This window comes from Equus przewalskii, chromosome 10, assembly GCF_037783145.1.
Source record: "Equus przewalskii isolate Varuska chromosome 10, EquPr2, whole genome shotgun sequence".
In the NCBI taxonomy this organism is placed as follows: domain Eukaryota; kingdom Metazoa; phylum Chordata; class Mammalia; order Perissodactyla; family Equidae; genus Equus; species Equus przewalskii.
The window spans coordinates 60728951-60799734 of NC_091840.1; the positions used below are offsets into that span (position 1 = coordinate 60728951).

General features: G+C 49.3%; 2 protein-coding genes across 2 annotated transcripts in view; one reads left to right on the top strand and one right to left on the bottom strand.

Moving 5' to 3' along the window:
- The first annotated feature begins 640 nt into the window (after positions 1-640).
- Positions 641-40715, top strand: TNFRSF13B (TNF receptor superfamily member 13B). The gene is made up of 5 exons (XM_070561211.1): positions 641-762; positions 25940-26077; positions 28550-28795; positions 39393-39578; positions 40129-40715. Exons 1-5 carry the CDS (start codon positions 702-704, stop codon positions 40377-40379), a joined length of 882 nt encoding a protein of 293 aa, XP_070417312.1. The 5' UTR covers positions 641-701; the 3' UTR covers positions 40380-40715.
- An 8223-nt stretch (positions 40716-48938) lies between these two features.
- The window catches only part of USP22 (ubiquitin specific peptidase 22), a 38485-nt gene continuing 16639 nt past the window's right edge, over positions 48939-70784 (bottom strand). The window contains exons 3-13 of the mRNA XM_070561210.1: positions 67706-67819; positions 65948-66049; positions 64589-64758; positions 63040-63187; positions 60248-60353; positions 58493-58651; positions 56096-56222; positions 55166-55257; positions 54232-54294; positions 52889-53038; positions 48939-52042 (exon numbers count right to left, since the gene is read on the bottom strand). Of these exons, the coding sequence (XP_070417311.1) occupies positions 52000-52042; positions 52889-53038; positions 54232-54294; positions 55166-55257; positions 56096-56222; positions 58493-58651; positions 60248-60353; positions 63040-63187; positions 64589-64758; positions 65948-66049; positions 67706-67819 (1274 nt within the window). The 3' untranslated portion in view covers positions 48939-51999. The remainder of the gene's footprint in view (positions 52043-52888; positions 53039-54231; positions 54295-55165; positions 55258-56095; positions 56223-58492; positions 58652-60247; positions 60354-63039; positions 63188-64588; positions 64759-65947; positions 66050-67705; positions 67820-70784) is intronic.

The window sequence follows — 70784 nt, forward strand, 5'->3', positions numbered from 1 at the left end:
ATAACGACCCATAAGACAGTTACTGTTATCACGCCAGTTTTACAGAAGAGAAAATGGAGGCCCAGAGACGTTAAGTAAACTGCCACCAAGGCTTCCTGCTGGTCAGTGGCCGAGCCCAGATTCGAACCCACGCTCTAGCAGCAGCATCTGTGGTGCTTTGATAGGGTAAGGACAGGGCTTAGGAAGCACAGAGAACGGCCACCTAACCTGGCCTGGGGCAATCAGAGATGGCCTCCAAGAGGAGGTGACGCCTCAGCTGAGCCCGAAGAAGGAACAAGAGGCGATGACGGGGCAATGAGATAGGAAACGGTTGTCCAGGACGAGAGAAGGACCTGGGCAGTGCTTGAAGGCTGGAGAGCTGGTTCACTCCGGCTGAGCCTGGGGCAGGAGACCAGGTCCAGGTGGGAGCTCAGGGCCAGATCTGGGCAGTACCACAGTTTACACCTCATCCCAAGGCAGGGCCAGGCCTTCCCTGCTTTGTGCCCCGGGAGCAGCATGCCTGGGGGCTCAGCGGGCAGCGCCACACAGGACTCCTGGAGCATCAGGCCAAGTCCACCCACCTCAGCACCTGAGACAGAACGCGCAGGCGCGGGGCGGGGATGGGGTGCCGCTGATTTACATCCTACAGGTTGCGGGGAAAACCCAGGAAGTGCAGCCCAGGCACTAATCAAATGCAAGGCTAATAATAAACGTCCTGAGTAATGAGTGGCCTGGGCCGCAGCAGGCGAGGTGGCCGGAGCCGGGCGGACCGGGAGGAGCGGTGTGAGTAGCTGGGGAGGTGGGTGGGTGGGAGCGAGAAGGGCTTGGTGGGGGGCACGCCGCATGGGCTCCGTGGGGTTCAGTGGGCATGACACCTGCAGCAGATGGGCAAGCTCGGGCAGCCCAGGGCCGCCCACAGGCCCCCGCACGTGGAGAGCCCCGAGTCTGGGGGCTTTGGGGTCTGTGCCTTGTGTTCCAGGAGAGGAGCTGGGGCCGGAGGGTCAGCCACAGGGCAGCAATCCCCTCTGAGACTCCCTGCCCCAAGCTGGCCGAGGACCCAGAGCCAGGCTGGCCAGGACATTTTAAAAAATACTTTATTTTGAAGCCGACACAGGCAGAAGTAAGGAGGAGAGTTTAATGCACCCTCCTGCATGTGTCACCCAGCTTCACGTCTATCGATATGTGACCAACCTCCCGTCACCTGCGCCCCCGGCTTCCCCTTCCAGCCCCACCGGGTCATTTTAAAGCTGATCCCAAATATCGTATTGTCTGATTTGTAGATACTCAGGATTTATCTCCTAAAAACAAAACCAAAAAAACTAACCATCATGCCATAACCGTCCCTCCGTCTCTCAAGCAGCCGGCGGGGGTTCAGACACTCCACATTGTCTCCTCCGTGTCTTTTCCGGTGGATTTGCTCACATCAGGGTCAAACAGAGCCCACAGTGTACCTTTGGTGACAGGTTTTACTCTTACACAGTTCCCATTTTTTTTCCTTGCTGCTTATTTGTTGAAGAAGTGGGATCATCTATCAGGACAGGTTTGCTCGAAAGCAAAAACCTGGAAGCATAGGTCACTAAGCAGATGGAAGGATCCAAGTGGTCCCTGTGCAGACGGGGCCTGAGGCTGGGTCTGAGGGGGTGTGGGGTGACGGGTGCACAGTCTGCTCTGTCCCCCACACAGCGTGTAGGGAGCGTGTCTCTTCTCTGATTCCTCAGACGTATCCTCAGCTCAGGGCTCAAATGTAGAAAATCTCGGAGAGAGTTGACCGGGGCAGGGAGCAGAGGTTGTTTCGACACGGGCTGAAAGGCCCTGGGCCCCGGACACGGATTGGGAACCAGTCAGAACTGTGACCTGGCGCTGATGGGAGTTGCCTCATGCAGCAGACTCAGCCCTGGCTGGGGGTCGGGAGTTCTAGCTTCTGCTTCTCACGGACTCGCTATGTGACCTTGGATGAGCCCCTCCGCCTCTCTGGGCTCCCTTCAGCTGTAAAATGAAGAAGAGCCTCTGTTCCACCAGATGTCCCTCAAAAACGCAGAAGCACGTTGAAGCTGCCAGAGCCCTTCTTGAAGAGTCACGAGCAAGCCTCTGAGAAGGGCTCCAGGCAAAAAAACACGCTTTGACTTTCTTGAACCCAGCATTTTCCACACTGATTTGACCACAGAGGTCTTTCTTGGTGCAGCGCCTATTAACAAGCCGCACGCGTGAGGAGGCACAGGCAGGCCTCTGAGAACTGTCCCTTCCGGCCGCTCTCTGGGCTACGGGCACCAGGGAGCCGGGCCGCACACCGCACGCAGGCTGCCCTTGTCTGATCTAACCCACTGTCCGCCCAACCATCACTCCCCAGTGGGTTGGGGTGGGTAGCAGTCTCTCCCTCTTTTAGCCCCAAATGAGGGAACAGTCAAGGGTCTCTTTTGAATTTTGTTTGATCCATTTGTTTTTTTAAATTTGCTTTTTGAATGTATAGTACAGTCACGTGGTTGGAAGCTCAGAAAGTACAAAAAGGTGTGTAATAGAAAGCTTTCCTTGCCTGCTTCTCCTCCGCCTGCTCAGTTCTCGCCTCCCCCACAACAAACGGCTTTTTTAAGATGTAATTTATGTGCTGTAAAGTTACCCATTTAAAGTGTACAATTCAGTGTTTTTTAGTATATTTACAGAGTTGTGCAACCATTACTATAATCTAATTTCAGAACATTTTCATACCCAGAAAGAAACCTTGTCGCTCCTCACTTCTCCCCACCTCAGCCCTGGGCTCCCACTAATCTACTTTCTGTCTCTATAGATTTGCCTGCTTTTCACATTGGTTTTTTTTTTTAAAGATTGGCACCTGATCTAACATCTGTTGCCTATCTTTTTTTTTTTCTCCTCCCCAAAGCTCTCTGGTACATAGTTGCACATTCTAGCTGTGGGTCCTTCTAGTTGTGGCATGTGGGACGCCACCTCAGCATGGCCTGATGCGCAGTGCCATGTCCGTGCCCAGGATCCGAGCTGGTGAAACCCTGGGCCGCTGAAGCAGAGAGTGTGAACTTAACCATTCCGCCACAGGGCCCAGCCCCTCGTTCCTTTTTATCACCAAATAATATTCCATTTTCTAGGTATTCCACATTTTATTTATCCAATCATCAGTTGATGGATATTTGATTGTTTCTACTGTTTGGCTGTGAACATTTGTGTGCAAGTATCGGTGGACATGTCTTCATTTCTCTTGGGAGTGGAATTGCTGTGTTGTGTGGTAGTTCTGTGTTTGACATTTTGAGGAACCACCAAAGTGTTTTCCCAGGTGGCTGCATAGTTTTATAATCCCGCGTAATGGGGGCCGGTCCGGTGGCCAAGTCGTTCAGTTCCCACGCTCCGCTTCAGCAGCCCAGGGTTTTGCCGGTTTGGATCCTGGGTGCGGACATGGCACCACTTGTCAGGATGCTGTGGCGGCGTCCCATATAGCACAACCAGAGGCACTCACAACTAGAATGTACAGCTGTGTACTGGAGGGCTTTGGGGAGAATTAAAAAAAAAATCCCAGGGCCAGCCCTGTGGCCGAGTGGTTGAGTTTGCACGCTCCGCTACAGTGGCCCAGGGTTTCACCAGTTCGGATCCTGGGCACGGACATGGCACCACTCATCAAGCCATGCTGAGGTGGCATCCCACATGCCACAACTAGAAGGACCCACAACTAAAAATACACAACTGTGTACTGGGGGGCTTTGGGAAGAAAAAGGAAAAGTAAAATCTTTAAAAAAAAAAAAGTCCCGCATAATACCTGAGGGTTCCAGTCTCTCCAGACCCTTGCCAACACTTGTCACCGCCTGCATTTGTCATTATACCCTTCTCAGTAGGTACTCTGTGTGGTTTTGATTTGCATTTTTCTAATGAAAAATGATGTTGAGCATCTTTTTATGTGCTTATTAGCATATATCTTCTTTGGAAAAATGTCTATTTAACTCCTTAATCCATTTTTAAATTGGGCTGTCTTTTTGTTATTCAGTTATAAGAGTTCTTTGCATATTCTGGATACAAATCCATTTTCAGATATATGATTTGCAAATATTTCCTCCATGTCTGTGAACTGTCTTTTTATTTTCTTGATGGTGTTCTGTGAAACACATAAGTTTTTAATTTTGATGAAGACCAATTTCTCAATCTTCTCTTTAATCATTTGTGTATTTAGTTGTCATTGTCTAACCCCAATTCATGAAGATATACTCCTGTTTTCTTCTAAAAGTGTAGTTTTAGCTCTTACATTTAGGTCTAAGATCCACAGTGAGTTAATTTTTGTGTATGGTGTGAGGTAGGGATTCAAATTCATTCTTTTATTCGTGGCTATTCAGTTGTCTCAGCAGTATTTCTTGAAGACTATCCTTTCTCCCATTGAATTGTCTTGGTACCTTTGCTGAAAATCAATTGACCATAAATGTTAGGCTTTATTTATGGACTCTCAGTTCTAGTCTATTGATCTACGTCTATCTTCATGCCAGCATCACACTGTCTTATTCACTATTGCTTTGTAGTAAGTTTTGAAATTGAGGAGTGTCAGTCCTCTTGCTTCTTCTTTTTCAAGATCACTTTGCCTCTTCTGGGTCTCTTGCATTTCCGTATGATTTTGGGGTCAGCTTGGCAAATTCTTCAGAAATCCAGCTTGGCGTTTGATTGATTGCACTGAATCTGTATAACAGTTTGGGGAGTGTTGCATCTTAATGATATCGAGTCTTTCAATCCATGAACATGGGATGTCCCTCCATCTATTTAGGTCTTCTTTAATGTCTTTCAACAGTGTTTTGTAGTTTCCAATGTACAAGTTTTGCACTTCTTTTGTTAAATTTATTCCTAAGTATTTTATTTAAAACACTGTCTTTGGTTTCTTATGTTTCCTTACAGTGTTTCTTTATGTATATGCCAACACTTATAAGTATAGATTAGGACTTTCCCCCTTTTTGCAAAAAAAAAGAAAGAAAGAAAGAAAGAAAAAGAAAAGGAGCTTATGAGTCATGCTGTTAGGTACTTTGTTTTATTTTTATTTTTGTTTTTCCACTTAATATATCTTGGAGTTCTTTCCATGCAATATATAAAGAGCTTCCTCATTCCTCTTTTACTAGCTGCATAACAGTCCGGGGTATAAATGTACTATAGTTTACTCAGTCGGTCCTCTTTTGATTGACGCCTGGGTTATTTCCAGTTGTCTGCTGTTACGAAGATCGCTGCAGTGGATTTATCATTAAGGCTCTGGGGCACATCCTGGCTCCAACCACTGTGTGCAGGGTGAACACATCAGCGTTTTGACCAATGTTGCCCGATTGCCCTCCCTCAGGGCTGTTCCTGTTTCCTCTCCCTCTCTCAATGAGAGTGCACTTCCTCATGACCTTGCCAACAGAAGGTGTTGTGAAGCCTCCGGAGTTTTCACAGTCTCCTGGGGGAGGATCGCGTCAGGGCGGTCTGAATCTGCCCGTCCCTTTGGACCGAGACCAGCATCTCTGTGCTGTTTGTCCCTGTCTGTGAACTGTCTCTTCGTCTTTGCCCCGTTGTCTGCTGGCTGGCTGGTCTTTTTCTTTCTGTTGACTCTGTAGACCTGAGTTGTAAATGTTTTGTTCCTATTTCTCGTTTGTCTTTGGACTTCCCTTGAGTGTCGTCTGCCATGCAGAAGTCTTTTGTTTGGTTGTATCCTTGTTTTGTGTCATCTATTTTATCAATCTTTCTTTATAGATTTCGGATTTGGGGTCATTGTTAAGAAGGCCTTTTATACCCCAAGGTTATAAAGAGATTATCAGATGATTTCTTCTTTAGAATTTTTAATAATTTTCTTCTTTTTCACATTTAAATCTTTGACTGGGCTGTTTTTTTAATCTAGGGGAAATTATTTTCTGTGCTGGTTTTCTGGCTCAGTCAATTCGTGCCAAGAATTCTCTCACCTAAGTTTTGAAAGCGACAGCTAGGATTTCCGCTACCCCGCCCTCCCCCAGGACACCTTCGCCCTGAGTCCTGCTTGAGTGCAGGAAATGCAGACAGGGGAGGAGGGCAGAATAAAACTAAAATATTACCCTAGCCTGTAACACAGGACAAGAAAATGCATTGCTGTTCATTCCACAAGTCTTTGCTGAGGACAATTAGGTATAAGGTTTTGGGTCATTTATGAGCATTTACCAAGCACCTACTATGTGCCTGTATTGTGGAAGGCACTGGATTCAGAGATGAATGAGACAGTGTAAGGAGGCAGAATGGCAACTCCCCCAAATGGCAAATTACAAAAGAAGAAGCATCTGCAGGGAAAGGGTGCTCAGGCCACACAATCGTCCAGCAAGGCCCAGGTGAGACGGCGTGGAGGAGAAGCACGGTGATGAGGCGGCAATGGGGACAAGTGTTTGGAAAGCTGTGATGCTTGATCCATGAGTTGAGGTTCTGGGAACAGTTCCCAGGCCTGGAGTGCTCGTGTGATATTACCACTGCTATTAATATTGTAATCATTTTGTATTACTATAAAATGGTTATAAGTAACCCATTATATTTTATACCACTTATATCGAAATAATAACTACCACTTGGCAACCATATCTTGGGCCAGTTACACGCATATCATGTGCATGTCCTTGGGAAATCTTCCTCTGCAAGGGAAAGGCTGAGATTCCCATTGTACAGAGAAAGAACACCAAGTTTTGTGCTGCCCAGGTCCTCTCCCCAGCTGACCCGGCGGTGACTCAGAGCTGTGCTTTCCCCGCCACGGGCCCCTTTGCTCTCACACACATTCTGTCACTGAACTGAGGCAAATCACTTTTCAAAATGAGCTAACAGGAGGCAAAAATCACAATGGGTAGAAATAGGCCGCTATTTCATAAACAGAAACTAAGCAAGTGACTTGACTAGTCCCCCAGGCCATAATGTAGTTCTGACTTTAGATCCAGCGTGGAATGGAGTCCCTGAAAGTTGGCTTGGGGTGGGGCTGGGGCTGGCAGGGGTAGGGCTCAGAGCTATTTTCAATATTTCAAAAAAGCCTGTGAGAAATTATGCACCGCTAACTGAAACGAAAAGCCACCTTTTTCTCTTCCTTCTTTTCCCCTCCCCCTCTCCCACCTCTTCCTCCTCCTCCTTCATGATTAAAAACGGCCATTGTCAGTTCTCCAGCGTGTCACCCAGGTGTCAGGCTATGGCCTCCTCAGGGCGCACACCCATCTCTTCACTCTGGAATCTTCTCCTTCCCCCATCCCACCCATGACAGCCTGGCTTGTAGCCCTCAGCTCACGTTGTGTTTGCTCAAAGACGGAATGAGAAATTTCTCCTGTCTTGAAGCTTTTAATGTCCTTTCTTTTCAAGTCACATCTTGTAAAGAGGAAGAATGAGGAGCCAACACTTCCGTCTTCCTGCTCCTTTCTCATGGGGCTGAGAGCCCTCTGCCCACCACAGAGAGAGAGAGGGAAGTGGCTTAGCCCCTTGTGGCAGGCATTGGCCCTCGTCTTTTTGCCTTCCCCAGGTCCAGGCCTTGGCCAGGGCAGTACTCTGGGGGGTGGAGAGCGGCCATATTAACATGGGCAGCGGCTCAAGGAGGGGGAGGCCTCTACTAATGTGCTCAGCAGCATGCTCAGCACAGCCCTCGCCATGCAGATATCACTCACCATGGCCCCGTGAAGCGAGCCATAGACCCCATTTGACAGGGAGGTAAACCTGGGTCTCAAAGAGTGCAGTGCCACCCAAGGTCACACAGCTGGAGGTGCTGGACCCGGGCCTCATAGTCCAGCGGTTCCCGACCATTGCTGCCTGCTGCTTCACCAGCTTGTCCTCAGAGAGCCTCAGAAGATAATATGCTCACACTGCTGGTGCTTAACTTTGCCATTTTAGACATTCTGTATTATTTCCTGCTTTCTAAGATGAGAACTTAACTCTTACATCACCTTACATCTGCGTACACACAGTGTCGCCTCCACCCAGCCTCCCATAGAGCGGTGTTTAGTTAGATCCGTGTAGGCTAGGGGCAGTTCTGACGCAAGGAAGGGGCTGTCCCCATGGTGGACATAGTGACCCCAGGTGGATGTGGGAGGACCAGCAGACGTTACACCCAGACAGCCTGGCACCTTTGCCCACACTCGTGCCCTCAGGGGTTTCCAGAAAATCCATGAGCAACTGAAGTTGTCTTGGATCCCCCTAGCCAACACAGGTGCTCAAGGAGAGACGGTCCTCTTTCCTGCCAGCTAATCGGTTTGCCCTGAAATGTAAAACCCTCTGCGTTTTTTCTCTGTCCCGTCTCCTTCCTCTCTCTTCCTGTCATTGCCTTTGTTCATTGACGATGGTCTAATGACTGTCTCCCCGCACGCAAGTGACACAAGCCAAGGCCTCTGAGTCAGTCATTGGTAGCTGTTGACGTATTTATGACAATGTAAACTTTGTTCACAGCTGAGCCATCCGTGCACTGTGATTTTCCTGGAGCTGGCAACTCCTCAGTTTTCTCTGCATGCATCAATAAGTTAGCCCCAGCTCTGGGACAGGTCCAGCCTGGCAAGTGGTCGAACATCCTCTCTTATCTATTGTTTGCACGTGTTCGTTGGAGACACTCCTTCCTCTTTTCTCCTGATTCGTCTGGGATGGGTTTCCCCCGACGCCCACGGGCAGCTGTCCCTGGGGAGACCTCCTTCACCCTCCTTCCGAGAAATCCTGCCTTCGCCTCTTGGCTGAGATGGACCCTGCTTTCCTCCCCTCCTCGCTTTTGTGTTCACTCTCCAGCACGCGGAGGGAACGCGGGCGTGCTCTAAGGCAACGGAGCACGTCCCCCGGGAGCTGCCTGGGAACGGTGCGGGGAGGGAGGAGAAAATGTTTGAGATCTTGTGTGTGTCATTATATTTTTATTCGTGCCCATACTTGCTTGATAACATGTAATGTTCTAGATTGAAAATAATTTTCTATCATAAATTTGAAGCATTGTTTTACTTTCTTCTTCTTCTTCTTTTGTTTTTTTTGTGGTAAAATATATATAATGAAATTTACCATTTTAGTCATTTTAAGTGTGCACTTCAGTGGCATTAAGTACATGCATAGCGTTTTGCGACCATCACCATTATCTATACCCAAAGCTTTTTCATCACCCCAAACAGAAATTCTGTCCCCATTGAATAATAATTCCCAATTCCCCTCTCCCCCAGCTCCTAGTAACCTCTAACCTACTTTCTAACTCTACCGATTTGCCTACTTTAGTTACCTCGTATGAGTGGAATCACATATATTTGTCCCTTTGTAACTGGCCTGTTCCACTCAGCACAGTGTCCTCAAGGCTCATCCGTGTTGAATATCAGTACTTCGTTCACTTTAATAACTGAACAATATTCAAGTGTACGTGTATACATAGCACAATTTATTTATCCTCCCATCTGTTCATCAACAGTTTGGTTTTCCACCTTTTGGCAACCGTGAACAATACCGCTATGAATATTGTCTCTGTTTGAATCACTGCTTTCAGTTCTTTTGGTATCTGACTAGGAGTGAAACTCCTGGATCATATGGTAGCTCTATGTTTAATTTTTTGAGGAACTGCCAAACTGTTTTCTACAGTGACCGCACCATGTTATGTTCCCATGACCAATATGAGGTTTCCAATTTCTGCATATCCTCACCAACACTTGTTATTTTTCCCATTTTTGGTAATAGCCATCCTAATGGGTGCGCAGTGGTGTTTCACTGTGGTTTTGATTTGCATTTCCCTGATGGCTAATGACGCTGAGCATCTTTTCATGTGCTTGTTGGCCATTTGTATATCTTCTTTGGAGAAATGTCTATTCAAGTCCTTTGCCCATTTTTAAACTGGGTTGTTTGTCTTTCTGTTATTGAGTTGGAGAAGTTCTTTATGTATTCTGGATATTAATCCCTAATCAGATATATGATTTGCAAATATTTGCTCCCACTCTGTGAGTTGTCTTTTCACCCTCTTGATAGTGTCTTTAAAAAAATTTTTTTGTTTTTTGAGGAAGATTAGCCCTGAGCTAACTACTGCCAATTCTCTTTTTGCTGAGGAAGACTGGCCCTGAGCTAACATCCATTCCCATCTTCCTCTACTTTATATGTGGGACGCCTACCACAGCATGGCTTTTGCTAAGCGGTGCCATGTCCGCACCCAGAATCCAAACTGGCGAACCCCAGGCCGTGGAGAAGCGGAACGTGCAAACCTAACCGCTGTGCCACCGGGCCAACCCCTAAAATTTTTTTTTATTGAATTCATAATAGTTTACATCATTGTAAAATTTCAATTCCACGTTATTTTTTGTCTGTCACCGCATAAGTGCTCCCCTTCATTCCCTGTGCTCACCCTCCACCCCCTTTCCCCTGGTAACCACTGAACTGTTTTCTTTGTCCATGTGTTTGTTCATATTCCACATAGGAGTGAAATCATCTGGTGTTTGTCTTTCTCGGTCTGGCTTCTGTCACTTAGCATAATTCCCTCCAGGTCCATCCATGTTGTTGCAAATGGGATGATTTTATCTTTTTTATGGCTGAGTAGTATTCCATTGTATATATATATATATATATATACCACATCTTCTTTATCTGCTGCCGAGACCAGCTAGGCAGCGAGCCGAAGGAGCAGACAGAATTAATAAACAGAACACAATCTATATATTCAATGGGCCAGGGGACCATCAGTCTCAAGGACTGAGGTGAGGTCCCTCGGATCACCACATATTTATTTGCGGGTAAAGAATCACAGGCATGTACAATAGCAGAAACTCATGCCTGCAGGGATACTCAAGCCAAAGCCCAAAGGTTCTATCCTTCATCCCTCTGAAGCACACCAGCCCATCCCAGGTCATTCCCTTGGGGAGTATCTTAAGAACAATCAGCAAGGTATGCAGACAGTGTTCTGTTCCTGCAAGGGCCCCGCATTCCTAAGCCCCTTGCCTCCATGCTCGATAACATACTCCCCTCTGGCCTGAGATTCCAAAGCACAAGCAATCTGGTATAATAATTATGATAGTCAGCAGATCATATACCTCCCAGCCATGCGTTTGGAATTTATTTTGAGTAGGCTTAAAGCCTAGCAAGAATGCTGCTATGATCTCCTGCAGCATTTATCCGATCATCGGTCAATGGGCACTTGGATTGTTCCCATGTCTTGGCTATTGTGAAAAGTGCTGTGATGAACATGGGGGTACATATGTTACTTTGGATTGTTGATTTCAGATTGTTTGGGTAGATACCCAGTAGTGGGATGGCTGGGTCATATGGTAGTTCTATTTTTAGTTTTTTGAGGAATCTCCGTACTGTTTTCCATAGTGGCTGCACCAGTTTGCATTCTCACCAGCAGTGTGTGAGGGTTCCCTTCTCTCCACACCCTCTCCAACATTTGTTATTTTTACTCTTAGTGATTATAGCCATTTGAACAGGCATAAGGTGGTATCCTACTGTAGTTTTGATTTGCATTTCCCTGATGATTAGTGATGTTGAACATCTCTTCATGTGTTTCTTGGCCGTCTGTCTATCTTCTTTGGAAAATGTCTCTTCATATCCTCTGCCCATTTTTTGATCATGCTGTTTGTTTTTATGTGGTTCACTTGTGTGAGTTCCTTATATATTATGGAGATTAACCCCTTGTCAGATATATGATTTGCAAATATTTTCTCCCAATAGTGGTTTGTCTCTTTGTTTTGATCCTAGTTTCTTTTGCCTTGCAGAAGCTCTTTAGTCTGATGAAGTCCCACTTGTTTATTTTTTCTTTTGTTTCCCTTGTCTGAGAAGACATGATATTCAAAAAGATCCTTTTAAGTTCGATGTCAAAGAGTGTACTATCTGTATTATCTGCCAGGAGTTTTATGGTTTCAGGTCTTACCTTCAAGTCTTTGATCCATTTTGAGTTTATTTTTATGTACAGCATGAGAGAGTGGTCTTTCATTCTTTCGCATGTAGCTGTCCAGTTTTCCCAACATCATTTATTGAAGAGACTATCTTTTCCCCATTCCTGTTCTCAGCTCCTTTGTCGAAGATCAGCTGTCCATAGATGTGCAGTTTTATTTCTGGGCTTTCAATTCTGTTTCATTGATCTGTGTGCCTGTTTTTGTACCACTACCATGCCGTTTTGATAACTGTGGCTTGTAGTACATTTTGAAGTCAGGGATTGTGATTCCTCCAGCTTTGTTCTCTTTTCTCAGGATTGCTTTAGCAATTTGGGTCTTTGATTGCCCCATATGAATTTTAGGATTCTTTGTTCTATTTCCTCGAAGAATGTCATTGGGATTCTGATTGGGATTGCATTGAATCTGTAGATTGCTTTGGGTAGTATGGACATTTTAACTATGTTTATTCTTCCAATCCATGCGCATGGAATGTCTTTCCATCTCTTTATGTCATCATCTATTTCTTTCAATAACGTCTTATGGTTTCATTGTATAAGTCCTTCTCCTCCTTGGTTAGATTGATTCCTAGATACTTTATTCTTTTAGTTGCGATTGTAAATGGAATTGTATTCTTGAGTTCTCTTTCTGTAAGTTCGTTATTAGAGTATAGAAAAGCAACTGATTTTTGTAAGTTGATTTTGTACCCTGCAACTTTACTGTAGTTGTTAATTATTTCTAATAGTTTTCCAATGGATTCTTTAGGGTTTTCTATATAAAAGATCATGTTGTCGGTAAACAGTGAGAGTTTCACTTCTTCCCTCCCTATTTGGATTCCTTTTATTCCTTCCTCTTGCCTAATTGCTCTGGACAAAACCTCCAGTACCGTGTTGAATAAGAGTGGTGATAGTGGGCATCCTTGTCTTGTTCCTGTTCTCAGAGGGATGGCATTCAGTTTTTGCCCATTGAGTATGAGTGTTGGCTGTGGGTTTGTCATATATGGCCATTACTATGTTGAGGTAATTTCCGTCTATCCTCATTTTGTTAAGAGTTTTTATCATAAATGACTGTTGGATCCTATCAAATGCTTTCTCTACATCTATTGAGATGATCATGTGGTTTTTATTCCAAAATTTGTTGATGTGGTGTATCACATTGATTTGTGGATGTTGAACCATCCCTGTGTCCCTGGTGTAAATCCCACTTGATCATGGTGTATGATCTTTTTGATGTATTGCTGTATTCAAGTTGCTAATATTTTCTTGAGGGTTTTTGCATCTATGTTCATCAGCAATGTTGGTCTGTAGTTTTCCTTTTTTGTGTTGTCCTTGTCAGGCTTTGGTATCAGAGTGATGTTGTCCTCATAGAATGTGTTAGGAAGTGTTCCATCTTCCTTAATTTTTTGGAATAGCTTGGGAAGGATAGGTATTAAATCCTCTCTGAAAGTTTGATAGAACTCCCCAGGGGAGCTGTCTGGTCCTGGGCTTTTATTTTTGGGAATGCTTTTGATTACTGTATCAATCTCTTTCCTTGTGATTGGTCTATTCAAATTACCTATTTCTTCTTGATTCAGCTTTGGGAGGTTGTAAGAATCCAAGAATTTATCCATTTCCTCTAGATTGCCCATTTTTGTTGGCATATAGCTTTTCGTGGTATTCTCTTATAATCTGTTGTATTTCTGTGGTATCCATTATTATTTCTCTTCTTTCCTTTCTAATTTTATTTATCTGAGCTTTCTCTCTCTCTTTCTTTGTAAGTCTGGCCAGGGGTTTGTCAATTTTATTTCTCTTCTCAAAGAACCAGCTCTTTGTTTCATTGATCCTTTCTACTGCCTTTTTTGTTTCAATAGCATTTATTTCTGCTCTGATTTTTATTATTTCCCTCCTTCTGCTGACTTTGGGCTTTGTTTGTTCTTCCTTTTCTAATTCAGTTAGGTGTAGTTTGAGATTGCTTATTTGGGATTTTTCTTGTTTGTTAAGGTATGCCTGTATTGCAATGAATTTCCTTTTTAGTACAGCTTTTGCTGCATCCCATGTGAGTTGGTATGGGATGTTTTCATTTTCATTTGTCTCCAGATATTTTTTGATTCCTCCTTTAATTTCTTCAATGATCCATTGCTTGTTCAATAGCCTGTTGTTTAGTCTCCACATCTTTGTCTCTGTCTCAGCTTTTTTCTTCTAATTAATTTCCAGCTTCATAGCATTGTGATCGGAAAAGATGTTTGTTATTATTTCAATTTTCTTAAATTTATTGAGGCTTGCCTTGTTTCCCAACATATGGTCTATCCTTGAGAATGTTCTATGTGCACTTGAGAAGAATGTGTATTCTGCTGTTTTTGGGTGGAGTGTTCTGTATATATCTATTAAGTCCACTTGGTTTAGCTTTTCATTTAATTCCACTGTTTCCTTGTTGATTTTCTGTCTGGATGATCTGTCCATTGATGTGAATGGAATGTTGAGGTCCCCTACAATTACTGTGTTATTATTAATATCTTTTAGGTTTGTTAATAGGTGCTTTATGAACTTTGATGCTCCTGTGTTGGGTGCATAGATATTTATAAGTGTTATGTCTTCTTGGTGGACTGTCCCTTTTATCATTAAATACTGCCCCTCTTTGTCTCTCTTTCCCTGTCTTATCTTGAAGTGTGCTTTGTCTGATATAAGTATTGTGATGCCTGCTTTCTTTTGTTTGTCATTAGCTTGGAGTATCGTCTTCCATCCCTTCACTCTGAGACTGTGTTTGTCATTGGAGCTGAGATGTGTTTCCTGGAGGCAGCATATTGTTGGGTCTTGTTCTTTAATCCATCTCGCCACTCTGTGTCTTTTTATTGGAGAGTTCAATCCATTTACATTTAGGGTGGTTATTGAGATATAAGGGCTTAATGCTGCCATTTTATGACTCGTTTTCCAGTTCTCCTGCATTTCCTTTGTTTCTCATCCTGTGTGTTTTGGTCTACCAATTGAGTTATGTAGTTATTAATGTTGTGTTTCTTTGCTTTATCCTTACTTATTATTTGTGTCTCTGTTCTGCTTTTTTGTTTAGTTGTTAACATGAGGTTTGTATTCAAAGTCTCATAGATAAGATAGTCCATTTTCTTTTTTTTTTTTAAGATTTTATTTTTTTTTCTCCCCAAAGCCCCCCAGTACACAGTAGTGTATTTTTAGTTGTGGGTCCTTCTAATTGTGGCATGTGGGATGCTGCCTCAGCATGGCTTGATGAGTGGTGCCATGCCTGCACCCAGGATTCGAACCAATGAAACCCTGGGCCACCAAAGTGGATCGCATGAACTTAACCACTCAGCCATGGGGCTGGCCCCCGATAGTCCATTTTCTGATGGCCTCTTATTTCCTTGGGTTCAGTCCCTTTCGTCCCCACGTCCTAAGTTGCTTTTCTCACATCTTATTCCATCTTGTGTTGTCAGATTGTGGTTAAAATGACAAGATTATCTTTGTTTTTGGTGTTTTCCTTCCCTTTATCTTTAATGCTATACTTAAGTATTTGCTAACCTGTTCTGAAGTATAGCTACAATTTTCTGATTTTGTATACCTATTTATCTCCTTACTTTGTGATTTCTAACCCTTTTCTCCTTTTTTTTTTCCCCCAGGTATGAGGGCCTTATTGAGGATTTCTTGTAAGGTGTTCTTGTGTCTACGAACTCCCTTATCTTTTGTTTATCTGGGAAAGTTTTTATTTCTCCATCATGTCTGAAGGATATTGTCACTGGATAGAGTATTCTTAGCTGGAAGTTTTTGTCCTTCAAAGATTTGAATATGTCATTCCACTCTCTTCTAGCCTGTAAAGTTTCTGCAGAGAAATCTGCTGAAAGCCTGATAGGGGTTCCTTTGTAGGTTATTTTCTTCTGCCTTGCTGCCTTGATATTTTTTCTTTGTCATTGACTTTTGTCAGTTTCACTACTATATGTCTTGCAGTAGGTCTTTTTACAGTGACATATTTAGGAGATCTAATAGCCTCTTCCACATGGATTTCCATCTCCCCTGGGTTTGGGAAGTTCTCTGCTATTATTTCTTTGGACACACTTTCTGCTCCGTTCTCCTCTTTTCCCTCTGGAATACCTATAATTCCTATGTTGCATTTTCTAATTGAGTTGGATATTTCTCGGAGAATTTCTTCGTTTCTTTTTAGTCTTATTTCTCTCTCCTCCTCTGCCTGGAGCATTTCAACGTGTCTATCCTCAATTATGCTGATTCACTCCTCTATGGTGTCTGCTCAAGTGGGACACGCATATTTTGTTTTATCTCTTGCATTGTGTCTTTCATCTCCAATATTTCTGATTGATTCTTCTTTATAGTTTCAATCTCTTTTGTGAAGTAGCTCCTGAACTCGTTGAATTGTTTCTCTATATTCTCTCTTGAGTTTTTTGATGATAGCTATTTTGAATTCTCTGTCATTTAGATTACATATTTCTGTGTCCTCAGGACTGATTTCTGGGTACTTGTCGTTTTCTCTCTGGTCTGGAGATTTGATATAATTTTTGATACCGCTAGAGGGAGTGGCTCTGTTTCCTTACATCTTGGTGTTATTTGGTCACAGTGACCACCTATCGCCACTGGGTGGGGGTCAAGAGTCATGTATTCTTAGCCCTCTGTGTTCTGCCAAGATCCCAGGGGCTGAAGCTGGCCCTGGGCAGGTGCAGGGAGGGGCACTTTCTCCTGGGTGTTCTTGGGGTTTTCTTGTTCTGCCCTCACTATCTGCTCTCCTGGGGTGTTGGCCTGATGAGGTCACCCCCATGTTAGCTTTCACCTCCATAGCTTTCACATCCTAGGCTGTGAGGAGCCTCAAGGATCTTTGAAGTTCCCGTGAATGAGCGTCCCCACCCCCATTCCTTCCCTCTCTGAGGTTGCCTGTGGTCCCGGATCCCAGTCTTTTGGGGAAGGAGCAAAGTTTTCTCTTACCCTGTTCCACCTCCTTTAAGGGGGGCTCCAGCCTCTCTGCCTTCTGTCATATGGCTGCGTGGGTCTCTCAGACATCTTTTGTGTTGTGTTTGGATGTCCTCTGTTGGAGTATGAATGTCTTTTTCGTTGTATGGTGGAGGGGAGAGATTACTAGGAAAGCTCACTCTGCCATGATGCTGACATCACTCTCCTATAACTGGAAGTTTTGATAGTGTCTTTTGATGCACAAAACCTTTAATTTTGGTGAGCTCCAATTTATCTATATGTCATATGCAAAGCGTCATTGTCAAATTCAATGCATGTATGTTTTCTTTTAAAAATTTTATGGTTTTTTGGGGCCAGCCTGGTGGCATAGTGTTTAAGTTCGTGTGCTCCACTTTGGTGGTCCAGGGTTCACCAGTTCAGATCCTGGGCGTGGACCTGTGCACCACTTATCAAGCCTGCTGTGGCAGGTATCCCACATATAAAGTAGAGGAAGATGGGCATGGATGTTAGCTTGGGCCAGTCTTCCTCAGCAAAAAGAGGAGGGTTGGTGGTGGATATTAGCTCAGGGCTAATCTTCCTCACAAAAAGAATTTTAAAATTTTATGGTTTTAGCCCCTAATTTTAGGTCTTTGATGCATTTTAATTTAATTTTTATATATGTTGTAAGGTAAGTGTCCAATCTCATTCTTTTCCATGTGGATATCCAGTTTTCTCAACATCATGTATTGAAAAGAATGTTCTTTCCCCATTGAAATGTTTTTGCACCCCTATTGAAAATCAATTGACCACATATAAGAGTTTCTTTCTGGGTTCTATTCTATTTCACTGTTCTGTGTGCCCGTCTTTATTCCAGCATCACACTGTTTACTTTAGCTTTGTAGTAAGTTTCAAAATCAGGAAGTGTGAGTTTTCAAGATTGTCTAGACTTGTTTGGTGCCCCTTGCAATTCCGTATGAATTTTTAGGATGAGATCTTTTATTTGTGAAAAATGTCATTGGGATTTTGTTAGGGATTGTATTGAATCTGTACATCACTTTGGATAGCACTGATGTCTTAACAATATTGAGTCTTCCAATCCATGAACATGGAGTGTCTTTTATTTAGATCTTTAATTTCAGCAATGTTTTGTAGTTTTCAGGATGTACTTCTTTCCTCACGTGGTTAAACTTATTCCTAAGTATTTTATTTTTTTATGCCTTTATAAATGGAATTGTTTTCTTAATTTCCTTTTAGGATTGTTCATTGCAAGTATATATCAATGCAACTGATTTTGAATCCTGCAACTCTGCTAAATTCTTTTATTAGCTCTAACAGTTTTGTGTGTGTGTGGAATTTTTAGGGATTTTACATCTAAGGTCATGTCATCTGTGAACAGAGATAATTTCACTTTCTCCTTTCCAATTTGGATACTTTTATTTCTTTTTCTTGCCTAATTCCTCTGGCTAGAACTTCCAGTACTATGCTGAATCGAAGTAGTGAAAGGGGGCCTTCTTGTCTTGTTGCTAATCTTTGAGGAGAAGCTTTCAGCCTTTCACCATTGAGGGTGGTGTCAACTGTGGAATTCTCATATACGGCTTTTATCATATTGAGGAAGTCTCTTCTATCCCTACTTTACTGAGTGTTTTTATCATGAAAAGTGTTGAATTTTGTCGAATGCTTTTCTGCATCAACTGAGATGATCATGTAGTTTTTTTCTTCATTCTGTTAAGATGGTGTATTACACTGATTGATTTTCATATGTTGAACCATTATTGCATTCCAGTAGTAAATCCCACTTGGTTATGGTGTATAATCCTTTTAATATGTTGTTAGATTTGGTTTGCTAATATTTTGTTGAGGATTTTTTTGTCTATATTCATAAGGCATATTGGTCTGTAATTTTCTTTTCTCATAATGTGTTTATTAAGATTTGGTATCTGCATAACGCTGACCTCATAGAATGAGTTAGGAAGTGTTCCCTCCTTTTCAAGTTTTTGGAAGAGTCTTAGAAGAATTAGCGTTAATTCTTCTTTAAATGTTTGATAGAATTCACCATTGAAGCCATCTGGTCCTAAGCTTTTCATTGAGAAGTTTCTGATTACTGATTCAGTCTCTTTACTTGTTATAGGTCTATTCAGATTTTCTTTCTTCGTGTGTCCATTTTGGTAGATTGTATATTTCTAGGAATTTGTCCATTTATCTAGATTGTCCAATTTGTTGGTGTCCAATTATTCATAGTACTCCCTTATAATCCTTCTTATTTCTGTAAAATTTATAGTAATGTCTCCACTTTCATTTCTGATTTTACTAATTTGAACCTCCTCTCTTTTTCTTAGTCAATCTAGCTAAAGGTTTGTCAATTTTGATAATCTACTCAAAGAACCAACTTTTAGTTTTATTGATTTTCTCTGTTACAGTTTTTCTATTCTCTGTTCTATTATCTCTGCTCTGGTCTTTATTACTCTCTCCTTCAGCTAGCTTTGGGTTTAGTTTGCTCTCCTTTTTGTAGTTCCTCATGGTGTCCAGTTAGGTTATGATTTGAGAATTTCTTCTTTTTTAGTCTATACACTTGCAGCTGTAAATTTCCCTCTTAGCATTACTTTCACTGTATCCCATAACTTTTGGGTTGTTGTGTTTTCATTTTAATTTATCTCAAGATATTTTATAATTTTCTTTGTGACTTCTTTTTTGACCCATTGGGTCTTTAAGAGTGAGTTGTTTGATTTCCACGTATTTGTGAATTTTCCAGTTTTTCTTCTGTTATTGATTTTTCATTTCATTCTATTTTGATCAGAAAAGATAATTTGAATGATTTCAATCTTTTCAAACTTATTAAGACTTGTCTCGTGATCCAATATATGGTCTATCTTTGAGGATGTTCCATGTACAATTGAGAGGAATGTGTATTCTGCGTTGTTGAGTGTAATGTTCAATACATGTCTGTTGTATGCAATTGGTGTATAGTGTTGTTCAAGTCCTATAATTCCTTATTGACCTTTTTTCTGGTTCTTCTATCCATTAGCGAAAGTGGAGTATTGAAACACCCAAAATATTATTGTAGAACTACTGATTTCTCCCTTCAGTCCTGTCAATGTTTGTTTCATGTATTTTTTGGGCTCTGTTGTTAGGTGCATATATGTTTATAATTGTTATATCTCTGTCAGTATCAAACTTTTTGTTAATATATGTTGTCTTTCTTTTTCTCTTGTAACCTCTTTTGATTTAAACTCTGTTTTGTCTGACAATTTATAGCCACCTCAGCTCTCTTTTGGGAGAGATAATAATAATTGCATGGAATATATTTGCCCATTGTTTTACTTTCAATCTCTTTATGTCCTTTTATCTAAAGTGAGTCTTCTGTACACAGCATATAGATGGATCTTATTTTCTTTTAATCCACTCTGCCAATCTCTGCCTTTTAGTAGGGGAGTTTAGTCCATTTACATTAATGTGATTACTGATGAAGGATTTTCTTCTGTCATTTATCTATTTGTTTTCTATATGTCTTACACGGTTTTTTCCCCTCAATTCCTCCTTACTGACTATTTTGTCTAGTAGATTGCTTAAAATGTATCATTTTGATTCCTTTTTCTTTCCTTTTCTGTATTTTTAAAGTTATTTTCTTAGTGGCTACCTTGGGAATTAGTTAAAATCTTAAACATAACAACTTAGTTTGAATAATATCAGCTTAGTTTCAATAGTATACAATCACTCTGTTCCTATATCTCTGACCCTTTATATTTATATTGTTATTATTATGATAACAATAACAAGAGTCAAGATTAACTCTTTATACATTTTATACCCATTAACATAGGTTTATAATCATTGTTTTATGCATTGGCCCATGACATCATATATGAAAAAAGAGGAGTTGCAAACCACACAAGAAGTATAATAATACTGGCTTTTATATTTACCTATGTAGTTATCTTTACCAGTGTTCCTTATTTTTTCTTATGGCCTCAAGTTACTGTCTAGTGTATCTTCATTTCAGCATGAAGGTCTCCCTTTAACATTTCTTGTAGGGCAGGTCCACTGGTAATGAATTCCTCCAGCTTTTGTTTATCTGGAAATGTCATAATTTCTCCTTCATTCTTGAAAGATGGTTTTGCTGGATATACAATTCTCCATTGACAGTTTTTTCCTTTCAGAAATAGCTATATCAACCTACTGCCTTCTGGCCTCCATGGTTTCTGAGAAGAAATCACCTGTTAATTTCACTGAGAATCCCCCGTATGTGACAAGTGCTTCTCTCTTGCTGCTGTCACAATTCTGTTTTTGTCTTTGGGTTTTGAAGATTTTACTATAATGTGTCTTGGTGTGGGTCTCTTTGAGTTTATTCTGCTTGGAGTTCATTGAGCTTCTTGAACATGTATGTTCGTATCGTTCTTAAGATTTAGGAACATTTTGGCCATTATTTCTTCAAATATTTTTTTATGTCCCATTCTCTCTTTCTCTTTGCTTTCTGGAACTCCTATAAGCATGTGGTGGCACATTGATGGGGTCCCACAAGTCCTTCATGTTCTGTTCATTTTTCCTCAGTCTTTTTTTTTCTGGGAAAGATTTGGCCTAAGCTCACATCTGTTGCCAATTTCCTCTTTTTTTCCCCTCCCCAAGCCCCAGTTGTATATTCTAGTTGTAGGTCCTTCTAGTTCTCCTATGTGAGCCACCACCATAGCATGGCAACTGATGGGTTGGTAGTGTGGTTCCACACCTGGGAACTGAACCTGGGCCACTGAAGTGGAGCATGCTAAATTTCCACCACTAGGCCATCAAGGCTGGCTCTCCTCCTTTTTTTTTTTTTTATTTCTTCATCTCAGACTAAATAATTTCAATTGTCTTATCTTCTGGTTCACTGATCCTTTGTTCTGCCTACTCAAATCTGATGTTGAACCTTCCTAGTGAGGGGTTTTTTTTCACTTCAGTTATTGGACTTTTGAATTCCAGAATTTCTGTGTGATTCCATTTTTTGATGACTATTTTTTAGAGCAGTTTTGGATTCACAGCAAAATTGAGTGGAAAGAACAGAAATTCCCCGTAGACCCCCTCCCACCACACTTGCACAGCCTCCCTCACTTTCCACATCCTGCACTAAGGTGGGACATTCGTTACAATCAATGAACATGCATTAATACATCATTATCACTCAAAGTCCACAGTTTTCATTAGGATTCACTCTTGGTGGTGTACATTCTATGGGATTTGACAAATGTGTAATGACAGGTATGCACCATGATAATATCACCCAGAATAGTCTCACTGCCCTATAAAATCCTCCATGCTCTTCCTTTCTCTCTCCTTCCCCAACCGCTGACAACGACTGATCTTTCTACTGTTTCCATAGTTTGCTTTCAGGATGTCACACAGTTGAGATCATACAGTAGCCTTTTCAGCTGGGCTTCTTTCAGTCAGCAATATGCATTTAAGTGTCCTCCATGTCTTTTCATGCCTTGATAGCTCATTTATTTTTGGTGCTGAATAATATGCCATTGTGTGGATGTACCACAGTTTATTTATCTATTCACCTACTGAAGGAAACTTTGGCTGCTTCCAGGTTTCTCTCACTCTCTCTTTTTTTTTCAGGAGGATTGGCCCTGAGCTAACATCTGCTGCCAATCCCCCTCTTTTTTGCTGAGGAAGACTGGCCCTGAGCTAACATCTATGCCCATCTTCCTCTACTTTATATGTGGGATGCTTGCCACAGCCTGGCTTGACAAGAAGTGCCATGTCCGCACCTGGGATCCGAACCAGCAAACCCTGGGCCACCAAAATGGAACGTGTGAAATTAACCACTGTGCCATCGGGCCGGCCCCAGGTTGCTTCCAGGTTTTGATTCCTTTTTGACAACTTCTATCTCTTTATTCATATTCTCCTTTTGCTCATACATAATTTTACTGCTTTCCTTTAGTTCTTTGTCCATGGTTTTCTTTAGCTCATTGGACATATTTTAAACAGTTGATTTAACATCTTTGACCAATATTTCCAATGTCTGGGCTTCCTCAGGGATGGTTTCTATCAAATTATTTTTTTCTGGGAATGTGCCATATTTTCCTGTTTCTCTGTACGTTTCATAAATTTTTTGAGAACTGGATATTTTGAGTATTACTTTGTGGTAACTCTGGGAACCTGATTCTCCCCCCTCAGAGATTGCTGGGTCTTGCCTGTTGAGGGCTGGAGTCTGTTTGTGACTTTCCCAAATTGTTTTTGCAAAGTATGTATTCCTCTTGTGTGGTCACTGAAGTTTCTGTTCCTTTATCTCTGCAGCCAGCCAGTGACCTGACGAAGATTTCCTTAAATGTCTGTCTCTCAAAAGTGGGGGGAAGTAGTGTCTGTCTCTTTAAATCCCTGGAACCCACATCAGCCCTTGGAGGTTGAAACAATGGCCACCAGCCTCTGGTCTGGTCTGTTCTCTCAGTGATCAAAAGCAGCAATAAGAGGGGCCGCCCCATGGTGCAGCAGTTAAGTGCGTACGTTCCGCTTGGGCAGCCCGGGGTTCGCCAGTTCAGACCCTGGGTGCAGACATGGCACTGCTTGGCAACCATGCTGTGGTAGGCGTCCCACATATAAAGTAGAGGAAGATGGGCATGGATGTTAGCTCAGGGCCAGTCTTCCTCAGCAAAAAGAGGGGGATTGGTGGCAGATGTTAGCTCAGGGCTAATCTTCCTCAAAAAAAAAAAAAGAAAGAAAGAAAAAGTAGGAATAAGCAATCAGAATTCACAATCCCATTATTTGGAGTTTGAGTGCCTTATTGCCCATCCAGGCTCCAACAAGTTACATGAGGAATGTGGGCGTTTGTCTCCAGTGCTGCCTACGTGCAGCTGGGGGCTGGAGAGTGGTATCCGCCATGATGGGATAGGCTGAAAATGCACTGAAATTCCTGAACATTACCAGCTCTCCATCCAGCTCTCCTCCGGACAACTCCAGAGTTCCAAAATAGTGACTGCAGACAGTGGCTGCCGGCCGGTGCTGTTGAGCGGGAGGGCAGACTCCTGGCGCTTCCTGCTCTGTCTTCCCTGACATCGCTCTCCTCACATCCCAGCTTTGCTTTGAGATGCTCACGGACTTCCTGACTGGCAACGCTCTGTGGTAACCTGCTTGTTCTCAAGAAGGTTTGAGAATCTGCTCTTCGTCCCCGGTGCTGCTCAGTTTCGTGACGATGGGTCTTGGTTTGTTAGAATTTATTGTGCCAGACGCCTGATGGGCTCTTTGAATCTGGAAGCTAATGTCCGTCAAATCTGTTTTTTCTGGAACTCCCATGAGTTAATCTTTGGACTTCCTGAAATGATACAATAATTTTCATATCTTTTCTCTCCCTATTTTCTGGGAAATGTCTTCAATTACAACTTACAACCCTTCTACTGATGTTTTATTCTGGCTATCATATTTCTAATTTCTAGTAATTCTCACTTGTCTTTGCGGCTCGCACGAGGCTTCTCGGCCCGCCTCCTTTGAGCTGTCTGTCATCCGGAGGCGGGGCTCCTGCCTGGGGCGCTCTCGGCTGTGGTTCCCCCGCTCAGAGTGACGCACTACCAGCCGATTGGCAGTTCTGGGTAAACGGACAGCGTTGTTAAAGTAGAAGCTTTGCCCTGTGGTCAGGCAGCGCCTTCTCATTTTCTTGAGAGAATCTCGCAGTCTGTGCCTCCAGGTCTCTTCCTCTGAGTTGGGCTTCCCGGAGCAGAGGCTGATGATTTCCTGCCAGTTGCAGGAGGAGGAAGGAGACATTGTTAAACGCGGAGCCACAGCACTCAGCTGTGCCCGAGGAGACCCCAAGTCTTCTGCTTGGATGGGCGAGGGGCCGTCACCTGCCTGGGCATGGCGATCTGGCTGGGCTCAAGCCCTCTTTCTATAAATTTCCAGCTACCGTTGCTTTGCCCTCCCTTCCCCCACTGTCGGAGACACTGGTGCCCCCAATTCCAGAATCTTCCTGGGGGGCTGTGGCTCAGATCAGCTTCCTTCCCCGATGGGCATCAGAGATCTTAAACTGAGGTCAGTCACCCCAGTGTGTCCACCAAACATCTTCCAAAATGTTGCTGACGTCTGTCCCCTGCTGGGGTAACTTATTCCATTCTCTTTATCTTTGAGGATAAACTTCCTTTTCTGTCCTTTTAGTAGGATTTCAAGGGGGAAGGAACATAAGCTCGTGTGTTTAAGCCGCTGTGTTAAACCAGGAGCCACTGGCCTCTTCTCAGGCAGTTTCATTCAAGAATAAACAAATGCCGTGCAGAATGTTTACAAGAAGTCGTTGGGGGAGCAACGGTGCTGAAATCAGACAGAACATCCTAGAAGAGGTGATGCATTCACACGAGAGGCTCAGCAGCACAAAGGAGCCTCCTCAGGGGCTCAGGGGTCTTGTGGAGCCAGTGACACCAGACACCAAAGTCCAGGAAGGGGCAACGTGAGCAACCGACGGTGTAAAAGTCACAACGAAAGTTAGCTCTGGGAGTGGACGTCAGATGGGAGGGGACCCCAGAGCGTCTTCCGGGGGCCGGAAATCTATACCTTGGTGTGGGTGGGGGCAACAGGTGTAGACGTACAGAAAAACTCAACAAGCGCACACTTAGGATTTGTGTCCCTACATTGGGGGTGTCTCATCCCTCGGTGAAAAGGAAAAGGGAAGGAAGTTGACATGTATTGAGTGCTTGCAGTATGCTGGGCACGGGCTCCATCTGCTTTTCTCTTTGTTCACTCATTTCATGAGCACCTGCTGTGTCCTGGGCACGATCCGGGCTCTCGGGGCCCAGCAGCAAACAAACATTCAAGTCTCTGCCTGCACAGTGCTCGTGGTGGGGGCGCTGGCACCAGCGCTCACAGAGAGGCGGAATGACAAGGAACGGGCGCATCAGTGTGCAGAGCAGGGCAGTGTCCTGTCTTGGGGAGAGTCAGAAAGTCTCCCTGAGGGAACGAAGCTGAATCAGAGGTCCAAAGGATGAGGAGGAAGTAACCAACTGAGGACAGGGAAGAAGATCATTTTATGCAAAGGGAACAGCATGTGCCAAGATCCTGTGGTGGGAAGAGGTGTGGCCCATTAAAGAAGGCTGAGAACAGGGCCACGGGGGCACTGACACGAGGGAGGGGCCTCAGAATGGCCGTTTCACAGATGGGGAAACTGAAGCTCAGGGAGGTGACGTGGCTGCCCCAAGTCACCCAGCAAGTGCAGCCGGGATTGGAAGCCAGCTTTGTGTGGTTCCCCCTCTGCTTGCTGAGACAGAGAGTGGGAAGGTGAGCAGGAGAGGCCACCCGGGTTCCAGCCTCCAGTGGGTGCCAGCTGCCCTCATGCTCCTTGCCTCTCAGCTCCACAGGGCCTGCGGCTGGGGGCGGCCATGCCATCCTGCCCCGAAGAGCAGTACTGGGACCCCCTGCTGAACGCCTGCCTCTCCTGCAGACCCATCTGCAGCCATCAGACTCCGCGCGCCTGTGCAGCCTTCTGCAGTGAGTTCCGGGCCCGGGCCGGGGGACGGCCGGCTCAGCCCCTGCTTTCCCCTACAGTGGTCCTTCTGGCCCACTGCGCCTGGGGCCTGAGGATGGCGTGATGGGAGGAGATGTACCACGTGGCACCCTTTACCCCTTGATCTTTCTGCTCTGGCCACACGGGCCTCCTTGCAGTTTCTTGAACATGCTGTATTCTTTCGTGCCTCAGGGCCTTTGCCAGGTTGAACCCTCTGCTCCCTGCTACCTAACCTTCGGGACTCAGCCCGAGTGTCAGAGGTCTTCTCTGACTGGCCAACAGAAGTTCGGCCCAGCTTTGTCATCCTCTGTTCTTACTTTCTTTTTGAACTTTTTCTTATAGAAATTATCAAGCATGGAGAGGACAGCATAACAGACCCCTGACTCCCCATCGTCAGCTTTAAAACTTCCGCCTTGCTATTCCCCAACCAAATTTTTTGCTTGTTTAAAGCAAATCCAAGAACTCATATATTTCACCTGTAAAAACTAGATCATGAATCCCGAACACACAAGGGCCTCTGAAATCGAACCTCGACATCTTAGCACCTCAGGCAGCAATTCCTCAACATCGTCTGGATTCAGGACAAATCTAATTTTCTCTGATTATCTTGAAAAATATCTTTTGCTTGCTGCTCTTTCTCATATTCGTTCTTTTCCTTGATGGAACATATGACAGTTTGTGTTGTGTTCTTTCATGTGTGTCTGTTTCATGTCTGTCTCTGTGAGCTCCTCAGGCCCAGCACAGTGCCTGACACATAGGAAGTGCTTCGCAAATACTGTTTGTGGCGAGTGGAGCTCAGAGAGGCTGAGTGACCTGCCCAAGATCGCACAGCATAATAGAGGGAAAGTTAGGATTTGAGCCAGGACTCCAAAACATGATTCTCCAAAACACCATTATCCATTAATGAAGTAGAACATTGATTGTGTCATTGCACAAATGTTCATGGAACCTTCCATCCCCTTGAAAATGACCCTTCAAAGAGGCTTTCATTTAATGGGAGAAATGACTACATTTTGAGGTAGAAAGTACAGTACATAAAACGCCACACAGCTGGGTGAGACTGCCTCCAGCTGATGGGCTGGAGAGCAGAGATGTCTTCCTGGAGGAAGCAGCCCCTGAGATGGGTCGTGAAGAGTGCGTAGGTGTGGCAGCCCGATGACGGAAAGAGGGACTAGTGTGGGCAAAGGCCTGGAGGTGGGGAAACACTCAGGAATGTCAAGGCCCACAGGGGAGGTCGTGCAGCCAGACAGTGAGGGAGCTCAGGCACCACCTGCAACAGCCACACTAGGGTCCCTGAGGAGGGGCGGAGCTCACAGGGAACCCAGGAATACCATCGCCAGCAGGCTCATGACGTCTCATGTGGCTCAGTGGAACCCGGGGCCAGGCGGCGCCACGGCAACGGAGGCGATGGGGCCATCTGAGTCTGCCCTGAGGTCCCAATTCCACCATCTTTCTGGTCTTTTCCTTTCCTCTGTCAGGCACGTCAGTGTTGGTGTGTTTGCCTTGCAAAGAGGCTAAAATGAGTATTCTCAAACCTTCGCTTAACGGAGCATTTTTTATGATGTGTCAGGCCCTGTGCTGGGGACTTCAAATCCTCACGACCTTAAGAAGTCACTATTACTGTTATTTCTTTCTTGGGCATGAGGAAACTGAAGCACCGACAGGTGTAGCCCTCACAACCTGCAGGTGGTGCAGCAAGGAAGGCCCCCTGGGCTGTGGGGCCTTGCAGTCTGTGCCCTTAACCTCTGCCTCGCGCCGCCTCTGCAATGCGCCCCTCACACCTGCTGCATGCGTCACAGGTGCATGTAGAGAAAGTCTGATTGTAAAGACGAGTGACGAGGAGCCATGCCCGCAGAGCGCAGACCCCGCCTGCATCCCAGGAGCTCTGCCGAGGCCAGCGGGCCGGGTGGGCTTCGGCTCGCGGGCCTGCTGCTCCTTGGCGCGGACACCTGGTTAAGCTCCCACAATTCTCCTTCATTAAGACATAAGAAACACTTCATTCGAGCTTTCCGACCTTCCTGCCCCTCTGACCCTTACGTCACATGAAATGCGCTTCTCCTTTTTGAAGTTTGAAAACTGCAAGAACTTATTTGATGATGTGCTAACCTAATTTAAAAGATAAAGAGACAATCCTTATATGTTTAGAAACTAAGAAATGCACTTTTAAATAAGCTATAGGTCTAGGAAGAAATAATGATGAAAAGTAAAAACACTTTAAACTAGATATAGGAAAAAATACTACATATCAAAATGTGTGTAATGCAGCTAACAACCAGCACTTAGGGGACACAGCACAGCCTTACATTTGCGAATTGGAAAAGGACCTGGATTATCTGGGAATTGCTCTTGGGGAACCGGATTGTGATTTTTTTTTTCACTTTGATGCCCTTTGAGGCCAGACCCGCAGCTCCCGCGGTCTCGGTCACCCAGTGCCATCACTTGTTTCTGTTTCCTAGAGTCACTGAGTTGCCTCAAGGAGCAAGGCAGGTACTACGACCAGCTGTTGAGGGACTGTGTCAGCTGCGCCTCCATCTGCGGACGCCACCCCAAGCAGTGCACGTTCTTCTGTGAGAACAAGCTCAAGAGCCTCATGCACCCGCCCCCGGAGCTCAGGAGGCAGCGGCCGGGCCAGCTTGAAACCAGGTCAGACGGCTTGGGAAGGTACCAGGGACCAGAGCACAGAGGCTCGGAGGCAGGTCCAGGTAAGTCACCTGCGGCTGGCTTGCACAGTGTCTGAGGGTCAGACTGCGGGGAAAGCCAGACACCGGGCCTAAATAACAAGGGTCTGCAAAGCGGGAAGTCCAGAGTCCAGGCAGATGGCCAGAAGCCAGCAGGGTCATCACGGAAGAGAAAAAAATTTAGACAAATTATCCAGAAGTCTGTGGGCAGGAAGGAAGCAGGAGGAGGAAAGACCTGAGGTTGGGAGCCTTATCATGGAGGCTGAATGAGTTCTTAAGACACAGGGCAGCGAGTAACCGGCAGGACTGGCCTTGTGAGCAAGACCTCTTATTCCATTCAGAGGCAAAGGAGACTTCCTAAGGATGAGAAGGAAGAAGTATTACACAAAAGCTGATGGGGGCCGGCCCCGTGGCCGAGTGGTTAAGTTCGCTCACCGTCCAGGGTTTCGCCGGTTCAGATCCTGGGCGCAGACATGGCACCACTCATCAGGCCATGCTGAGGTGGCATCTCACATGCCACAACTGGAAGGACACACAACTAGAATATACAACTATGTACTGGGGGCTTTAGGGAGAAGAAGAAGGAAAAGAAAAAAAAGAAGATCGGCCACAGTTGTTAGTTCAGGTGCCAATCTTTAAAAAAAAAAAAGCTGATGGTGGGGATTGGCTGCGTTGGATACGGTGGGAAAGGTTCCTTGAACTGGGCATCTGCTAAAGCGCCAAGCACTGAACATGATCTAATTATCCTCCCAGAAGACACTTCTTGGCTGACCTGCTCTGTGTTGTCAGGAAGGTCGGGAGGGGCTGCCATGTGGATCCGTAAACACTTGAGATGTTATGACGCTGCCCTTGGCCTGTCAGTGGAGAGACAAGAGGCTGAAGCTCCCAGCATGCGGATTGATCTCTTCCCTTTGCCGTGACTGCCTCATGATAGCATCCTTTCCAGGTGGCCGGGCCCTAGTGCCAAGATGCCCAAGGGCGAGCCTCGTGTGCCCTGATGAGGGAGGTTGCCCATCCCCAAATTCTGCTTGGTTGGACTGTTGTCTCTCACTCTCGTCTGCTGTCTTGTCTGTGAGCTGCTGCTGCTTCACAAACAGCCTCCAGATTCGGCGGCTTATTCCTCGGGAGCCTGGGGTTTGGCTGGGGCCAGCTGTCTTCGGCTAGCTCAGCCAGAGATGGCTCCGCTCCATGTGTCTCTCAGCCTCCTCCCGGGTCCAGCGGGCTGGGAAGGCATGTCCTTCTTGTGACGACGGCAGGAGTGTAAGAGGTAGAAATACACAAGGCCTCGGGATGCAGGGGCTGGGAGCTTGCATTACACCATCGCTGCTGCCTTCTATTACTCAAATTGCAAAGCCAGCCAGGTTCAAGGAGGAGAAACAGATGCTGCCTCTTGGTGGGTGGAGAGGCAAAGAATTTGTCGCCATGTTGAGTTGTAATCTAGAACAGCAGAGAGAGAGGGAGGGAGGGAGGGAGGAACAGCACATTCCCACGCAGAGGGTGCGGACACAGAGGGAGCGACGAACTGAGCCACAAAGTGGGGGCACACCTGCTCCTCCCACTGGTGATCCCGTGCCTGCCCTGCAGTCTGCGACACCTTTGATCCTTCCAGCCAAACCCAGAACCTTTCTCACCTCTGATGCAATAGATTCCTCTTCAGATCAATCCTACCTACTTTACAGGTCAAGAAACCAAGTCTCAAAATTTGACATGACAAGCTGAGGGTTGCACACTGGGTGCGTGGCTGAGCTGGGACTCGGGCCAGTCTGTAGGTTTCAAAGTTTGTTCACGCTGCAAGAGCAAAAGTCCCAGAGTGGTGTCCATGGGATTGTCACCCCCTGAGGGTGACCTGCTGCCCATGGGAGATGGTTAGCTATTCTGATTTGTGACCATAGCCAAGCCCCAGCCCTGGAGGGCGCTGGGTAGAAGCTGGGAGCCTCATCTTGGCACCAGGGATGGATCGCCCAGGAAGTGTGGATGGGGGTTGTAAGGACATGTTGGGGAGCCAGCATCAGCTGTCCCACTTGTATCAGGGAGGGCCAGGGGACATCATGGGCCCTCCCGGGCCTCGGTGACTTGGTGGCGGTCTTGCACGCTGCCCCTGCCTGAGACTCGCTGGAGCTCCGGGGCCTAGGTCCGCCGTGCTCTCTCCTCTGACGCTTCCGGGTGCCGCTGGGGCAGAAGCGGGATTTGAGGTCGATTGTAAACAGGAAGCACCAGGGCCACATGCCCAGAGGAGGGACCAGGTGTGGACCTGTTTGAGGGGACTGGAGGGCACTATGTGGCCAGGCCACATCTGGCTGCACACAGTGGTGGAGCTGATCTGTCCCCTGCCCTCTTATGGGCTCCTCGAATCCTGCCGTCCCCCCACTCATCCCCCCACAAGGCCCCACTCAACCTGCTCCAGGGCCCTCACGCATGCCTCTCAGAGTGGCCTTCCCTCATTTGATGCGTAACTGTGGAGGGCTTGCTGTGCATGAGGGAGGCAGCAAGAGCAGGGCAGATCCTGTTCCTGTCCCATGGACGTCACAGTCTGAGGGGAGAGACAGACAATGCACAAGACTCGTGCAAATGATAAATTAATCTCAGTGCAGGGTGGCAACACAGCTCAGCCTGGGGTGCGACGGGCAAGGAAGGCTTCCCGAGGCGGGGCCTGGCGGTAGACTGCGGTGGTGGTGCAGGCTATGGAGGCAGCCCCTGGTTCCATCCCTCACTCACTGTGTGACCTTGAGCAAGTTACTTCACCTCTCTGAGCCTTGGTTCTGTGAGACTGAGGTGACGCGTCGTCATGGAGTTGATGCATGAGCGCTCGGTCAGGATCAGAGATGCCCACCCAGCACTTAAGAAGAAAACATGTGTTTCAGAGTCATGGTGGGGGATGGGTGTTCCAGGTGAGGGAACAACATGTGCAAATGCTGGTGGGGGTAGAGGAGCTGTGCCGGGGGGCGGAGGAGCTGTGTGCTGGAGGCAGACCTGGGGGGAACGAGACCAAATCCTGGCGTCAGGGGCTCCCAGCCTAGGGGAGAGGCCTGCACAGGCGCAGGAGGACGACTCCAGGCCCACATGATGAGCTCCCTGCCAGGGGCTGGACGGTCCAGGGAGCCGCCCCTCCACCGCTGAGACTGCGCGAGGCCCCCAGAACAGGAGGAGCACCGCGGCAGGAAGGAGGAGCACTGAGACGGGCGGCAGGCATTCAGGCGGCTGGACGGGGGCCTGGGAGGGACCAGACACCACATGACAGAGGGCCCGTCTGCCAGGCTGGGGAGACTGACACGCTCCGGAGGCAGGGGCAGCCGCAGAATGCGAGGGCCAGTGCTGGGCTGTAGGGAGACCCCCACCGCCCTGGGGTGGCTGGTGGCGATGGCGGCAGGGGCCCTGCGAGAGGCTGTTTCTGGCAGTAATGAAGGCTGCAGATGCCAAGGCCCTGGGATGGAGACAGAGGGCAGGTGCTTTGGCACAGGATTCGTGGGGCGGAAAGGCCATCATGAGGTGAGCAGCGGGGGCCTCCAGCACAGCTGGCAGCTCAGCCCTGCGGCCTCAGCACTGTGCCCAGAGCCCTTCTTGGGACGGTGTTCTCAAGCACGGAAGCTGAAGCCCCCAGGGTCACAGAGAAAGCAGGGTGCTGAGATGCTGCCAAATAGCATCTCAGGAGAGAAAACCAGACGAAATGTGAAATCAAATGATGTCACACAGATTGCGACATCAGACTGAATCTACGTGTTTCTCCATCAATGCATTCAATAGCAGGATGAGGGCTGGCCAGAGGACGACAGTGCTTTCAAACTCCCAGTGACCATAGGCGACACTTCAGGGTAAAACCACTGAGGTGGGGACGGAGACACCTGTGGTTCTGCTCTTAAAGCCACAGTCACTGCTCAGACAACCGGGGGCTGTGGCCTCCACGTCGAGTGGAAGCAAAGGCTAAATTTCAGTCGGCAGCCCGTGAAAATAAAGATTTGTTTTTCTCATCCCAGTCCACGGCGCCCCCCACTCCATCCGTGGCCCCCAGGTCCCCAGTTAAGAGCTCTGGGAGGTATGAGCAGGGCCCTCCGCCAGCCTGCCTGCCCCTGGATCCAGCCCCACCTCCCTGTGTGACCCAGGGAAGTTTCTGGACTGCTTGTGCCTAACTGTTCCCACCTGCCACCATCGCAACAGCGCCTACCTCACAGGGTTCTCGTGAGGCCCAAATGACTTTGGGTTTTGAGTGCACAGGACACGCCAGGCACTGGCAGGATCTCACTGGGCGCAGAGAGCAGAACATGGTTCTTCCCTGGGGGCTGCGCCAGCTTCCTGCAGCTGCTGGACAAGCGCCACCAGCTGGGGGCTCAGAGCATCACAATGTAGGCTCAGTTCTGGACGCCAGACGTCTGATATGGAGGTGTGGGCGGGGCTGCGTTCCCTCCGAGGGCTCTCGAGGAGAATCCTTCCTGGCCCCTAACGGCTTCTTGTAGCTCCAGGCACCCCTTGGCTTGTGACTGCATCACTCCAGTCTCTGTCTCCATCTTCACGTGGCTTCTCCTGTGTGTCATCTGTCTTCTCTCCCTCCCTTCTCTTCTAAGGACTCTTGTCATTGAATTTAGGGCCCACCCTAATCCAGGATAATCTCCTCTTGAGATCGTTAACTTATTACACCTGCAAAGGTTCTTTTTTCCCAAATAAGGTCATATTTGCTGTAACGAGGGGGCATCTCTTTGGGGAGCCACCATTCAACCTGCTGCATGGGGTCAGAGGGGAACCCAGATGGACTGAGATTGCTGAATTGGGTCCCCCCATGGGAGGGTAATGCCAGCCTTGGGGGCAGCCAGGATCCCCAAGTGGGTCTGGAGCTCTGGAGAGCATCTCACCTGGAGAACTTGGATTTCATTGGCCTATAAGGTGGCAGTTGTGGTCATAGGAATAGAAAAAGCTACCTGGGGACCCAGGAGGTGTGAGGGGAGAAAAGGACTGAGGAGGAGGCCCTCTGTGGGGGAGTCTGTACCCCAGGGGCCGACAGAGGCCCACAGACACGCTGGGGAGGAGCAGTCAGGGGTCAGAGCAGAACCCTGGATGTTCACCAAGGCATACAAGGAGGAAAGTTCTAGAAGGAGTAGGTCATACCACAGAGAAGGTGCAAATGTCCACCAGCTCTGGCCACAAGGAGGTCAGGGGACCCTATGAAGGGCCATTTTCAGGTGTCCCCAGGTGAAGGCGCCCTGACCCACGGAAATGGCGGGGGCGGGGGCAAGACGGGGGCTGCGGGCTCTCCACCCACAGGCAGGGGGCCCCTCTCACCATCCCTGAGACCAACAAAGCAGGCCTCTTCCTCTCCCCTGTCCAAACCGAGCCTCATCGTTTATCAGTCCCTTAATGTCCTTGAGTCCATTTTAATCAAAGTCCACCAGACAGGAATGCACGGGGCGGCTGGGGTCAGAGCAGCACAGACTGTCCTCCAGGACTCGCTTGTCCACTGTGAGCCCAGGATGCCCAGCCTAGCCCCGAGCCCCATCAGGAAGGTCACAGGCGGTGGGCCTGAAGCCGACAGGGGGCGGCTGGTGTGAAGCCACCGAGGCTGATATGGCAAGAGAGCTGAGATGGGGCAGCTCGGAGCTGGTGGGCTGGCCCACGACAGGCATCAGGGATGAGAAACCCAGCGGCCAGGCTGAGGGGTGTGCAGGACGCACTGCAGGGTGGGAAATAGCCGCTTTCTTGCGTGGATCACTTCCGTAAAGTCGGGATCAGCATGGTGGGGTGGCGGATGACACTGCTTCTGTCCTGGGAGTTGCTCAGTCTCCCTTCCTTTGGGAGTGGGAGCTGGACTGGGTGCCCCGTGGCTGGTCTGACAGCGGCTGTGCGTTTGTTTATCTCAGGGTGCAGTGTCTTCTCTCCCCCTGCCCCCCGACTGTGACATGCAGCGTCACCGTGGAGGTGTCCACGCCCCTCTGCCTGCCCAGGGCTAGAGCGAGGTCCTTGGAGCAGGGTCATCAAGGAGACCTGCTTCACAAGACGCTGGGGGCAGAAGCCCAAGAGGAGAGGGCGGATGGGAAGGGGGCGGTGGAGAGCAGAGGCGGCGCAGCTTGGGAGTGGGCAGGCCCGGAGTAGGACCGCCCGGCTGTCTTGGTTCACTGAGAGTGGGAGCAGCGGGCTGGCCCCTAGGCGTGACCCAGGCCAGGGAGAAGGGCTGAAAGCCTGCAGCCGCCGCCCCTCCCCATCCTGCTGCAGCTGCTGGGCCGCTCCTGCCAGCAAGACAGAGGGTCGCTCTCAGGGAGGGGACACTGAAAGAACGGGCGCTCAGGGGTACCAGGTCCTGATGGGTTTGGGGGTGGGGGTGGAGCAGGAAACGTGGCATTCTGGAAACTGCAACCCCACCTGTCCTTTCCCAAACTTGTCTCCCAGAATGATGGCAGCCAAGTGTTACTCCCACACGCACACGCACGGAGGAGACAGAGGCACCCTCCGTGGGAAAGGCCACGGACGTGGACACTGGAGGCCCTCCAGGACCTGGCAGCGAGGCTCGCACTCCTGCAGGAACCTCCCTCTCAAGTGCGGACGTTCACGCGAGCGTCGGCAGCACGCGAGGATCGAGGGAAGCACGGAGCGTCAGGGCTGCGGGCGGCCGTCCTCGCCACGTGGCCACAAGCCACGCAGGGGGTCCTCCATGAGGGAGGAGGAGCAGAAACCTCCTGTGCCCAGCCTCACTCCTTCCCAAGGACAAACACCCAACCCCCCACCCCCCGCCCCACTGAGCTGCAGGGGTGTGGGGATGCTTGGTGACTTGCTGGAATGTTCTGCCCGGGCCTAGCTGCCTCACACGCATTCGCGTGCGCACCACGGATGCCAACAGCAGCGGTGAGAGAGGAACGTCACACCCCTTTACAGACAAGGAGCGGGGCCGAGAAGCGCAGGACCACGTCCTAGGCCACTGTCAACTCAAGCCATGCGGCTGCGGGCACAGAGCGAGCCCTCCTTCCCGCCTGGCTCAGGTGGCTGATCCCGGCCCGGCCCTGCCACGGCCCGGGGGCACTCGCCCTGCCGCTGAACGACAGGCGACAGCGCTGGGCCAGCGCCGGGGAACCTACTTCCAGGTGAGAGGGGCTTTGAAGACACTGAAAACGAAAGACCAAAACAGAGAGCAGCTCGGAAATCACCCGCGACCGCCGCGGGCCTGTTCGGAGCGCCCAGAGCCGCTTGGGACGCCCTGGGGCTGGTGCTCGGCCCCATCTTCACGCAGGGACGGAGGACGCACCCTTTTTCCAACAAAAACTCTTGCCTGTGCCCCTTCGCTCCCGGGGTCAGCAGACGCGCAGCACGGGCCGAGCCTCTCTGTCCGAGTGGCCAGGTCATGGAGGCCGGCGGAGGGCAGCTTCCGAGGTCGTGGACCCAAGTGATCTTTGTGACTGAACAAAGGGGAGCAGAGACATGACCGCTGCGGCGCCCAGGGGCCCTGGGACCGGGCGGCTCTCCTGTCGTGGCGCAGCGTGGGCCTCCGCCTCCTTCCCTAGGCCTGGAATGCACTCTTGAGAGCTGCGCACTGGCCTCAGAGCAGCTGGGAGCTGATTTTCTGTTTTGAATAGATGACTCATACAGATCATTAAAAAAAGAAAAAGAAGGCATTATACACAAAGGTTTTCGGGAGAAGCCTCCAGCCCCGCAGCCGCTTGGGTTCTCTTCCCGGAAGCAACGAGCCCTGGCAGCTTTGTGTGATCTTTTTTGGGGGGAGGAAGTCTCTTCTTGAACTAACATTCGCTGCCAGTCCTCTTTTTCCTTGAGGAAGATTGGCCCTGAGCTAACATCTGTGCCCATCTTCCTCTATTTTGTACGTGGGATGCCGCCACAGTGTGGCCTGACGAGTGGTACTGGGTCCGCCCCCAGGATCTGGACCCGTGAACGACGGGCCACAGAAGCAGAGCACTCGAACTTAACCGCTACGCTGCCACCCCCTGGCCCCCTGTTGGGTTTTGATTTGCGTTTCTTTTCTCAGCCCAGGGGCTTTGTGAGCTTGTGTTAGGGGAGGTCGCCAGGCAGGAACTAGTTCATTTCCCACAGGAAATCTCAAATCACTGGTCTGGGAAGAGGGAGGAAAAGAAGCTGGGACAAGTCCTTCACTCCCTCAGGAGCATCTCTGTGCTGGTCGTCCGCTGTGGCATCCAAGAGCACCCAAAACTGAGTGACCTGCAGATAACAACAATTTGTTATGTCGCATGGCTCTGTGGGTGACTGGGCTCAGCTGGGCAGGTCCTCTGCTGGCGTCGCTTGGGGTGTCCACATGGTCTCGGGCAGATGGTGCTGGAAGTGGAGTCACCTAGAGGCTCGGCTCCGATGCTGGGCTGGCTGGGCCTCGCCTCTTGTCTCTCTAGTCTCAGGGCCTACCCCTGTCCAAGTGGCCTCTCCAGCTAGACTTCCCAGGGCTCCCTGGAGAGCAAAAGCAGAAGCTGCCAGGCCTTCTCAGGGTGAGGCCAGGACGGGCACTGGGTGACCTCAGCTGCGTTCTCCTGGTTGCAGTGAGATCTCCAGCCCAGCCCAGATTTGAAGGGCAGGAGACGGGGAGGTGGTTCTTTGGGGACTAGCTCTGAACACTCGCTGCCACAGGCTCAGAGTTGGTCTGGGTGTTAGAATTCACACTGAAAACATCTGAAACATGTAGATGTTTAGTCTTTCTCTTTGAATCAACAAGGCAATTGGTTTGTACTTAGCAGCAGCCTGGTAGCTAGGCTTCCACCTCTGATGTGAAGGCTGCTGGCCTCTCCCCTGTGGACCCAGCCAGTACAATGTTTTCATGTTATTCTAGAGGTGAGTAGGAGCAGATGAGCAGATGGAAAGACCTGGAGTTGGGAACTGTGGACGTCACCCTGTTCTGCCCTCTGTCCCTGTGACCTTTCGCTAGATCCTCTCACCTCCTAGGGCCTCACTCTCCAGCTCTGTAGGTCCAGTGTCTTTGTTTTCGCTCCCCCATAGCCTCTCTGAACTCTGGGCAAGGGACACGAAGGACAGTGCCACAGGCCTGGGGTAGTGACACCAGCCCACTGAGAGCTTCCGTCTCCCTCTGTGAATGCTAGGGTGGCACCTGCTGGCTCTGTCTCTTGATAAATCTCCTGACTGTCAGGAGCGTGTGTAAGGAGGGAGGGCAGTGTCTGCCCCGTCACCCCCGCGCACTGGCCCGGAGCACTGGCCTGGCATCCGTCAGACTTGCTCCCAGTTGTGGCTCTGCAGGTGGGACAGTGTGACTTGAGACTTGATTTGTCATCTGCAGAACGGACTGTGAAATGGTGCAGCCGCTGTGGAAAAGAGTCTGGCAGTTCTTGAAAAAGTTAAACATGGCGTCATCCTCTGAGCCAGCAATTCCACCGCCAGGTATCCACCCAAGAAAACTGAAAACATACATCCACAAAAAAGCCTGCACACTCGTGTTCACAGCAGCATTATTCACAGTAGCAAAAGGCATAAACCACCCCGATGTGCCTTGATGGGTGAATGGACAAACAGCGCTGAACGACCATCCACTGGAATGTTACTCAGCCATAGAAAGGAATGGAGGCCTGAGACACTACCATGCGGATGAGCCTCAGAAACGTGCTAAGAGACAGAAGTCAGACCCAAAAGGTCACATAGTGCACGATTCCGTTCATGTGAAATGTCCAGAATAGGCGAATCCACAGAGACAGAGAGTAGAGCAGTGGTGCCAGGGACTTGTGGGGGGATGGGGAGTGACTGTTGGAGGGCACACGGGTGATGGAAATGTCCTCAAATTACATCGTGCTGATGACTGCACGACCTTGTGAATACACTAAAAACCACTAGGACGTACGCTTTAAAGCGCTGACTTTGCTGGCATGTGAATTACATCTCAGTTTCTAGGAGGGTCGTGAGTCCTCCTTCGCAGGAGCAGGGGGACTAAAGGAGGCACTCCGTCATCAGGGTTAGTACGTGGTCCAGTCATGACTATGCTGCACACACATTACACTAATCTGTCCACTCCTGGGGCCGGGGGACACCCCAACTCCAGGGGCAAGGAGAAATTTCAAGCGGAGGGCTTTGGCTCAGGGCTGAGTCTTCCTCTGGCATCCAATCCAGAGACTCAAGGCCCTGAGAGGTAGAGTGAGCAGCGCCCCATTTCCCCAGGGCCCTGTGGGTCACACCTGCTCCCAGACTCCAGCAACCACACCTGGCTCGCCCTCGAAGGACGTGCCCCCCTAGCAAACCTCCTCCTTGGAGGAAGGCCCAGGCCAGGACTGGACTATACCATCCACTCGTTCGTCTGTCCACCTCTACGGCCCGGTCTACATCCCAGAGCCAGAGGAGACGGCAAACAGGGCCAGCTCCAGAGGGGGCCAGCTCTGGGGTCCTGGAAGAAGCTGCTACTGGCCTGAGGTGGGGGCTGACTTCCTGCAGGTCCAGACAGCACATCAGCCGAGCGTCGGGGTGCGCGAGGGAGGCAGCCCCTCCAGGAGCCAGAGCGGCCCACAGCAGGCTGGGGGCTGGGGGCTGGGGGCTGGGGCCTTGGCCTTCCGGGGGCACAGGCATGGCCATGTGGCTCGCTTGAGCCTAATGAGGGGAAAGAAAGACCCTAAGACTAAGGGGCTGCTGGCCTGAGGGGGGACACTTCAGAGAAGGGCCCCTGCTGAACTCAGGGCCTCCCGCTGTCTTGCAGCACCCTCAGGGCTGAAGCTGAGCGCCGACCAGCTGGTCCTGGTCTACAGCACCCTGGGGCTCTGCCTCTGTGCCATCATCTGCTGCTTCCTCCTGGCGGTGGCCTGCTTCCTCAGGAGGAGGGGGGACCGGTTCTCCTGCCAGCCGCCCCCAGGGCCGTGTCGGACTCCGGCCAAGTCCTCCAAGGGTGAGCATGAAATGGGGGTCCTTGCCCTCCCACTGCTGTGGGCCGAGCGACGGGCCGTCTCTCTGTGCTGGCACTGCCCCTGCTTCTAGATGGAGCGCGCTTGGTCGGCTCTCCCTGGGCCAGGTCTGGGCAAAAGCCCTGCAGTAGTTTTCCTGTCTTGGTGAAATTAGGTTCAAAGCTCACGGCCAGGAGAGACAGGTACCTGAGGAAGGAGGGGGGCAGGGGACAGCCAGCAGGTTGCAGGGGCCTGGAGGGTTTGCCCGGATGCAGGGCTTTCAGGGCCAAAACCGAGAGAAGGTGGCCACCCTAGGGGCCTGGGGGCGCGGACAGAGTGTTAGCCAAGTGTGAAAGCCTGCTCCTGCACAAGCAGAAGGGGAGCTGGCGCTGGCTGGGGCTGCCTGGGGGCGGCCGGGTGGAAGAGGGCACCGCGGGAGTGCAGGACAGTTTACGGTCTCCCAGAAGCATTTCCTTCTGCTGAGAGCCTGGCCTGCTGACCCCTGGCTGCAGGGGTCGGGGACAAGGCCAATGCCCTCTCTCCTCCTGCACACAGATCACTGGATGGAAGCTGGAAGCGCGGCGGGCGGCCCGCCGGAGCCGGTGGAGACGTGCAGCTTCTGCTTCCCGGAACGCAGGGCGCCCACCCAGGAGACCGCGGGCGCGCCCCAGACACCCGGGCCCGAGCGCGCTGGGTGGTGGGGGCGCCGCGGCCAGACCGTGGCCGGACAGCCCTGTGCGCATGCCCCCAATGGCGGCCTCGAGGTCGTCTGTGCGCCCGCCCAGGAGGGAGGCCTGGCCACGTGAAACGGGGGGAGGGAAGGGTGAGAGGAGAGGGATGGGGGGCGGGGACTGAGCCAGCGGGCGAAAGAGAGAGGTTGTTGGGGGAGAGATGGGGGAGAGAGGAGGAGAGAGCCGGAGCAGGGAGGGGATGGGAAGAGAGAGATGGTTGAGAGGGAGATAGCAAGAGAAAGGGAGGGGGAGGTGCCAGGACAGGACGCTGTCCCTGCCTTTACCCCAAGTCTCCACTGTAGGTCACCATCACCCAAACACACCTGCAATAAGGTCGCCCGCGCCTGCTGGACACAGCCCCCAAGAACCCTTCTGTAGAAATAAAACCTTCCACGGCTGCCCGCTCCTCACTGTCGTGGTTGTGGTCGTGTCTTCCCTGGGATGCCTCTGGACGGCCCCTCTCACCGGCCTGCCCCGGCTCATGGTGTCGGCACACACAGCGGCAGCTGCCGGCCGAGGACCCGCGTGTGGACTGCCGCGCCAGGCCCCGAGAGCTCGTGGACCCGTCAGTGGGGAGCAGTGGGTGCACACGGGCTCTGCTGCTTGCTTTCTTTGACGAGGGAAAGCGGAGGAAGAGGAGAAAGATGAAGACCGGCCTGCAGAAAGCATTTGTGGCCAACACCAGAACCAGGGCTGGGCTGCCTACATTTCTTCCAGGAAACAAATTCCCATCTTGCCTCCTTAGGGAGGGCATGAGGCACAGAGTGTGCATGCACGTGCGTGTATGTACACGCACGCATGTGTGTGCTGAGGCTGTATGTGTGCACATGTGCATACACATATGCGTGTATGTGCGCGCACGTGTGTATGCATTGTGGTGTGGGGTGGACAGGAAGGGGCAGGCAAGCTGAACCCAGGGCGCCTCACTGCTCTGCAAGCCTGAGGCTGCTCCCTGGACCACAGCGGGCGTGCTCTCCCCTACGCCCACCTTCACCGGCTCTAGCCACCAACCTGCACTGTTAGTTGCTTAATATTTTTCTTTACATTAACTCACCTTTTCTTCCATACTTACTTAAACCTCATGCTAAATTTTATGGGTTCTGAGTGATAACACTAAGCAATAATATGTGAGTATTCACAAATTTTAGATGCTGCCTATATTTTATATTTCTATTTTTATTAGCATTGAAACCTATATTTTAGTAGCATTTAAACCTTAAAAATGCCTAACTATTCTTAGAAGCATTTACACTGTAAGATAAATACACAATTATGCAAATTAAAATTACTCATCCTTCACCACTCAGAATCACCTTGCACACCTGTTTGCACCACAAGCTCAGGGGACGCACTTTGGGAGGTGTAGACAGGACAGCGGAGCTCTGTCTTTCCACCCTCCGCAGGCCAACAGGCTGTGGGAGCTTCCTAGGGCTGCCGCACAAGGCACCACCCTGGGCGGTTCTCACGCCGACAGTGACGTGGGACAGTTGAGAGACGTCCAAATGCAAGGACTCGACTCCCCCCCCACCCCGAGGGCCGGGAAGGAGGCATCTGTGCCAGGCCTCTCCCCCCAGCCTGGGGCTTCCCCCTGCGTGTCTGCGTCCAATTGTTCCTTTCATAAGGACTCCGGTCATATTGGATTGGGGCCACCTCATGACCTCATCTAACTCGATCACCTCTGTAAAGACTCTACCTCCAGATACGGTCACATTCCGAGGTGCAAGGGGTTAGGACTTGAACGCATGAATTTTGGGGGACATGATTCGGCCCAGAACACAGGCCCTCCCGAAGTCCACCTGCTTCATCTCTGTCCGCAGGCAAATGAGCTTCTAGAGTACCTGTTGACACGTGTCTGACTCGTTGTACAGTCGGCCCAACATGGCAAACGGCAACACCGTGGCCACCAGTTTTCCTACCACTGTGCCTAACGCAAGGGGCTTATTACAGGCTTGACGCTAAAACCCTGTCACTGGTGTAGACAGTAGCTGGATGTCGGAGATGTAGCAGCACATTTGGGAGCTACACAGATGCTGCTTGGAGTGTTAAGGCTTGTCTGAAAGCTGCACAGGTCCCGTTCCTTCTACAGTTTTCAGATTCTGCTCACCTGGCTGGGGCTCCCGGGATGTTTCTGGTCTGGGGGGGAGGGTGGGGCGTAGTTAGGGTTGCTGAAAACACAGGCAGCTGAGTGCCCAACTCCGACTTCCATCTAACAAAAACCTTGCTTTTGTCAGTTTTTCAATTGACATTTTGTATAAGCTCTTGGTTTTTGTGTTTTTAAGACAGATCCCTTGCTAGAAAGAAAATCTGAAAGTCTAAATACTATCCCTTTACCCATGGTCTGTGTTCTGTTGGTTCCAGCTCCAAAATATATTGATTCCCACCACTTGTCACAACCTCTTGAAGCTGGGCTCCCGTCACTTCTCACCTGGGTGACTGCACCAGCCCCCACTGGCTTCCCTGTGGCCCCCTTGTCCCCTAGCCCAGGGCTCAAGAAGCTTTTCTGAAAGGGATCAGATAGAAAGCATCTTGGGCTATGTGGAGCAGTCTCTGGGGCAGGTCCTCGGCAACTGCTCAGCTCCGCCCAGCAGCACCCCTGCAGCCACACGAGAAACAAACAACAGGGAGCGGGTGCTGAGGAACCCACGGATACAAACAGGCAGGGGCTGGATTCAGACCTCGGGCCATGGCTTGCCAGCCCCGCCCTACTTCATGGCAACACTGAGCTTTTTTCTTTTCAGCTTTATTGAGATATAATTGACATATAACATTGTGTAAGTTTAAGGTGTACCACGTGTTGATTAGACACACTTATATATTGCAAAACGCTTACCACCTAGCTTAGCGAACACCTCCATCCCAGCCCGCAATCAGCATTTCATCCCCTCTTCATAGTGAGGACATTTACGATCTATTCTCTTAGCAACTTTCAGGGACATGAGCTGGTGTTGTTAGCTAGTCACCACACTATACCTTAGACCCTCCTTGTTAATCTTACACCTGGAAGTCTGTGCCTTTGACCAACCTATCCCGTTGTCCCGATGCCCAGCCCCTGGTAACCACCACTCTACTTGGTTTCTCTGAACACTGATCTTTCTATTCATGCCTCTTTGAATTTTTCTTTTTTGAGGAAGATTAGCCCTGAGCTAACATCCATGCCCATCTTCCTCTACTTTATATGTGGAACGCCTGCCACAGCATGGCTTGACCAGCGGTGCTAGGTCCACACCTGGGATCCGAACCGGCAAACCCTGAGCCACTGAAGCAGAGTGCGCGAACTTAACCACTGCGCCACCAGGCCAGCCTCTAAATTTTTTTCAACAGTTGTTTACAATACACATCTTTACTTAATCACAATCAAGCCTCAAATAATATCACTCCACATGTAGTATAATAACCTCACAACAGCACACGCCAATCCCACCCCATCTTTTGTTCTGCTCTCGTACGTATTTTACTCCTACACATTCTATAAACTTGCAAGACATTGCTGCTATTTTTGCTTTAGAAATTCAGTATCTTTTACAGGGATTAAAAATAAGGAAAACAGCATCTTTTAATTGACTTTCATTTCTGGAAATCACTTTTTGTGTGGAGACCCCATTCTCCATCTCGTATTGCACTCCTCCTGTCTGCAGCACTTTCTTGAACGTCCCTCACAGTGCCGTCTGCAGGTAATGAGCTCTGTGCGTGTGTGTGTTTGGGAAGCCTCCATTTTGCTTCCACTTCTGAGAGGCATTTTTTCCGGGGACAGGCTTCCGGGTGCCGGCTTCCTCTCTTCAGCACAGTGAAGACGTCACTCCATTGTCTCTGGCTTGCACGGTTTCCGACGAGACATCTGCCGCGATTCCTATCTTTGTTTCTCTGCAACGTGTGCCTGCAAATTTTTCTCTTTATCTCACTTTTTAGCAGTTTGAGTATGACATGTCGAGGAGCTTTTTGCTGTGGTTAGGTGCGTTCTGTTATTTATCCTGCTTGGGATTCTCCAAGATTTTTGGATCTGTAGCTTGATGTTTTTCATTATTAAAAAAATTATTGGCCATTATCTCTTCAAAGTGTTTGATATTGTCCCACAACTCAGGTGCCCTATTCTTTTAGGGTTTTTTTTCCCTTTCTCTTTTTTCTTTGTGCTCAGTTGCGGTGGTTTATACTGGCCTTCAACGTTCACGCTTCTTTCTGCGGCTGTGCCAAGTTCACTGGCGGGCCTGTCAGAGGCATCCTGCTCTCTCCCCTTGGGTTTTTCTCCTGCCACTTCCCCGTGACTCTTCTTAGAGTGTCCACCCCTGTGCTGAAGCACCCATCTATTCATGCAAGCGTGCCCCATTTTCCATGACAGCTTTCAACACCTTCATCGGAATTATTTAAAATTTCCTGCCTGATGGTTTCGGCACCCAGCTCATCCTCGCGTCCGGCTCCACTGATGGGGCCCCACAGGGTTTTTTTTACTGAAGGCCAGACCTGTGGGGGCAGGAGTCAGACTGAAGTAAGCAGTATTTGTGCCCGGAAATGGACTCGCCTTCTCCCTGGCCCAGCCTTTAGTGTGAGGGATTCAGTCAGCCGAGTCCTGAGTTGGGCTGGGCTGGGTTTTCTGGTTGCTGGGGTCACTCTCAGGACCTCACTGGCTTCAAATCCCCTGCTGTCACCACATGCTCAGGTCGGGGCTGGGTTTCTGCTCCGCCCTCAGCAGTGCAGCTCCCTGCGGCCATGGCCTCAGCCAGGGCCTTTCACCACTTCTCCCCTCTGTTGGTCGGTGCCACCACCGGTACTTGGTGCTTGTTGCCCTGGGGGCGCTGTCTGTCATCCTGTTCTGACTCAGGCTCAGGCAGGCCCTGTGTTCCCTGGTGAGGGAATGAGGCTTTTCCAGTGGCCCTCCCCTCCCCCAGGAGTAGGAGCCGTCTCCTTGGTCAGGCTGGGGACAGTTTCCTGCCCGCTAACCGCAGTGGAGGGTATTTCCTTTCCCTTCCTACCACCCTCAATAGATTTTCACTTGCATCCGGACAAGGCTTTTGTTAGGGAAGAAAGGTCTGTGTGCCATCTGTGCACCACCTGCGTGCCCAGGCCTGTCCACTGCGGGCAGCTCTCTGGTCTGCCACTCTGTGCCCAGTCTTTGTTTTCATGAGGGTGCAGTGGAAGTCTGTGGAGAAGAATCTGCAAGTGGATGTCAGCTCCCCTCGTCTGCAGTCCCCAGGAATTCCCCGCTCTGGTGCTAAGGCACTTGCAGCCCTTGACCATTCTTTACAGCCTGCCGAGCAGCTTGGCAGTTTTGCCTTCTTCCCTGCGCTCGCCCACAGGGGTTCTCTCCTTGGAAGCACTGCCCTCCTTAGACAAGAGATGATTCTGCAGATTGTCCGGCTTTTCACTGCCAGGGAATGACTGGTGCCCTCTCTGGCTTTCTGCTTCCTCAGTGGCAGCCGAAGCCAGATCGATCTTTTCAAAAGCAATTAGATCACGTCTCTTGACCAAAACCTTCCAGCAGTTTCTTGACACACTATAAAGTCTCGCCTCTTACAAGGGCCTTGGACCCCCTGGTCTGGCCCTGCCTTCCTCTCCCTCTCAGCTCCTACCACGCTCCGGGGCCCACCGCCAGCCAGGCACACTTGCCCTGGTCCTCAGAGGCCCGGCTCCCTTCCTCACTCCTGCGCCGGCCCCTCTACCGTGATCCAAAGACGAACCCTCCCATCAAAGAATGAAAGCAGCCACAGTGACAGTCGCTACCGCATCCCCACTTAATGCACTGTGGGCCTGCGCAGTCTGATGGATCTCAGAGGACGCCCGCGAGGCTCTAACCTAACCAGGGCCGTCCATCGCAGCTGCCGGCAGGCTCAGTACCTTCACTGGAGCAAATCAACACAGCCCCCGGCACGAGGTCCGCATCCACTGACCTGGCAATGCCTTGTTCCCCATACCAATTTGGAAGGACCACCAAAGCGGTCTGCTTTTACCCAGCAGGGCCAACAGCATACCTTCACCATATAGTCTCAGGGCTGCATTAATTCTGCTTTCTGCTATCACAGTCTACAGACATACTGACCATCTTGACATTCCATAAAATATCACTCTGGCCCACTCTATGGATGACATTTTGTCATTGGCTCTGATAAGAAGGAAGCAGCAAATTCTATAGCTGCTTTAATGACAAGTGAACCAAAGCATAAGAAACAAACTCCTCCAAACTCAGGGGCCCTCAACTCAAGGAAATTTCTGGGTATTCAGTGGTCTGAAGCATATCCAGCTGCCCTGTTCAAGGCGGAAGACCAGCTGCTGCACCGGGCACCTCTCACCATGCGGAAGGCGGCCCAGCACCCGGCAGGTCCTGCTGGGTTTTGGAGGCAGCACGTACCACAGTTGAGTGTTAATCCGACCCGTCATCTGGTGGCACCATATGTCTCCCAGTTTCAAACGGGAACTGAGTAAGTTCAGACTGTTGTCTGTGCTGCAGTAGCACTCAGATCTCTTGATCCAGAAGATCCGAAGATACTCCAAGTGTCCATGGCAAATAAGGATGCTTTACGGAAACTCCAGCAAGGACCAGCTGGGAAGCAACAGCAGAGACCTCCATGATTTCAGAGCAGATCAAATCAATGTTCTCTTCTGCAGATATTTATTCTCCCTTTTAGAAATAGCTTCTGCTCGTTTCTCAGATTTAGCAGAGACCGAACACCTAATTCCGGGGCAGCATGCACAACCAAACGAACTGTGTGACCCACTCAGCCCTAAGACTGAGTGCGTGCAGCAGCCACCTATCATCTAGTGGACATGGCATGTAGAGACTGAGCTCGGGAGTGTCCAGAGGGCACAGTCAACTGCATGAGTAGATGACAGACTCTTTCAACAGACACGTGGTGCAAGGCCTCCTCCCGTGTTCCCTGTGGCCAGACGACTGGGTATGATTCTGAAGAACAGTGATGGAGGAAAATCCTCCCCGAGAGTGGACTTCGACCGGCCCATCTGGTTGTCTGCCTCGTCCAGATGAGACAGGGCCAAAGCACCGATCCACGTTGGTTCACGGGGAGCAGCTAACAGCTTCACTGGAGGGTTGAGGACTTGGAACAGGACTCAAAGATTAGTGACAAGATCTGGGTGGGGACAGACCTCTCAAAGTGGGCACAGACTGTGAAGATATCTGTATCCATGTGTGCCCACCAGAGAATCCTTACAGAGGATGCTCGTAACGATCAGAGGGACAGAATGGCATGCCTTGTGAATGCAGTCAGCTTCTTTCCCCAGCCACCATGCTTGCTCAGGGGACCCATGAACTCAGTGGCCATCTAGACAGGGATGGAGGCTAGCAGAGGCTCAATGCCACAAACTCACCCTGAACAAGGTCACCTGCCACTGCGTGCCTCAGCGCCAACAATAGATCCTAGCACGCATTCCTAGAACAGCATTTCCCAGGAGGACCAGCCAGCCACCTGGCAGCAGGCTGACTACGCTGGGCCTCTTCCATTACGGAAGGGGCAGAGATTTGTCTTCACTGGAATAAACCCACATTCTGGACGTGGATTTGCCTGCCCTGCCCGTCAGCACCACCATCCACCATCACACTCCACACAGCACTGCTTCATCAGGGAACCCAAGTCACAGCAAAGGACATGCAGCAACAGGCTTGTGTCTGTGGAACTAACTGCTCCTGTCACCTCACTCCCCACCTGGAAGCAGCAGGGCTCACTGGAGACTCGGTTCTGGTGAAGGGTTGGGGCTGTTTTCCAGGATGGCTTCCGCTTTAACCAGAGCGCCCCCATCCCAGCAGCAGGTGCGAGTCCGAGGGGCAGTGGGATCGGCACTCTTCAGTATCATATTGAATAACCCAATCACACACTTTTCTTATTCCTGTCCTGGCAAACTCAGGCTTTGCTGGTTTGACAGTCTTAGACCTCGAGGCAGGAGTTTCCCCGGGGGGGCACAACTATGGTTCTATTTAATTTGAAGAGACTGCCACACAACAGGGACAGGCAGTCTAAGCCTGGAACCCAGTGGGATTCTCTGACACCAACGGGTCTTCCACATAAGGGAAGGAAAGGAACTTGTCACAAAGGCATCCAAACAAGGACACCTCAGGAACGAGGGTGCGGGTCAGCCAGGTTACAACCAGCTGCAGTTCCCAGGACAGCAGAGGTGGACAGGGAGGGGCAGGAGATGCCATAGGCATCGACAACAGCCCTGTGACCAGAGTCAAGGGCAGCACTCAGCACATACCTCGTCTTTGCTTATTTATTTATACACGCTATTTTCTCATCACGTGGGGAGCTTGCTACACCTGCAGATCCCCACACCACATCCCAGGTCTCGTAATCCAGCTGGGGCAAGGACTCCTGCACGTGGAGAAGACCCTCGGGTGCGCACACCAGAGTCTGAAGGCCCATGGCTCTCCTGGATCTTGACTATGCCACCATCCTGCCCAGAGGAGGAGGAAAAGGTCAAAGAAGCAGTGGGCCACTCACAGAAACGAGACCAGGCAGGCTGCACGGACTTCCCAACGCCCAGAGCTGGCACAAGCTGGGCCCGCGGCTCCAGCACTGGACTCGGTGGGTTCTCGTCTCAGCAGGGTCTGTCCTGCGGGCGTCCACAGACAAGGAGGGCCTCTCATCCCCTGGCCCCCGTTTGGCCGCTGGCATCAGTAAGGGGACGGCTGGCCGATTTTCAGAATAAAACGTAGCTTTATTATGACATAGGAACGACTACAAGCCATTGGGGTGGAAGGTAGAGTCAAACAGTTGCTCCAAACGACAGGGAGAAAGGAGGTGTAAACGTCTTGGCAATAAAGTCCACAGCATGATCAGTGGAGTCCTCTCCTAACAATTTTTGTTTTCAAGGTTATAGCAAGGAAACAGTCGCTTTAACTGTCAGAGAAGAGCAATTTTACGTAATGAAAGCACACACACCAAGCTGGACTACAACAGCACAGGTGGACGCGGCGTGGGCTGCTCCGGCGCCCGGCCTGGAGGGGAGGCCTGGCCACTCCACCTCCCCGGCCCCACTCTCCTGGCACTTTACACTGCTCGGAACTCACTTCAGACACCAGACGGAGAGTCCACTGTTCCAGTGTGAAGCGCTGAAACGACAGCCGTCATCTCAGGAACACAGGACATTTTAAACACACTGCTGGGAGTGGAGGGGGTCACCAACGATTCCTTAGTTGTCAGACGTACTTGGTCATGATTGGAAAACCGACACAGGGGTAGTTATTAGGAAACAAGAAAACCATTTTCCTGAATTTAACAGTCAGATTGGGAGCTAAAAGGAAAGAAATTCCCAAACCCATCATGTAATATTTTGTTCCCAACACGATGAATTCAGACGAGCGCGTCGACGGCAGGCCCTCTGGCCGGCAGTGCAGCACCAGCGGCTCCTGAAGCAGTGCGCCAGCCGCAGGAGAACTTCTCAGTAGCAGAGAGGGGGGTAAGTGCTTAGAATGCCAATGCCAAAGGGAATAAAGAGAACTAATTTGGATACAAAAGTTTAATGTCTATAAAACATAAACACGGCCTCACTGTCTCTCCCCAGTCCTCCTGTGCTCAGAGCAGCTGAGCCCCTGAACCCAAAAGGAGACAGGAAGGGGTGCAGGGGAGGAGACACATGTGGGGAAGCAGGGCTGGCAGGCCACAGGGAATCTGCCAGGAAACCCCACAGCCAATCCATCTGCTTTGCCCCCACTTTGCACCCAGGCCCTGCAGCAAAGCGAGGTGGCAAACCAGAGGAGATCTGCGGGCTCAGAGCTCTGCAGACCCGCTTCAGTCCCTTCTGCCTTCCCTTGGATTTGTTCCTTATTACAAGACAGCACCTCCCCAAAGGAACTTAGCACAGCACAGTCACACACGCACACACATCCCTTGGGCAAATGGGGACATTTCCGGAAAGCTCGCACCCACCCATATTTCTCTGATAATGCTATTTGAAAACATGCTTTAAAACTTACGCTCCTTAAATGCAGAAATACAACTGAGAATGAACTGTGCAAGTGCTTAAAAAATTGTATCACTAAGGATTTTGCCATATATGATGATTCTGCAGCATATGATTGCTGATTCACATACTCTAGCATTTTCCAGGCTGTGCAGTAACTACTCAACTCCTAACTTAACTATCTAATGAGCCAGATCTGGTCCACTGACTGTTTTTCTATGTCCTGTCAGCTAAGAATAGGTCACACATTTTTAAATAGAGAAAAAAATACATATCAGGATGTGAAAAGTCCCATGAAATTCAAATTGCAGCATCCATACACAAAGCTTTATTAGAACACAGCCACACTCATTTGTTTACGTATTACCTAGGACAGAAACCATACGGCCCACAAAGCCTAAAGTATTTACTATCTGGCTCTTCACGAAAAAAGTTTGCTGACCCTTAAACAGCTGACTCTCTTCTTCTCCAGGAACAAATGCTCCACAGCTCAGATGCAGACTTGGCTCCCAGGACAAGCACAGCTTGTTCACAAACTATAGGAAAGCAACACTGCCTCCCCCACGGCTCTGGGTTGTAATTTCTCAGAAATGGACAATCTAAGTTTGGGTTTAAGTAGATACATGCAGGCAAGATATCTTACAAGGAACAAAGTGTTCATCTCCTCACTCAGCTCTTCCCAAAGCTCCATCACAGAGTCATCTTTTCCTGCTACAATTGCAACGACACTGGACGTGGGGCAGAGGCTCCACAATGAAGCGTGGCTCCGCTGGAAGCCACTCAGCCTCAAGCCGGCCAACAAGCAGTGACGGGACAGCCAGCGGGACAGGAGGCCAGGAAAAAAATACAAGGAAACAACAAAACCACTGAAAAACACTTCATTTACTTCGAAGACTACTGTGATAGAGCAGTTGTGAGCTGCAGCCCCATCCTCTGCTGCACCTGCCAGCTTCGACCAGGACACAGATGCTTCCAGACGGGAGGGAGACGGAAAGCAACAAAACCAGCACCAATTCAAAAGCAAGTTCACTCTCGAGAATAAAGGGAAAACTATCTAAATTTCAGTATAAACTCAAGAATTCATTCACATCACTATCATTACATTTATGAAATTCACCACTATGGAAAAAGATGAAGAAGAGGGAATAAGAAAATGCCTATTTTTAGAAATCCAACAGACACCTGGCTGGCGCTTCCACATGCAGTCTGACGCTACGTCATCCGCAGAACAATGCGACTCGAACCCCAGTGAGCACCTTCCGTTCACAGGTGCTGGGGGTTCCTGATGTCTGCTGATAAAACGGAGGCTAAGGGTTCCACACTACGTAGATTTCATACGCAGACTCACACAGAGAAAGACACTTGCAAAGCCCTTGGTCCTTGCACAGCATCTCTGTCTCTACTGCTCTAATGCATCCATAATTCTAGGATGGGCTGGCGCCTTTTCAGCTCCACACTGCTGTGCAGAAGCACCAGGACAAGGCTGCCCTGTGCGGAGGGCACCCACACGCTCTCTTGAGGAGCACAGGAGAGACACAATGACTCATCTCCTCTGCCCCATCCCGCACAGAGCACAGCCTTCAGGTCGTGAGGTTCCTGGAGCCTCGCCCGGCCGCAGTGCTTGTCCAGTCGACCACCCGGGCACCCACTGTGGCCGTCTCTGGCCAGGCTGCCACGGCCCTGACACTCCTGGGGCGCTTCTGTGCGGGTGGCAGTGTCCTGTCGGGGAGTGGGGGATCATCTTGAGAGGCGGGCCAACTCATCGCCTTCCTTTGCTGAGCGGCTGCGGATGCGGTTACTCGTACTCCAGGAACTGTTTGTGGTAGAACAGCAGGTACCTGAGGACATGAAAACACAAAGCTGCTTGCCTCCAACCCTCCCGGCAGGAGCACCTGCACCAGCACGTGCCAGCAGGCTGACGCCTTGGCTCGGTGGGTTTTGGCTCTTAGTCCCCAAGGAGGAGGATCCTTAGCCAAGGAGCAGGAGTGCCCCACCTGACGCCCGAGCCCCCAGGCCTGTCCTTCTGCCCAGCTACAACAGTCACGAGCCCCGCCAGTCCTGCCTCCCACACAGCTCTGGAACTGGCCTCTCCTGTCCAGGCCTGCTGCTGCCTTCATGTTGGGGCTGTTTTGGTGAGAACCCTGCAGTGGGTTCCGGTCCAAACCGGTCCAAACCCACCTCTGCTCTGGCCTCCTCCCTGTCACAGGGCCGTCCTCTCAAACACAAACTGCTCTACACGCAATCTCCCACGGGGCCTGCCCCACTGCTTGGGACACCAAGTCCAGGAGCCTCGCAGAGTTCACGGCAGCTCATCTCTGGGGCTAGGACTCCTACTGACAGGCTCAAGACTAAGGACTTAGTGAAGCTCAAGGTGGATGACAACGTGCCAGGAAACAACGACATGGCCAAAGCAGAGAGGGGCCACCAGGGAAGTGACATGCCAGCTCACGCCGCGGCCACAATAAATGATCGCCCATGTTTGCTGTGTTAAGGCATTAATCAAGGGTGCCCTAGTCAGGTACATTCTCTCCTATCCAGGGACTGATCACGGCTGGTGTCCTGTCCAGAACAAGCCTCCTGACTTCAGCAACCAAAGGGGAACATCCTTCTACAGTACTAAAAACAGATGTGGCTTTGGATTCCGATGCACACATGGGGAAGCGAGCTGCCACCCCCAGACGTACCCCTCACTGTCTAGCACGTCCTCGATGCTGGCCTTGGTGATGATGGCATCGTCACACTTGAACCACTGGTCCTTGTGCTGCCTGATGAAGCTGGTGTAGTGGCCGCTCTCCAGGGTCCCCTGGTGGTTAACAACGGCAAACAAGGAGTACCTGGCAGGGGACGAAGGAGCGGGGAGACAGAGCAGTCAGCTTCACGACCGTCGGAAACCAGACAGCCTAAGCAGTCAGAAGCCTGTACGGTGAGGGGCGGCCCACTGGCCCCCAAGGGAACAGCCCAGGCAGGAAGCAAGGCCAATGTGCAGAGGAGAGCGAGCGCCCGCCGGCCCCACTCGACCCTCGCGCTGCTCTGCTGGAGCCGCCGGAGCCACGTGCAGAGGAGATACCGTAACCACGCTCTCCTTTCATTCTTCCTACCACAGCAACAGTAAAAAGCACGGCGAAGGAAAAACAGAGGCTTTACTGCAATGCCGGCAGAGGCAGAGGAGATACCGTAACCACGCTCTCCTTTCATTCTTCCTACCACAGCAACAGTAAAAAGCACGGTGAAGGAAAAACAGAGGCTTTACTGCAATGCCGGCAGAGGCAGAGGAGATACCGTAACCACGCTCTCCTTTCATTCTTCCTACCACAGCAACAGTAAAAAGCACGGCGAAGGAAAAACAGAGGCTTTACTGCAATGCCAGCAGAGGCAGAGGAGATACCGTAGCCATGCTCTCCTTTCATTCTTCCTACCACAGCAACAGTAAAAAGCACGGTGAAGGAAAAACAGAGGCTTTACTGCAATGCCGGCAGAGGCAGAGGAGATACCGTAGCCATGCTCTCCTTTCATTCTTCCTACCACAGCAACAGTAAAAAGCACGGCGAAGGAAAAACAGAGGCTTTACTGCAATGCCGGCAGAGGCAGAGGAGATACCGTAGCCATGCTCTCCTTTCATTCTTCCTACCACAGCAACAGTAAAAAGCACGGTGAAGGAAAAACAGAGGCTTTACTGCAATGCCGGCAGAGGCCAAGAAGCCCAGATTTCAGATGCTGAGCTTTCTCTCTTGGACGGCAGCAGCCAGACTGAGCCTCCCTCACACACAGGGCCGTGGGAGAGGGGTCCCGCCCGGCGACAGGAGGGGGTGTTTATGACGCGGGCGTGAAGAGCCCTTTCCTAACAGAGGGCTCAGGTGTTTCAACACAGGACAACAGACAGCGAGACAGGAAGCAGGCCAGTGGCCAAAAGGAACGAGAGGTCTGCCACCACCACTTATGAATCAGGTTGCCTCCCCAAGAAACGCTGGGAGGGCCTCTCTGCTCACCTGCAGGGACACTCAGGGTACACCCAGAAGGGACCACTTACTTGTTATCGTTGTTGAGACTATCCATGGGCTGCTGGTACTGTCCATTCATCCTGCTCTCTTTGCTGTAACCAACGACAGCAAAACTCAGCATCACTTAAAACAATGAACCAAAGGGAGACCTGGCTTGAATGATGACACCAATACTGCTGGGGGCCCACTATGCCAGACACCATGCTGGGTACATCCTATACAGGCCTTCCAGTTCTGCCCACAACTCTCCTTTTTAGGAGAGATTGCCCCGCATTAAGGTGAGGAAACAGAGGCTCAGGGTGGTGAAGTTAACTGCTGAAAGCACACCTGCGTGAGACACGGAGCCAGAGAAGGTCCAGATCAACGTGGCCCCAGCTCCGGCAAGGGCGGGATCTTCCTTCAGCCCTGCCAGCACCTTGTTGCTTACGTGCCCCCACGTTCGTGGCAATTTGTTACAGTGGCCCTTGCAAACTACCACGTGTCTGAGGTGTCAGTGCTGCGGTTTTCAGGAGGGTAACTTTCTTTTTTACAATAATGAACGATGCTTTATTGATGTGGTACCTTGGTTGATCATACTGTTTTTCTAATCTGCTTTTCTGAAAATTAGGTCATCAAATTTATGCTTTTAGCAAAATGATTTTTTTATTGTAGTAACATCGGTTTATAACATTATACAAATTTCAGGTGTACAACATGCATTTCCATTTCTGTGTAGACTATATCATGTTCACCACGCAAAGACGAATTACCATTCGTCACTGTAAACACGAGCCCTGTCACCCCTTTCGCCCTCCTCCCCTCTCCCTTCCCCTCTAATAACCACCAACCCAATCTCTGGAGGGTGACCTTTAAGATCAGGTCATAATTCGGTTTGAGCAGGGGCGGTTGTATCGATGTCTACAATCGCCTCCCCAGGGACCTGTGCCCTGACCCAGAGCCACACCCCCACAAACCCTCTCGTACCTGGACGCCATGAAGGGGGTCATGTCCAGCTCCAGGGGAAAGGACACGTATGTGGTAATCTTCCGCCTCAGTTTGGCCGAGTGTTCGAATCGCTACAGAAATGGGGGAGAAGTGGGAGGGGAGAGGAACGGAGCTGTGAGGGGCTTCCTCTGATGGCAGTTCTCTGTGCACTCCCAAACGTGGGCTTTCCATCGACCTTCTGAACTGCCTTCTGGCCACGTCTAGAGCTTACAGACTCAGTAACACAGTACCAACCCAGAGAAATCTAATCTATGGGGTTCGAGTCAAGGCTTGAAATGAAGTGGTGGTTCAAAGTGATAAACACCAGGTGTACAAAAAAGTAATCTCACCACAAACCCTGCAAAGCGCAAGGTGAGAGAAAGCAGAACGAACACCCACAGCCTCTGGGAGCAAAAGCGAATATACCACTCCTGTCACCAGACAAGACATTCCTCTGACCAGATCAGGGGCCACCAAAGCCAGCCGGCAAGCTAGGAATTGTTTTTTTAAAAAAATCATAAAACAAAGAAGAATATGAAACAGAGGTGGCACGTGGCCGTGAAGCCTAAGCTACCTGCCATCCGGCCCCTGAGGAGACCCCAGTGCCAAGGGCCTTAGTTTGCTTTCAAGTAAACCCTTGGGAGGCAGCCGGAAGAATCGGGCAGGAGCAGCAGCAGCCCCTTAGCACCCCCGCGCCCAGTGGAGGGGCTCACGCCCTGGTTTCCCGATGGAGCAATCACTTTTCTTCTCCACAAGCCTCTCCCGGCTCCGGAACTGGGAACAGAGCCAGAGCTCGTCACCCGCTGCTTCCTTCAGGGCTCCTCACTGGGTCTCTGCGTTATAACGTACTCCACATCCCCCAGCGGGCTCCAAGCTGCACTGGGACAAACAGCTGAGTCTGCCCCCGGAGGCTGCTCCCTGGAGACCCACCTTGAGGTGGAAACAGGCCACGATGGGCAGTTTCTTCATGGTGAGCTGTTTGGTGGACTCCTGGTAGCTATGGCAGCCGCTACACTTGATCTTGGCGCTGCTGCCTAAGTGCTCTGGCCTGGTAAATCTACAATGCATTTTAAAAAATGTATTTTTAGGAAAAGAAGATGGGAGAGGTCAGAGAGAAGAGTTATCACTTTCAGTGGTTTCAATTAACCGATTTCCCTACTAAAAACATCAAGTTAGGGACGTTTACAATTTTATGACGATGACAACAAACTATTTCTTCCTTTCTCCCCTCTATCACTTTAAAAAATATCTTAAACTTTTTTTTAAAGAAGTCTGGTGAAATAGTAATAATTTTCCAACTACCATAAGATCCAGAAGTCAAATTTGTCCCAGAAAAATGAAATCTTGTGTTCACACAGAAACTGTACATAACCTAAATGCCCTTCCATGGTGAATGGTTAAACAATCTGTGGTACATCTTTACCATGGAATACTAGTCAGCAATAAAAAGGAACCAACTACTGATACACACAACCTGGGTGAATCTCCAGAAAATGATGACGAGTGAAAAAAGCCAATCCTGAAGGGTTACAGGATGTATGACTGCATTTACGTTATATTCTTGAAATGTGGAATTTACAGAAAGGGACAACAGATTCGTGACTGCCAGGGACTAAGGAGGCAGTTGTGGTGGGAGGGCAGGAGGTGTGGCTGTAAGGGATCCTGCAGTGACGAAATGCCCTGCATCTTGGCTGCATCCATGTCAATATCCTGGCTGTGATACTGAACCACAATTTTACAAGATGTTACCACTGGAAAAGAGTACACGGGATTGCTCTGTATTATTTCTTACAAGTGCATGGGAAACTACAACCATCTCAATATAAAAAGTTCAATTAAAAAAAGGAGATGTTTGCAGAAATGGTAATTTTCTAGTGATGATGAGACAGACTCAGCTATGCTGAGACAGCAAGCATTTCTGGCACAGGTGGTAGCTACTAAAGATAAAAATCCCTAAAACAGATGTTTCAATATAGTTCATGCCAAATTTTTAAAGTTTAAAGCTGAAAAACAAATATAAAATTCAACCTTTTCACAATTGGATCTGGAAATGCTCATTTATCCTTTGGAAATTCTGTCACCCCACGAGGGTGAGATGATGCTGCCACCCGAAGCTGAGCCTGTCTGCCCATGAGGTGCCTGGAGCCGGAGCGTGGATAGAACGGCTGGGTCTCATGGAGGTGGCAGGACGGAGCGTGGCATCTGAGCCGCTCACTGCAACCTCAAGACCCAGCCCACAATGCACCAGCAAAACCCAGAGGTGGGACAGTCTGAGGATAAACCATCTTCTTTTCAACAGAGAAGGGGCACGGAGAGAAGAGATGGCAGCTGAAGCCTGCGGATCTGAAAGGGACTCTGAGACCAGCACCAAATGTAACAGGGGGACCTAGTTTGGATCCTGCTTCGTGGGGAAAGCTTCAATTTTATTGAAATTTACAACTAAATTTAGTTTAGTTATAGACTCGCTTGAAAAATGTTTTTTTTGCTTTTGATTTCTCATTTCCATATTTTCCAAATTAAAAATTTCATACTCCATTTCTATCTAGACATATCAGTGTAACAAAGCTGATGCATTTTAAAATTCTAAACATGCACCTCTGGGCCTGCTGACGACACAGGAAGGTAACAACCTGGAAGCTTGTCTGTCTTCATAAGGAACACTTCCACCCAACAAGGACTCGTCTACAGTGACCCTTAATTGATGCAATTAAAAGAAAATAAAAGCTATGAAACTCCAAACTCAATTAAAGTTTTGGAAGGGGTTCTGGTTTCCCCACAATTGTACGTCACCGCTATTTAAACGCGTTTTACAGCACCCTAAATCTTATCGCTCATCTCAATCAACAACGTGTAAGTGGACAGGCGGAGCCTGGACTGTGTGGGCAGCACTCCAGGTCTGCATCACCGGCAGAAGTGGATGCTGCCACAGCGTGAGGCCAGCTTGTCCAGTGCAGGCGCTGGGGTAGGTTACTATCACAAAAGGGGAGGGAGCTTCGCCTGCTGCTCTGTGGCTCTGTTAATTTACATGGCGGGGGGGGACAATAGCTGTAATACAGACATTCTAAAACACAAAGCTGGGTGGATAGAAAAAGCTAGCCATCCTGCAAAAATGTGACAAACTAGTAGGAGCCACTGGGCACCAACAACAGCCATCGGCAGGGTGACATATCTTCTCTGTTTTATACCGGACGCGTGAAAGAAAATCCTACAGCGGCCCTGGGCGGCCCTGAACTTACCAGGACTTGACTCTGACAGCCTCGAGGCAAGGAGACGACACTGGCCAGGAAGCCCTTACTTTCCCTACACAGCGCAAGACAGGCTTCTCACCTTCGCAGGCAGTCCGTGAGAGTGGTGGTTCCTGACACGTGGCTTTCCCCGTTCACCACGCTACCCTCGCTCCCTGGGCTCAGGGGCCAGAAGGGGGTGGAAGAGCCAGGCAGATCTAAACTGATGTCCCAGAAGGGATCTATTGTGGTGGAGACGCCACTAGAAGCAAACGGAGATGAAAGCCCATGAGAACTGACATCCACACACAGCTTCAGAAGTCCCACTGGGTGGAGCGAATCTCAACTCCGCCCTTTTATGCAAACGACATCGAAAGTCAGAAAAAGCAGAGTGCTCACACAAATGTGTCCTGGGCTCCTAAGAGGGCCTGGGAAGGGAGCATGTAAACCACTTCAGGCAAAGGCTGCTCCTAAAGCAATGGTTTGCAAACCAGCAGCTCATCAGTCACTGTGGGATCTTTGGGAAAATATAAATTCCTGGGCTCCGTGTCCAGAGGTGCTGCATCGATGGATCTCTCTTGGCCGCATGTGTGAACTGCAGAATTTCTTCCTGGGAACCGGGCACTGCCGGCCTTGGTAGTAACTTAGACCTCCAAACACACGTCACACGGAGAGCAGGCACCAACCAGGCCCAGCCCACAGGCCGCACAGCTGCATCTCGTGTTCTACTTAGCACAGCCAATTCCCTCCCAGAGCTCTATTCAAAATACGCCATGAGAAACTCTCACACTAGGAAATCCACTACACATGCGCAACAGGATGTGAACCGAGACGACCTCCTGCTGACGGAGTCGCGCACCCCAGGGCCCACAAAGGCCACCGAAACTACGAGTCTAAACCCCGCTCAGGGGGCCAGCCCATGACGACGTACGCTATGGAACAGAACGGTGCATTTTTAACACAGGCAAAACTGACCATTTTCCAATATCTAGTCTATCCTACACAAACTGCAAGCGGCAATCCATCACATTTTCTGAAGTAATTTTCGTGGATCATGGCCAGGGTTTATAAAAACTGAACTGAAACGAAAACGTGGGGGTGCACGGACACTGGGTGGGAGGGTCGAGGCCTCACCAGCCGATCGTGCTCCTTCTGGAGAGGGAGCACGGAGCTCCAAGGACAGAGCCTCCACTTGTAAAGAATTAGGGACACTACTGTGAAGAAAATGGAAAAGGAAACCATAAAATAATTAAAACTGACACGGTTTGGAGCACGTATACCAAGTATCTGCCACGTGTGGTCCAGTCCTTCTGGGGCTGTTTTATTAGGGTCCTGGTGTCAGCGACCCCCAGGAAAGCTGAGACGTGGGGGGAAAGATTCAAAGCACACAATGATGGATATGGACGGTCTCCACATGAAAAGCCACATCCCCCCTGGGGACCCTGCCCCAGACGACGTCAGCATTCAGGGTGACCTGCTAACTTCTCCTGTCCTTTGTATTGGAGCTATTTTACCTCGACACATGCCTCTGGCGTGGCTGTCTGCACTTCTCCTGCTTCTCAGCTGGCTGCTCCTCTGTAAGAGCCACACGACCTACTGGCACACCACAGAGAAGGCAGGACTGGGGTGGCGCTGAATACACGTTCGGCTCCAAGAGTTTGAAACCTTCACAAACCTCTCAGAACGCACCAGTTTTACTGACTGGAAACGCGCCCCGATGTTCACTAAGCAGTGCCGGAGTGAAGTGAGTCTCACTGGCGGGCCGGGGGTCCCACACAGTGGCCGGGCTGGCATGGCCCAGACGGCTCCCCGTGTTGCAGAAGCACCCCCTGCATCCCTCGGGAAGCCCTGCACTTACTGGCAGACCTGGCAGGTGACGTCCGACTGCAGTCCGCCTGTGAAGATCTGGTCTATGATGCAGCTGCAGTGGTTGGGGTTGTTGGCCTTCTTCCCGTTGTCGTCACCTGGGGAAAGAACGCAGCTCTGGGATTCACATCCACACCTGAGTCAGCAAGTTTCCAAGAGCCACATCCCAGGGGTGAGGCCACTCACCCGTGGAGGCAGGATGAGGCCAGGAGAGCTGACACTTTCAAAAGGGCAACAGAGAGAATTGGCAGGGAAAAGGGGATGAGCCAGTCAGTGTATTTCCAATTTTCTTCTTTCTCTCCACTCCCTAAAAGGATATCCTTAACTTCTATCCTGCCACTAAAACGTATCCAATGACCAGCAGCTGGGGAGGGTTCCTGATTCCCTTAGTGGGGCAGAGAATAACTGAGTGAAGCTTTCCACTGAGGTGGCCTGACACACTGCGGGTCAGAGGCTGCCAGGGAAGGCCCTCCTTCTCCCCCGGACTAGACACAAACAGGGGCCTCACTTCAGAAAGCATTACTGCAGAATGCTTTTCTCATCAGCTCCTGCACTCTGGGACCTCAGAAACAGCTGTTTCCCAGTCAGCTGCATCTAGGTAAGTACCACTCCCACCCTTTCCAGCTCAAGTTTTATTCATACTTGTGTGTAGACATATGAACACACGGTGGAGTGTAATACATATTAATACATATTGTGTATACATTCTATTAACTGTCATTCAACTAGACGATGGGGATAGAGAGTGTGTCCGTATGTATACATACAACACATATCAAAAAAGTAAAATTATTAAAGAGGGATAAAGGACGGACATTGGGTCTTCTGATGGCAGCTGCCTGGAGAGATTAGGGAGAAATGCTACTTAGATGGATTTCAAATTCATGGGACAAAATGCTAGGATATGGGACAATACATACAGGAAGATGCAAATAAAAATAAGCCAAAAAGACACCTGAAGGTCACAACACCATACAAGAACGCCTAACCCAGTGCGTGGGGGGGCCCGGCTACACGGCCTCCCCACGTGCTGTGAACCAGTAGCCTGATGAACTCAGAAGAATTCTGATGACGTGCTTCTATGGCAAGAGCCTTCCATTCCTTTTCAGACTCTTCAAATGGAACATGTCAGAGAAGCAGGTCACAACGGTTTCATCGTTTTTTTTGTCATATGAAAATTTTAACTAAAGCAATGCATTTCCACACAGCTGATTTTTAGAACAGATTAACAGCAGTTACAGAAGGCTCTCAAGTGGTGGAGTAATAACGCCATCACCTTCCACGGTGGCTCCTTTCTGTCGTGGACTGCACTCGATGCCAGGAAACCAAGCCTTACCCAAGCTGCTAAGCAACGCTCAGCGGGCTCCTCGGGCAAGCACTAAAAAGATCACATGTGTGTTTTCAGGAGAAAAGAACTTAAGCACAGTCAGGTGTCACTTAGTGACAGGGACAGGTTGTGAGAAACGTGTCGTTGTGCGAACGCCAGAGTGTACTAACACAAACCTAAATGGTACAGCCTACTACACACCTAGGCTGTATGGGACTAATCTGAGGGAACCACCGTCATACGTGTGGTCCACTGTTGACCAAAATGTCATTATGTGGCATACGACTGCACACATACAAAAACCCTACAACCCAAACCCATGATGACCAGAACAAGCCATCTTATTTCCGGTCTGGCTCGGCTCTGAGCTGTAACCTCAGACCACACAGGGCACTTACGAGAGACTGAGAAGCAGCAGCATGAGGCCGCTCACCAAGACCTGGACAACCAGGGTTTTGCTTCTTAAACAACATCAAGGTGAAAGAAAATTAGCCAGAGGGCTATCACCCACAACTAGCTGTCTCAGCCCAGAGGCCACAGGTAACCAGGTAACTCTGCTACCCCAGCACACTCCAGTTCCACCCGAGCATGCTCTGAGCCAGCCTAGAACTCATTAGGAATGAAAAGTGCTGACTTCACTCCAGGCCCACCAGGCAGAAACAGCAGCGAGCCCTTGGGGTGACTCCGACCACACTCAGGCTTGATAACCTCACTGGGCTAACGCCTGCGTCAGTAAACTTCCACACAGAGCCTTCAAACGGGGAGCCCGCGGTGGGCAGGGCAGGGGGACCCACTGCGGCTTCCTGCTCAGTCCTAATCTCTCGCCTGCTGCCCCTCCCCCAAACCCGCAAATCTGCAAACTGGTGAGGCCGCCGCCCTCTGGGGCCAGGCTGTGGGACTCGACTACGAGGAAGCCCAGCTCCAGCAAGATCCTAAGAGGGACTTGAAAGTAAAGGCCCTTGGCTGGATCCAAAATGAAGTGACTCAGGGTCAGGGAAGCACTGGCACGGGCGAGGCTCAGGCTCCTTTACAGCACGGCCCCGCGGCCTTTTGGGAGCCCCTGAGGGGGCGGGAGCAGGAGTGCCGGTTCAGCTGTATCTGGAGCACATCTGGACGCTCCCGGTCTGCCACCACCACCACAACTCATGGGAGCCGCAGACAGGCCCCTCCCAAATCAGGCCAAGAGGAAGCTGGCGGCAGAGGACTCAGGGCAAAGGCCCATCAAGAAGGGAGAGCTCACTGTCCACCGTTACCGGTGACACAGGACCGACCACCATGCTGCTCCACTCCCAGCAAGGTCAGAAGACAACACCCAAATGGCTTCCTCCTTTCAAAAACTACGAAGAACCTCTGTGAGGTACTAACGTGCTCTTCTTACTGGGAAAAACATGCGATCCTAACACACATGAACTCTGAGAGGCCCGCACGGAGCCCGGGCTGCAGGCGCACGGCCGCACCTTTGCAGTGCCGGTGCAGGACGTCCAAGGCCGCGATGAGGAACTCGTGGGCGTCCTGCTGCTCGTAGCCTGCCAGGTGCCGGGCGTGAGTCCACACCAGGTGCAGCAACTTGTACGGGATGTGGGGGGACCGGTGCCCAGAGTAAAACTGCTCAGAGACAGGAAACGAAAACGCTGGTCAGGAATGAATGCTACACTCCAAACACAAAGCACACACAATGGAAAAATATTTAACAGCTGCCTAGAACTTCTAACGGCTACTCTGACAAAAATGACTCCATTTTGTTTTCTTCTTTTTTGCAAACTGCACTGTTATTTGGACTCACTGACTTTTTGAGTCTGTATATCGTTTTTTCCCTTCCCACCATCTGTCTTCTACAGATAAGCCAAAATGATTTGTCAAAACAAAGAGATCTGTACACCAAAAGGTGAATTATGCCGTTTGTAAATGATACCTTAATAGATTTGAGCCTAAAAACCAATCAGATAGAGATGAATTTATCACCAGAAGTGCCCACCGGAAATGACTGGACCCACACGTGTGTAGCCCCCCCTCATTAGTTTCTCTACCACACCGCCTGTCTCTGTGTTTGGCCCGGCGACACCACTCAGCTTGTTCACTGCCGTAACCCCAGCAGTCACTGCACGCTGCAGGTACGCAGGCACCGGGTTAGGCTAGACCAAAGGTCGGCAGGCATTTTTTAACAGGTCCAGATAGCACAGGATTCCGGCTTTGCAGGCCAGATGGTCTCTGCTGCAATGGCTCGATCACTCCTGCCTCTGCTGCGGGCATGTGAGGGCCGCCAGAGCCCCCTAGGTCACTGAGGGGCGGCTCCCAAGTGGGTGTGAGACACTAAAGTACATCCAGGTGCTCTCAGCAACCTGTGGGGCAGGAAGCACTGCCCACCGTAGTCGGGTGCTGAGGGACTGTACTTGCTGAGGCCACCAAGCTGAGTGTGGAGGGTCCAGCCCAAGGATGCCTGAGCCCAGCCTGAGCTCTGCCACGCTGTAAGCACTGGCTGGAGACAGACATGGCCAAGCACGACCTGAGTGCAGCTCACGTCCAACCAGGAGAACGGAACCTGATGTTCAGAGCAGAGGACACAGAGACAGGGACCTCTGGTGAAGCAGACTGAGAAGGCTGGGCAACAGAAGACAAGACCCACTCTCTCTGAGAACAAAGCAAACAAGTGGCCTGCGCATGTCCACATGCCTCACTGTGAATCAGGATGGCAGACATCACAGAGCAGGAACGCCACAGTATTTAGGGACAAATGTCACCCACCAGCCGTGCTTCTTCCAAAGGGCTCTTTTTCATCCTCTAAGTCAGCAGTGTGCCTCTAAAAATGATGCTAATAGCCTCTTATCTAACAATCTCTTTTAGAAAAGATGTGTTCCATAATAAACGCACATATTAAATATTTACTCACTACATAAGGTTTTACAAATTTGCTTTTCTTTATAGTCAACCTTATTTTCTCTTTTTTAAAAGAGAAAACACCCCATGTAGTTAGAGAAATGTTACGCTGCAGAAGTCAACAGTGCTCACCTCCTGAAAAAGTGACGACATCTCGCAGACCAGGCAGGAGCTGGGGCTCTGCATCTCACACCTGTGCCTGTCAGAGAGGAAGAAGTCTCGCAGCAGCGGCGTGTGGGTGAGCGCCTGGACGATGCAGTTCATGAAGCAGGTATTGCCAAGGTTGATGAGCCCTCGCAGACCTGGGCAGGAGGCAGGCGGGAAAGCAGGACTGGCTTGGGCACTGAACTACAGCAGTCCCGCCTTATCTCTGCTTTTGCTTTCCATGGCTTCAGTTACTGAGATCAATCTCAGCCCAGAAACATTAAATGGAGAACATTAAATGGAAAAATAAACAAATCGTAAATTTTAAATCGTGCACCATTCTGAGCAGCGTGACAAAACCTCGTGCTGTCCCGCTCCATCCCATCCGGGAGGGGAACCATCCCCTTGTCCAGCCTGTCCACATTGTATATGCCACCCGCCCTTTAGTCACTTAGTAGCCGTCTCAGTTATCAGATTGCCTGTTGTGGTCTCTCAGTGTGAGTGTTCAAGTAACCCTCATTTTACTTAATAATGGCCCCAAAGCCAATTGTTATTAGTTATTGTTGTTCGTCTCTTACTGTGCCCAATTTATAAATTAAACTTTATCGTAGGTCTGTATGAATAGGAAAAAGCACAGTGTATCTAGGGTGTGGCACCATCTGAGGTTTCAGGCATCCGCTGGGGGTCCTGGAACGCCTCCTCTGCGGTAAGGGGGACCGCTATGTGAGTACTACTGAGTCCCAACGGCACTGCAGGGGCTTCCTCTACAGTGCGCGCTGAGTCTCTCACTCAGTCATTCAAGAAGCAAAAAGAAATGTAACATTCTTCTAATTTTTACAACACTTTTATACGAACTGTTCAGAGGAATGTTCATCACCACCCACCCAACTTCAGCCACTGTATGTTTTGATAGAATTACCCAGAGATATTCTATAACAACAGGGCAGGTCAACAAGAAGCCTCTCTAACAATCAATCAAAATTATTTTAAAAGTTTCTAAAATGTTATTTCTTGAAGTCTTAGAAAACCCAGGGAACCCTCCCCCCTACACACACATTCCTCTCCCTCAAGATCACTGTACACAGCATCGATCTGGCCAGAATGAACTTGAGCCGTTTCATGCAATGGTGTGAGGGCCGCGGGCAGCGACTGCGTCTGCCCATCCCTGCCCCAAGCCCGCTGTGGCTCCCCGCAGAGAAGACGGCTCAGGAAGTGGCTGGTGAGCAAACCGATGGGTCAGATGAATGCAGGGTCTCACAGAGAATAGTGATTCGAACACCAGCTGTAAACCCCGAGAAGTAAGCCTAGCTGGATGCGCGCAGAGCCCCCGAGCACGCGCCCACCCACCTATGGTGCAGTTGGAGGTGATCTTGCGCCTTTTGGGGTTGTGTTTCAGCAGTTCAAGCTCCCGTTTGGTTGGTTCCCAAGTTGAAAACTTTTCTCCAACGCCTAAGCAGACGAAAGACAGTTCCAGATGCCTTTAGCCCAATTTTCATCAAGTGTGTTAATAAACAAAAGCAGTGGGATATAATACTTATATCAGGTTGTATTTCAAAGAGGGACAGCCACAGCCTGAGGTCATTCTAAAACCCTATGACACTGTAAGGGACTACACAACATGCGCAGGCCTTTCTTTTAGAGGATGTGCTGTGAACAAGCTGTTTGCTGCAAGAAAAGCAATACCTCCAGTTAAAGCTAGCCTAACACTAAGGCCCAAATGGTGGTTTCTTCAAGGCCTTTAGTCCTTGAGTAGAGAGTGCAGCAGGGGCGCCAATGGGAGTACTTGGCAACCCAGATGAAGGCGTCTCCTGGGAGCGAGAGAAACTGACAGCGATGAAATGCACTTGTTGAAAGGTACTTTGAAAATACACCTTGTTGAACAGCTACACCCATAAAAGATTTAAACCAAAGACAATACCAATGTAAATGCTAGGCAGTGTCACATTTCATCCTAATACTCATCCTATTCCATGCTCCCGAAAATTTCTGCACGATTCAATCAATATTAAAAGACATAGCATCTTGCTGACAGATGGAACTGTGGAATGGTTTTAGAAGAATTCTATTTTATTCTGGGACAGACATTTCTTAGCCCTATGGTTTAAGTGTTCTGCACAGAGAAATAATATACTCAGACTTAGTTGCAATGTTACTAAATTTTTGAGTGGGAAAAGAAGAGGAAGTTGGTTAAAAGGATTGTTTTCCAGAAAAGATTTGTTAAACACAAATGATTCTGATCCCTGAGAGCAGCTGTTCCTACTGTGCCATTCCCAGGAAATGAGGTTTTTAAAGCAGAACAATAAAGGCAAAAAACTAAAAGAGATACTGGGTTTCCACGTTCTCTTTGTAAACAGGGACAGTTCTGCTGGTTGAGATGCTCACCCGTCAAGGGGTAACCGTATCTATTACTGTTGTTGTAACCCATGAGCGTCTGTTGGAAATAAAAACTGAAGGGAAAAAAAAGATCAGGTGAACCAGAAAGAAATAAATGAACAATGAAGAAAACAGATACATGATATTCATGTGTGTCCCTGACTATGAATCTGATGAAGAAATCGTGTGTGGACAGGGAAGTGACAGCAAGTGAGAAACCCACACTGGTACCAAAGCTACCCTGAGACAGAAAAGAGATATACTGGCCTCTGTCCCTGGCTCCTGGCACAGGCTCCTAAAACCCTGATCACATCCTAAATGGTAAGAGCACTAGGAGCATCTTTCCTTCTCTTGAGGTGACTTTGGGAGGACTCCTAGATGGCTCCTAGGTGGGGGCTGGTTACCAGAAAGATCAAGACATGATCAGAAGCTTGGAACTGTCAGCCCTACCCTCCCACCCTCGAGAGAGGGGAGAGGGCAGAAACAGAGTAATATCGATCATGCCCACGTGAGGAAGCCTCCATAAACGCCAATAACAGGAGGGAGCAAGCAGGCGGCTCGTCCCACCGAATGCAAACCCAACCTGCAGAGCCCAGCTGCCACCCTTTCTCCCTGAACTCCCTCTCTCCTGAGATCCTGATCTTTTATTTCTGCGAGTTTTGTCCTTGACAGCCAGGAGAGAATGCAGGACTAAGAGACAAATCAGGCACACAGTTCTAGACAGAACCAAACCTTGCATTTTCCAAGCTTTCCGCTGCTCCTCTTTGGCAATGATTTCCATGTCCTTGTCATATATGTAGTCCTGACACAAAAAGCAGTAGATACCGCCATACATAAGCTCTATGGCTGAAAAGAGAAAGGAGGGAAGAGAGAAAAAATTTAACTAAAAATTGAAAGACAGGGCTTAAAGACAAATTAAACATAAGGTTTTTAGACATCTGACTGCACCATTTTTCTACTCTCTAATCATAGAATTTCCTCCCACGTCAGTCAGTTTATCCTACATAGATGAAGCATGTGTATTTTCTTTTTTTTTTTTAGATTTCATTTTTCCTTTTTCTCCCAAAGCCCCCCAGTACGTAGTTGTGTATTTTCAGTTTTGGGTCCTTCTAGTTGCGGTATGTGGGATGCCGCCTCAGCATGGCCTGATGAGCGGTGCCATGTCTGCACCCAGGATCCAAACTGGCGAAACCCTGGGCCACTGAAGCACGAACTCAACCACTCGGCCCCGGGGCAGCCCCAGCATGTGTATTTTCTTGGGAAGCTCCTGCCAAGGTAAAGGGAGATGCCACACCCACATTCCACACAGGACCGTCTGCCTCTTCTCTGAAACAGTGGTATTTCGAACAAGGGAAACTTCCAGAGAGTATGATGAGCCCATGAGGGCTCTCGGCCACCTGACGTGCCGTGGCCGTGCTTCACTCCGTCTAGAGCTGACACCATCACGACAAGGAAAGCAACAGCTCTGTGCCCGCGCTCCCTGTCAGTACGGCGGTAAAGCAGCCTCTGAACAGAGGGCCAGGGCTGCCTGCTGCCCACCCGTGCGTGGGTCCTGCACTCTCTCAACTGCCCCATCTATGAAACAAGGATGAGAGCGGGTTCCTAGTTACTTCATCATAAAGATAAATAAGATCAAGTCCTTCGAGTACCTGAAAGAAAGGGACTATCTCCGCTCAACAATTAAAAAGGATTTTTTGTCTTGGATTCACCAAGCGCTATCAGGAGTCTGAGAGGCAATGTGGCCGGAGCAAAGAGCACCGACTCAGAATAAATAGCATTAACCCTAGCTCTGCCACGCACGAGTCATGTATCTTTGATAAATTACACTTCTTAGACTTGATGCCAAAAGCACGAGCAACTAAAGAAAAAACATAAACTGGACTTCATCAAAACTGAACTTCATGCATTAAAGGACATTATTAAGAAAGTGAGAAGACAACCCACAGAATTGGATAAAATATCTGCAAATCATCTCTCTTAGGGGTCTAGTATCCAGAATATAGACACATTTCCAAAATACTTACACATATATCATAAGGTACAACAAAAAGACAAAGAACCCAACCCAACCAAAAAACGGGCAAGCGACCTGAAAAGACATTTCTCCAAAGATGCACAAATGACCAACAAGCACACACAAAATATTTAACATCACTGGTCCTTAAAAAAATGCAAATCAAAGCCACAAGGAAGTATCACTTCACACCCATTACGATGGCTAAAGTTAAGAAAGAAAGAAAATAAGTGTCGTCAAGAATGTAGAGAAATTGGAACCCTCATGCGTTGCTGACAGAAATGTACAACGGTACAGCAGCTGTGGAAGAGTCTGACGGCTCCACAGAAAATTAAACACAGAATTACTGCATGACTGACACCTCACTCCTAGGTATATCAAGGAAAATGAAAACATCTGTTCCACACAGAAACTTCCACATGAATGGTTACAACAGCATTATTTCTAAGAGCCAAAAAAGGTGAAAACAATCCAAATGTCTATCAACAGATGAATAGATAAACAAAAGGCGGGATGTCCACAGAGACTGTTCGCCATACAGAGGAACGAACGACTGATGCTGCTGCAACACGACGAGCCCTGAACACACGCCAGGAGAAAGCAGCAGACACGAAAGGCCACACACTGTATGATTCCTTTTACAGGAAACATTCAGATTAGGCAAATCCAGAAACAGAAAGGAGATCAGTGGTGCCAGTGGGAGTGGGCTGGGGGAGGAAAGGGTGGAGAGTGACTCGTTAATGGAGATGGGGTACTCCTCTGAGGTGGTGGAAAGTTTTGAAAGCAGAAAGAGATGGCGGTTGCACAACACAGTCAATGACTAAATGCTGCTGAACTGTATACTCTATGACGGCTAATTGTATGTTATGTGAATTTTGCCTCAATATATAATTTAAAAACCCAAAGCAACACCCACAATCAAGGTAGTTTCCTTGGAAAAGTATTTCATAGCCAAGATAACTATTCTAAGGATGAAGCCTTGCCTGCAGCAAGACAAAAGGATCAACGATAGGAATCAGACACCTGGATAAGAGTGACACGTCGACCAGTAAGTTGGAGACAGGCCCTAGGATTGTGGGGCTCTCCCACGGGTCTTGTTTTCACACTTCGGCTTACTTGGGAATTCCCAAGCCTCAGCTGACATAGGTACCATGCATGGACAGGGCCTTTTCCCTTGGTCACAGGATGACCTTGAGAATAGCGGGGGGGAAAACATCATCAACTCAGAAGTGAGCTGATACCCACACTCCCCAACCCCACACATGTACTATCTTTTTTGGACAACTAAAATAACTCTTCTGGGATGCAGAGAACAAAGCTAAAGGCAGTACTTTTAGACCTTCTGTGGCTCCTACAGGCAAAATCCACGTGCCCTTGTGACTTAACATAAAACACAAACTTGTATGAAACTAAAAAGTGTGAAATCAAACTTCTCCAGGTTTGTCATCTTCCGCTACTGCACAGGCCTCACAGTTACCTGAGACCCCAACATCCTGTCTATGCCACCTTCCAGCACAGACGTAGTCGACCAGCAAAGGTGACTGACTACACCACGTTACAGTAAGCTCCGTTCTCTAAAGTGTGCACTTTATCACATCACATCAAGGCAATTCTGGAGGACAGGTGGGACAAAGGCAACAGACCCTTCCAGCAGACCGCTATCACACCCGTCGCATCCCACGCCGGCCGTGCTCACCGGTCCTTGCATAAGGCCTTCAACAAAGGCCCACTGCTACTGACAGTCTCTGTGGAAACGCATCATCCACAACATCCAGACAGGCCTCTCCTGCTACTCAA

Bases quoted from the DNA above. Each gene is read 5' to 3' on its own strand.
- TNFRSF13B (XM_070561211.1), top strand. From the start codon at position 702: ATGAGTGGCCTGGGCCGCAGCAGGCGAGGTGGCCGGAGCCGGGCGGAC. The intron at 26,078-28,549 runs GTGAGTTCCGGG...TCTGTTTCCTAG, and splicing joins CGCCTGTGCAGCCTTCTGCA to AGTCACTGAGTTGCCTCAAG. The intron at 28,796-39,392 runs GTAAGTCACCTG...GCTGTCTTGCAG, and splicing joins AGGCTCGGAGGCAGGTCCAG to CACCCTCAGGGCTGAAGCTG.